The sequence below is a fragment of the Perna viridis genome, chromosome 7 (genome assembly GCF_037379345.1).
Source record: "Perna viridis isolate PV_CMFRI_1.1 ecotype Kerala chromosome 7, ASM3737934v1, whole genome shotgun sequence".
Classification (NCBI taxonomy): Eukaryota; Metazoa; Mollusca; class Bivalvia; order Mytilida; family Mytilidae; genus Perna; species Perna viridis.
This window is the reverse complement of record NC_142451.1, coordinates 30735381-30793989: the sequence shown is the minus strand read 5'-3', so window position 1 is coordinate 30793989 and position 58609 is coordinate 30735381. Positions and strand designations below refer to the sequence as shown.

The 58609-nt window shown below is 32.4% G+C and overlaps 2 protein-coding genes across 2 annotated transcripts; both read right to left on the bottom strand.

The window, feature by feature from the left end:
• Nucleotides 1–7790: 7790 nt before the first annotated feature.
• On the bottom strand, nt 7791–38070 carry LOC148612254 (uncharacterized). The gene is made up of 21 exons (XM_088593512.1): nt 36582–38070; nt 35789–35970; nt 34754–34933; nt 31693–31836; nt 25821–25945; nt 24573–24719; nt 23843–24004; nt 21866–22003; nt 20699–20801; nt 20029–20249; nt 18546–18776; nt 17661–18123; nt 17354–17484; nt 16357–16590; nt 15663–15854; nt 14942–15102; nt 13523–14177; nt 12703–12832; nt 12165–12409; nt 11547–11721; nt 7791–11111 (listed from the first exon to the last, which is right to left on the bottom strand). The coding sequence occupies exons 1-21, from the start codon at nt 38060–38062 to the stop codon at nt 9775–9777; spliced, it is 6837 nt and encodes a 2278-aa protein (XP_088449638.1). The 5' UTR covers nt 38063–38070; the 3' UTR covers nt 7791–9774.
• Nucleotides 38071–39936: 1866 nt separating this feature from the next.
• Nucleotides 39937–55409, bottom strand: LOC148612253 (netrin receptor UNC5A-like). Its single transcript, XM_088595368.1, has 4 exons — nt 55343–55409; nt 42984–43112; nt 41598–41759; nt 39937–40130 (listed from the first exon to the last, which is right to left on the bottom strand). Exons 1-4 carry the CDS (start codon nt 55383–55385, stop codon nt 39937–39939), a joined length of 528 nt encoding a protein of 175 aa, XP_088451494.1. The 5' UTR covers nt 55386–55409.
• Nucleotides 55410–58609: the final 3200 nt, after the last annotated feature.

Genomic DNA, 58609 nt, shown 5'->3' with positions numbered 1-58609 from the left:
GTATATAATAAAACGGTTGTTATACAAAATAAAAAAACGATATCGAATTGTATAACCAAGCAGCCTGGGTACTTATTACACCTGTTATGACATAATTTAGGACTGATCAATAGCACTGATTTTTTTTCATTTTGAGTAAATGTACATTATGCCATGTTTAATATTTTAGAAGAAAAATACAATATCAGGTTTTTTATGGGCATGTACCTCTAATATCGGTATTTCTCTTGTTAAATGTCAAAATTATCATACCATAGTAATATCTCATACAACATATTATCGGGTTTCTTAATACTTAATTTTAAAATTGTATCATGAAGCCCTAATGTTTAAAGATTTGATAATTAATGTTTCGATTTTATAATTAACTAGATATATCATCACAATTTACATGCAGATTAGTGAAACGATTTTCTGATTAAATAGAAACAAATTCGGAGATCATTAATAATAGAAATACCCAAGTCGTAAGGAGATACAAAAATCAACATATAGTGAAATCTATTCAATTCTAAACATTTAGGATTCGGCAATATTTTTTTCTGATAGAAATAGTTGTAGTAATGCTAAAATACCATGCTAAAAGCAGGCAAATAAAAGCAGAAGGGGCAATGAAGTGTCTCCTTGGCCTAAAATTCAACTGAAAATTAATCATAAAGTGTTGAAAAAATTAAATGTGAATTTGGAGACTTGAACCCATAACAAACGACAAAACATTAAGAATTATAGTAGTTCATACATAAAAAGAACAGGAGAATTGTTGAAGTTTACCAAAATTCAGATATTCTGTCAATTCTGTATTTTTGTTCTCACTTTCCAGTCCACTTTATTTTTGGCAAGGAAATGGTCTCCACATCCAAGACAAAACTTCGTTTTAAATTAGTACAGTTATTACATTATTTGTTATATATATTTAAATATAAAGTTTTATTTTTCTTTTGGTGTAAACATAGTTCTGTAAATGTGTCCGAAACAAAATAAAAAAATACAATTTAAGTTTCAAAAGTTTTTGTTAAAGGGCGTGTATTTGTGGTAAATGTCATTCTGATGAACTAATGATACAAAACATGAACATTTCTTATGTTATTAGAATAAAGTTGATTGTTTTGGGCAATCTTCATAGCCTTATGCCTCCACTCCTTAGCATAAATGACCACATGCACTAAAATGTCAGATTACACATGTGTTTAGAACAAAAGGGTATATTTTAGTGTATGTGATTATTATATACAAATCCGAGTACTTCATATTGGTAAAATATCACTGTCTATGATCGATTTCATCATTTAAATGTAAACCTTGAATCGTATTGTTGATATTCATACTCTAGTCATGACAAAATAAATTTCTCTTAATGAAATCTTTATTTGAAAACATCATACAAAAAAATGAAAAAAAATACCCAAGCGTCAAAATCCCAGAAAAATGGCCTTAACGTGAACACGTGAAACAGACGATATACATACACAATGTGAAGAACTAAACAAAAAAAAAGATTACACATAAAACTGAATATAAGAAAAACAAGACGTTACACAAGAAAACTGAGGCACTAGTAGTGTGAAGTCTACAGAATACCGGGAATGTGTGCTGCGAAAGTGTATGCATGTTTTACTCCGCCAGAGGCAGCCGCAATATTTCAAGTGTTTCTATATATTAAAAAAAAATATTACTAAACAAATTTTGAGCGTTATAGAGGTTTTTTTTTCATTTCACATACCATAACATTTACAAAATTGTTGAATATAGTGAAAGTTGGATCACTATTCTCCTTTTTTTAAGGTTTTCTTCCAAAAGAGATAAAAGGAGAGGTATACTTTATGCTTAGATTTTATAGTTGTTCAAAGTCTTATACCTGATTTATCAAGGCAATATCAAAATTCGAATTTTCCCAATAAAATTCAAGCCCTTTTTCTGAATTAAAAGACAATCTGCTCAACAACAAATATCGTAACAAACGCAAAACGGAATAACGCAGTATAAAAGAAATAACGTGGGTTTTTAAAAAAAAATCAGCAGGTCTTTTTAATTCGTATTCATAAATCACTTTCATGAAAGTTTTTTTTTTTTTTTTTTTATTTATTTTTTATTTTTTTTAATTTATGAATGCAACAATGGTAATTTTTCCATTTAGATCTTAAAAGAGGTTTCAGACATATTCCAAATATGTAAATGGTGATGAAAGGAAAGAAGTGAAGAAATTGACATTTAGAGTTAATAAATGCACTTTAAGCGAAACTTTATTTTAGGAATAATGCTCATTTACAAAGTAAAAATTGACCTAAGTCTTCTAAAAATGCATCAAAACTAAGGCATCGAATTATTTTGCACTCATTGATTGAAATACGGTGCTGGCGATTCCAAATGATAAATTTATGGATTGATTATTTGTAGTTTTAACCGCTAATTATTGATTGCATTTAGGGCGAGAACATTTGATCAATACATACTCTGCTTTGTATCCCAGTTCCCGCTGTATAGATGACGTATTATCGTGAAACAAGCGTAAATCGCATCTACCCCCAAAGTCCCAAAGTACTTGAGATAAAGGATACTACAGACACTGTGAAGTCTGCCTCATATCTTGACCTATACTTAGAGATCGATGCTAAGGGAAGACCATTGATCAAATCCTACCATAAACGCAATGACTTTCATTCCGTATTGTTTTATCCGTGGCATCATCCCTACAGCACCTTCGTATTGAGTTTTCATATCACAATTCATACTTTCTGCCAGAGCTTGCCGTAACTACGTATACTTTTTGTACCGCGCTAGACTTCTTACAATTAGGCTTCTGGAGCTAGGTAATTGAGCTACAAGATTGAAGTCATCACTACAGAAGTTTAATGCTCGTCCTTTCGTCATCGTGGATCGTTATGGTGTATCAAACTGCTCGACGAGAATTAATTCCTTCAACGTGTCATAGTTTTCCTTTCCTCTATCCTGGACTTGACATTTTTTGAATGGCGGGTGTTTCTAGAATAGCAGATTATGCTTACCCTACCGGTGCACCTTGTCCATGCACCCAAGTTTAGTGTGTCTGTTGTCCATGTCTGGTCCTTGTCCCTGGATTACATTTTTTTATTTCCGCTAGAATCTTGGTTCCCTTGATTACTTTTGTAGTAGTCAGACACGCTGAACTGTATTTTAAATTGACTGTCTACTCGTAAGCTGATCTTCTACTCAATTAGGACGCATTATTCTGTCTCGGAGCCAACAAATCTTCACTCAGTCTGAAATAAACTACTTTCTTGGTAGAAAACCAGTGGCTACTGATTTTTTTCCTCGGTGTGACTCGGTCGGTGATCCAACCCACGACTTACGGCGCACGGGACCAGTACGCTACTACCAAAAAGACCATAAAGGTTTATAGTTCATACATATAATCGGAATCAAACCATACTTGATTTAACGGTAATAATACCTTAATCCTTTTTGTTCAAGCAAAATAAGCGGATAACACGGTAAGAAAAAACGTTTCACGGAATGGTCAATTCAATCATATAAATGAGTTGTTATAAAATCTAAATCAAAATACACATATGACAAAGATGTGGAAACAATAATGAAATATATCAACTATTTCATGCAAGTGTTGTTGACGAGTAATAAAATGATTTTTTAAAATGATTATCAATCAACCTTTCAATAGATTTAGTGTCTAATATTTCAAAGTTTAGACGAAATACTTCTCTCAAATGTCTGGGAATGGCTAAGATAATGTCTAAACCATTTCAGGTTTGAAATGAAATTTTATCCAATAGTTGCTCATCACAATATCTTGTTTAATGATTTCAGCGTAGGCATATTTGAAATAAATGTTTAGACAAAATAAAAAAAAAACGTGTTATAAAATTTAGAAAATAACTTTTACCTTAATTTCCAAATGCTGTTTAAGATTGACTAGAAGAAGTAACAAATGAAGCCCAGTGTTCTATAACAATAGATAGCTTGATGCATTTTCTTCGACCAAATATCATATAGCAGGGCTCTACCTAGATCTTAATAAGCCTCATCCTTTTTTTCTAATTGTCTAACAGAATATGTTGAAATTATTTTTATCGCGTTCTCGTGTATGCTACAAATTACTATAATTATTTCAGGATGACAGCTACTTTGTGTAAGTGGACAGAGAATAATTTAGACAAAGTGAAAACGAACATACAACACATAACTTTAAGGCAATCGTGTGTGTATCTTTGGATTCTTTTAATTTCTCATACACACAAAAACCAACAGAATAATAAACAAATTAAATGCTCCCATGTCTACACCTACAAAAACCTTTAGAAGTAAATATGATGCATGTGTAATGATAGCTTCAATAAAAGGCTTCTGATCATATGTTTTTTTTTTAATTTTACTTCCTGAAGACCTCACAGTGATTTTTATGATATGACAACAGACCTTCGTCTTGTCATTGTCATTGTTTTCACCTTTCCTTAAAAAATCACCTTCTAGGATTAACAAAGCGTCTATCTACCGATGTACATATCAACCTTCTGGTGCACATGCGATCACCCTTAATTTTACAGTTATTAGTGACAATAGATAGCCTCTCATATGAAAGTTTGCTTTATTTTTCTTATTCCCTCTTTAAATTTATATTTCTTTGACTAGGTTTTGATACAACTTTTATATAACGTCTTGTTTCTTCATCTAAGGGTAGAAATATCTATTTGCAAAACAAAAAAAGACTATATGTTACCTATAGTTTAATACTCTCTTATTTAAGAGGCTGTCCGTGTAAAATTCAGGCAAATCCAATGATATAGTTGGCACAAGGTAATTTTATCCCATTGAAATTTTTCTTCAGATGTAATAGATATACCAAAGTTTGTTCTAAATCGACAATAAATGACTCAGAAATTTTTTTTTTCTTACAAAGTAACCATATTTTGCTCAAAATAAAAGAGTTATCTCCCTTTTTTCAAAGAATTTCAATGCGTTATATTCAATTTATTTCTTTTTAATCATTGCAGTAAATAAAAAAAACCATTTAACTTTGAGAAAGGATGCATTTGTGATATTGCAGATAATTTTATTTTAAACGCAATTGGTTAAGTGCCACCAACTGCCTGGTTTTTGCTTGGACTCCCTTTAAAAAAGGAAAAGGATCACTTGGTCTGCCTAATTCCATCCTGTGTCATTTTTCCAGTTAATCAGCCAGATCGAACATTTTTGATTAAATGCCATCAGTTCTCCCTTTCGGCAAGTAACGAGTGCTAGTTTATTACAAACTAAACCGTATATCACACAAATTGGCTAAATTAAGTAGAAATGGCGAAGTCAATGCAATAAAACAGTATAACATGGGCTAGCCAAAAGCCATTGCTAATTTGACTCCCTGTTATATTAAGAAGGTTTTTCTCAGTAATATATTAATCTGTGTTTATTTTTGTAACATCTTTTTCTATATAAGCAATTGCCAAAGGTCAGTGAAAATATCAAATCAGAAGATAATCGACCAGAAGTCTTATTTCTGGTGAATCATTCTGTGGAAGTATAGATTAACAGTCATAGGCCATTGTACTTTCCATTGGGTTCATCAGCTGTTGTTTTATATGTTCATAAAGAGTTTTGGTTAAAATCTACATGCAACGACCCTTGCCTATTTGTGTGGCCTAAATTGTCATTTAGAGCTCAAATATTCTTCGATTTAAGTTTCCTTAAGTTTTCTTATAATGTTGTCTGGTTTGCTTAAGTACAAGGAAGTATTAGTGACAGCCCGTTCATCCGTCCAAATCTATATTTCCGTTCTCCGTTCATACACTGCTTTACAATGGTTAAGAATACGTGTTGGATTGATAGTAATCGTAGTATAACAAAAAATGAAATGTTAATTATTCGTTATATAAGAGTTGAAATTAATGTAGTTAAACCAATTCAAAAATACCATATAGTGCAAATTTCAGTTGGCTATAAAAGTATTTCGAGGAGTAACCTCTGATCAGCGGCATTAGAACCAAATATTTAGGAAGTATGAAATTTAAAAGTAAATTGTATAAAAGAAGTTCTCAAAATCAACAAATACCCTTATTATCCCCATGTATAATACAAGGAAATAATTTCGAATTTTGTGACGCGGCAAATATCGGTAAATAATACATCAGACAAGTCTGACTACTCATGGATTGGTGAATACTCTCGAGGACGAGTGGTATCGCCCTAGTGGTTCATTTATTCAAAATTACAAAACATATATTTATTGCGAAGGCTCTGAATTAGATTTACATAAAAACTTAAAACATGCGTCCGACATGATTTGTTTCTCTGTGCTTAATATTAGTAGAAAATGATCACGGTTCAGTAAAATTTGATACATATTTTCTATTTAGTTATGATATAGATGTCAATTATAGTATATGTTCGATACTGTACTGCTCCTATGCAATATTGAATTTCTTTGGAAAAAATGACGGAATGTAATGTTTGGTCTGTTATTTTAATTCATTAGTTCGTCTGTCTGTTCGTCAACTTATTGATTGTTTTTTTTTTTCTTTTTTTTTCATTCATTTGGTCCGATGTAATACCTTCGACTGTTTCCTTAATATAACTTTCCGTACGAGGACGACAATAAATAACTGTTCTATGACCGTTTCTAACAATAACAGAGAGATGTTAGTGAACAATATGAAATTAAAGAATTATATTATTTAATGGTGTACAATATAATAAAAATTTGTAATTAATTCGAAATAGTGAATAACTAAAATAATATTACGAATGCCGAAGAACGCTAAGAACTTATTTCATGCACGACTTAAATCGTTCGAGGCATGAGTAATTATAATTTAGTTATAAATAATAACCAATCGATTATTACATTTATTATACAGATATTCGCCATTATTTAAAGATATATTTTTTTTTATTATTTTGTGACCAGCCGATTGATAATCGAGTTGGGAGAAGTCGGAGTGCAATATTACAGAATTTACTTCACGTGTGAATTATCGAAATTTAAAACACATTCTATATATCACTGCTATTTATTTAATTAGTCCGATACTAAAGCATTCCCCTGAATATGATCTTCTACAAATATAGATTTTTAGCATAAAAAATATCCTGAGCTGCTCAGGATTAAGTACAATGTATTCATGAAAAGTGCACGAACGAACAATGATCTTTTAATCACATCACAGTCGGTATTTGCCATGTCTCATTCGAATAGATGGTTTGGTAAAATTCATGATTACTTATAAACACTTATGACAATATCGGTTAACAAATTACTGTTCTTTCCGCCAAATCGAACAGCTCATCGATGACAACGATATACTAACACGAAGGATCTTAACTTGTTCAAGATCTAGACTGAAGAGTATAATTGGTATATTCAAATTAATTTAAGAATGTGGTCTCGAAACATAATAATCACTACAGTATTTATTCGAAGAGGGAAGTCTTCAAAGTCGCTAATCGTCAAATATTCAATGCCACAAATTTTGTCTTACTTTCAAGATCCGAAATGGCACGAATGCGATATGCTCTAAAATCGGCTGACTTCCGCTAGAATCTTGGTTCCCTTGATATGATTACTCTTTCGTAAATATGATGACCCGAATGTTTTCAATCAAAACAACTGGTTACCAAGAACCACTTTAAACCACTGGCAATGTCTATATATGGACATTGGGGCCCTGATAATGTATATGACTTATATAGTTATTTTTAACGAAGCCCTGTGTCTGAATCGGAAACTTTTCAATGCTTACCGATCATGTCATCTTTCAATGCATGTAAACATCCCGTTCTCATACTAGCAAAGAACACACATAGAACACATGCGTATTTATATTTAAGAGGTACATTTTGATCTCGAATGAATTATTACAGTAAACAATGCATCAATCACATATAATATATAATTATGCAAATTATATGCGAATGTAAAGTACAGGAAGACGCTAACAATATTAGCTACTTAAAAAAATCAGTCATAAATTGTTAATAACACACATTAATTCCTTAAATGTATCCAATTCTTTCTCTATGGAATATGTGGACATCTTGAATAAAGTGTATGGGTATATTTTTTTTTCATTAAAATTAACATTGGAGACAAAAAATGAAGAACTACTTAAAAGAAAACAAAGACAATTTGGAGAATTCGAGAAAGAGTAATCAAGGGAACCAAAAGAATATGGGATGGTAAATAGTAAACAATGGGAATTTGGAGTGATATGTTATCGATATGACGTAGATAAGTGGTTAACTCCACTGAAAGCATATTGGATTTTTTTTCTATGACATGTGCATGTCGTATCAATGACAAAATTTCAGAAAAAAGACAGAACACGCTTTCTTTTCCATTGAAAGAAGACTAGTGATCACGCTAGTTGTGGCCGGTCTGGAGCTTTTTCAACTGGCTGAATTTTAGTTTTTTCTGGGTTCATTTTTTTTTTTATCATTATCATCATCAAAGCGTCAAAGATAGACATCAAAATTTAAATACATGGCCTTACGCGTGAAAACAGGAGACTGGGATAATTTACATGATAACATAACGAACAGACAGTTCATTCAGGTGGCCCGGAAGGGTAAACATAATCCCCTCCCGTACCCTCAAGTTGCAAATGTGCAAATGAGCTAAATCCGGTAAATCTAGCTAAAATAAAGTACCTCACTGACACACTTTATCAACTTGGTATCACAAAAAGATCCCGTAAAATCAACGAAAATTTGTCGTTTTGTTTATCTTCCATGGAAGGTAATGTAAAGTCTATCAGCAGCTATTATAAACTATTACGTCCATCAACAAGCAACCATCATGATTCTTTTAATCAAAACTGCTCTTATGGTCAGAAAGATTTTAGTAGCTTTATAAAAATCATGCAATATCTGAAAAATATGATACACCCTAAAAAAGGCTACATATTTTTTTTTTATTTTTGTGACTAGGTTGTTTTATGAGTCTTTACTATGAAATGGGTAATTATTCATTCAAATCTTTCTGTTGTTAGGAGATAATCAACATTAAAAAACCAATAGATTCTATTGTATTTGAGTTCATTTCCAGAGTTATCTGCCTTAATTTTGAAATCTACAGTGCATTCTATATAATATTTATCTCCTATGAATACAGGTTATATGAAAAACTGAATGTTAATTTCTGTTTACTATGGCAATTCAAACCAAATATCAAAAATAAAAATATTTAGACTTTTTACCGATGAATTACTTTTTGCATGATTCTTAGCTGGTGTGTTACTTAATATGACAATCTTTTTATTAACATTTCATCTTACTGGTATTAGTTGTTATTCATTCAAATATTCCTGTTCTTAGAAGATAATCAACATTAAAAATCCAATAGATTCTATTGTATTTGAGTTCATTTCCAGAGTTATCTGCCTTAAGTTTGAAATCTACAGTGCATTCTATATAATATTTATCTCCTATGAATACAGGTTATATGAAAAACTGAATTTTAATTTCTGTTTACTATGGCAATTCAAACAAAATATCAAAAATAAAAATATATAGACTTTTTACCGATGAATTACATTTTGCATGATTCTTAGCTGGAGTGTTACTTAATATGACAGTATTTTTATTAACAATTCATCTTACTGGTATTAGTTGTTTGGAATTATCCATATTTTCTTACTCCAAACAATCAGGCATTTTTTTTATTATTATTGTATCATGAAAAACGAACAACACTTGTAATATTGAACAATTAAAAATATATATAAATTGAGTAATGCTGTTGATAAGTAATACTAAAATATTTCGAACGATTGTTAGTTTAAATCTTTAGTTTTAATCATACTTTTCTGGATGTTCTAAATGTATTTCTCGATAAGATGAAGCCTTTGGTATAATTATGTCATTAAATTTTTCCGTCGTTAAACCATACCTTTTTGCATCGGTATTCTGTACTTCATACACTTTATTGGAAGTGAAATAAAGGCCAAAATTGTTTCTCCAAAAATTAATAAGAATATCTGTCACGCCGTATTGTGAATCAATCTTCTGTGCTCGCACTGCCGATATTCCTTCGTTTAATGTTGAAACTAGAATATTCAAAAGAACCCATAGTAGGAATAGGACGAAAAGGAAGTAATATATGCGTCCTATGACAGGTTCGACAGAAAACAAGTCTGCAATGCTATTTTTACCTATTATGGCATTGGCTAAAGTTGTTGACGACACCATAAGATTTTTATAGGTGTCCAAATATCGGCCAAATAGTAGATGCCCACTAATCAAGAAAGCTGTGTATACAACAAAAAATACTAAAAAACAACCTAGCAAATCCCAAGTCGCATGTTGTAAAACACGGCCAAGCTGATTGATTCTGTCGCTATAGCCTAATATTTTCATTATGCGAAATGTTGTCAGGAATATTAGGCAAGATAGGAAAATATTGAAAATTTCATCCCAGTATGCTATGAGACCGAACTCAACAAACTTGTTTCGGTCTTCCTCAAATTTCGTCATCGTATATTTCATTATTAACGTCCGCACAATGTATAACGCAAAGCAAATGAAAAACAACAAAATGATAGTAATGTCAACTGAATGCCACAGTTCTTTAATTTTCGATTTTCCATTTCGACAAAAGTAGGTAATCTTAAAAACGGTAAATATGAATATACCTAGCAACGACAATAATTCACATACTAGTATAAACACTCCGGTGCTTCCAACATGTTGATATGGACGGAAAGGTCTTAATGATGACGAGGTCAAAACTCCACCAGTGCCAGGAAGTTCGCAAAGATAAGATGCATACAAGAACACATTATTGTGCACGTTGTATAAAGTGAATTCAATGAAAACTGCCCTCGTTTGTCGATCTGTCCATATATATTTGTACAAATCTTGCAGCAGCATTTTCGAAACTCTATAATTCACATTAAATTCTGCGACATATCCACCATTATGATAAGAACCATATTGCCCGGAAGTGTCAAACCACCTGATGTCATTCGAAGAGACGTAATTCCAAGATTCAAAAGACATATTGTAAAACTTTTGACTTCTTGCGCACGGCTTATTTTTCCATCCAACGCAATGATCCACCGTTATTTCATTCTTTCTAGAATAACCTTGGTAGCATTTGATTTGTTCTTGTATCTTCATTATACATGGTGCTGTATAACAATAATTTAGAAATATACATATATATAAAATTAGTTTTGACAATACAATTATTTCTGCAATGAGAGAATCAAAGTAGGCTGCAATTTTAACCATTTGTTAAGACTTTGAACATTGACATGACATTCGTTTGTCTTCTTGTTTAGATTCTCATTTTATTAACCTCCATTCCAATTGTCTACGGATAAGTAACAAGCTCCATAACGCATTTTATAAAGATTTAACATAACTAACAAGTTGTAACTTAGGTCGTTTCATGTTCTTTGTTGTGTATGCCTGTTTAGTCTTTATCCTTGGTATACATTTTGTTTTTCAGCTCAAATCATAGTATCCTTGATTACTCTATCAACCATTACTTTAAATTTATTTAAATTTCTATTCCAATTTCTTAAACCTGTCGCTTGTTTTTTACACGAATTATTACTTACTGCTTCCAACCCGAACCTGTCTCAGTCGCATTGGTCCTACACGGAAGTTGGACCGGTCTTTAATAAACATCCTGTGATAAGCGAGTAGTTTTGCCTCATTTTCATCTTGGTTAGGGTATAAAAATGGAATTAATGTGTCATTTAACCAGTTATAAAGTGACGTCACTGTTTGTATCTGAAATAAGAAAATAGAAAATAAACATTTGTTTTTTTGACAGTAACGAGACTGACTGTATCAATACTGTATCAACACTGTGAAACTTTCTAAACCGAAAAACTTCCGGAATTAGTTCGGTTGAGATGTATGTTCTGTTTAAAAGAACCAAAATGCATTTCAATTCACATAAGAAAGGACTTTGCCAAGTGCCTTGTGTAGACAGGTTTTCGAAATTGTTAAGGGTTCGATTTTGTTTGGTACAATCTTTTTGTTTTAATTGCAAAAACCATATTGAAATACGTGATAATAAATGTCTACATAAATCAGGCGATCTTTTTTGTTTTCTTTTGCTATTACAAAATGCTTATCATAGCCCATAACAGAAAAACTGGTTATTACAAGACAATATATATCTGTCTATATACATATTCTGAATTCGTTCTTAGTTATAAAAGAAATACCTGGTCAAATCTAACAGAGGTGTTAATGCCTTTTTGCACTAGATGTTGATCAAGGTGATTTTTTAAGAAGTACCATCCTGGATCCCTGTTAGAGAAGCTAACCATATACAGCACTGCCAGGAAAATCAGGTAAAGGACGAGTTCAACAAATGTTTTCTGCATTTTCAATTGATTTTTGCGTTTTGTCCTCATTTTCGACAGCGTGCATGTATCAAGGGGGGCTTTCAATTCTCTCTTGTAGATGTCTGTTTTTTTAAAAGTAATAAAAAGTAATGACAGATTTTATACCATGGTACCGGATGACATACATTTTGTAGCTGTTTGATACTTGTATTCCATTTTCATAGACTCGTTTTTAATGGATCATTATACTTCGAATAAAGTAAAAATAACCCTACTTATCAGTTAAAAGAAATACATAAAAGGCAGCCTATCGACCTTAAATTAACAGTGATCAACTTCACATATCTAAAGTCTGCCTTCGACTTGACTTTGAAAGATGACTTATATATAAAATTACTGATCAAAACATTCTCACCTAGGATATGTGATAATGGCGATACAGTTCTTTTTTGACACTCAGCTAAGAGAAAATCTCTGTCATATTTTGTTGACTTTTCTTTTTGCTTTTTGATTATCCATGAAAACAGCACCGACATAATGACAATCTGAAAAAAAGTTTTCATGAAGCACTTTTTTGTCAAAAGGGCTAAGTTTAAAAAAGACTTTGAGGTCTTGATTGTTTATGTGTTAAATAAATATTGTAATAATCAGATGAGGCAGGAAGATTTTTTACGTGCAACATGCCTTTTCAAAGTTTATGCGGCAAGCACTTAATTATTCCCCACCTGCCGCAAACGACAGCATAATTATTTTATGAAAACTCCAAGACCGATCACTGTGTCAAATCAATGGATCAAACTGAAATTCCAACTCCATCTGCAAATCACCTTCAAACTACAAGAATATCTCAAAACAAACTTAAAAAGTAGAAAGAGCTCAAATTTTAGGAATGACGGGTTGACAGACGTCATGACAAAGGCAAAAAATGATATGTCTGTTTCCTGCTACCCTACCTACCCTACTTCTTTGTGCTTATCCTAAACATTTTGTGGCCATTTTGGCTCAAGCATAATACAAGTCTAGATTGTTTCCTCATTACCTTAATGTAAAATATTTTGTCATACAAAAGTGCATATTTTTCAAATCTTTAGTGAATAGAGGGTCAAGTCATTTATAAGTAATTTAGTGATTATTGTTAAAAATTCCAGTAGCCATGGTAACATCCTGAAAAAAATTTACTTAGTTTTAGTACAAATCAGGGGAGCCTTTCCAAAACTAACTACTATGTGTATTACCTTTATAGGATCTATTATCACAACCGAATCGAAAAACGACCAGAAAAAACACAAGAGCCATTCTTCAGATTTTGTCTTTCCCCATTGCATACTGTACAAAATAAGGAAAAATCCTGGTACGATTACTGAAACGGACAATAATATCCAAGCAATGTAACGACTCCAAAAGGGCAAGGTTAAATCAGAAGATAATGTTGTTGTCATATCCTCAGACATATATTTGTCCTTACGGCCTCGCTGAGAACTTGTTTTCCGTCGTACTGCGTTTCTTAGAAGGAATGTCACCAGGAAAATAGGGGGAACACATATCAATGCACTAATGAATGAAATGTAAATTGTAGATAAGGAAAATGAAATCGGTCCTATCTTTATATTCCCTCCAGTCTCTTGTTGAAAAAACATAGCATTTGAAATCATGGAAAGAAATAACACTGCAAGACAACATGCTAGGCGCTCTACTCGCTTAAAATTGCTTTCTTCTGGACGAATAACAATCGAAACCCATAAGTGGTTTTCCGTTGTATTTTGTCTAGTCTTCTCGTTAAAAAGGAAGGAAAATGTCTGCCTTTCCGATTTGTTTGAGACAGGTATAGCTCTTTCAATGGAGGCATTTTCATCGTCAAGTGACAACCATTCATTACAAATAAAATAAAACCTGCAACAAAAATAGTAAATTTAACTCATGTCGTCTCAAAACCGTCTTAACTACTTCATATATTTCACTAAAGCTTATAAGATGAATATAACTAAAGGTCAAACAATTAATTTAAACAAACGTTTTTAAAAATGTTTTTAAAAATCAAATTATCGCATTATCTCTTTGCTTAACACCTCTTCAATGGGTTTGATTCAACGATGTAAATTCCATGAGACTATTGGCAATATAAAGTGAAATATCTTATTTTCGTCAAAGTTATTGGAATAAACTCTTCTTTCGATGTAAAGAGGTAAATTTATTATCATATTTGATTAATTTGGTGGGTTTCATATGAAACAAGACACTATGTCTTGCTAATAAAACTTCCACTCAATCATCTACGTAAAACAGAATTATAAAAGGGACAAAGCAGGGTATAAGTCATCATGCAAAAGCAATATACCAAATATCTAAGTATCCCTTCAACAGAAGCTGAGAAATCTTTTACGAAAATTATGCATTACCTTACTACATTGCACGGTAGAAAGGTAGTAGTTATGCGACGAATCTAAAGAGCATTGGCACGTAACATGTAATCATTCATTGTAAATGAATCGAATACCTTAGCAGTCTCTCCAACAGAAGCCGAGAAACATGTTACTAAATTATGTAACGAAAGGACGGAACATCAATTGCAATAAAAAGCCTCTACTCTAATGAGTGTAGTATACAAGGTCAAAAGTCACAGGTAAAAAAATTAGTATTGTCTAATATAAACTTACTTCTCATTCGTCTGGACGTCTTCTAATAATATTTTGTTTACATACCAGGAAGCCATGTTACCATGTCCGCTATTGTCATGCCATATTTTTAAAGCTGAGGGTTCCTCGAAAGATTTCCCAACACTCATGATAAATTTTCTTACCGAACCTGTTTCAAAACCCTAAAATACAGTTTAAAAGAAAACCATGATTATACCAATAAAATCAACGGTGATCAAATAAAACACTGAACAAAAATACTAGTTAATCTAACAACAGCCTGTGCCCAAACGTTTGTTTCCAGAGTTTCGGAAAGATGAATTGCGGAACACTTAGACAAAGAATAAACGTCATACGGGCTATCCATCGCGTCATAGTTACACAGGCAATACACAATAAGTTTCCTATCAAATGAAAGTTCGAAAAATCTGGAAAATCGGTTAATATTGCAAATGAAGAGAAAATGCGATTTTTTCACTAAAAAATGACAAAAATACAATGAACCTAAACCGCTCTACTATTTACAACTGGCTATGATCAGATATATTATAGTCGACCAAGTTCAATCATTCAAAAACCACAAGAAAATAAATATCTTCTCAAGACGAGAAGACGAATCATTCAGTAGTTAATCTCTAAGATTCATCAGAAATTCTATAATGTTTTATATAATAGTATAAGAAGTTGAAAACGTCTAATTCAAATGAGTACAACTGCCTAAATATATCAATCAATTACTTACTCTCTGTGACCCATCATCTAAGACGCGAACGTTTGCATCTTGTCGCTCCCCTTTCTGTATTTTTGCTCCATCGACAACCATGAAATTGACATTAGATTTCGTGCCAGAGTTACGATGGAGACCGGTATAAACTGTCAAGACATACAGGTACTCATCACCTGGAGCGTTGTCCAATAAGTATGAAAGTGCCCACTGTGACAAAAGTTATTGAAGACTACAAATATTGTAATTGATTGTGATCACGTAGATTGACAGAATGGTTTAACACTCTTTATTCACAATTTTTGGAGAGAAAAAAAATACCTTCTACCACATGTTATGCTATGGAATGCTAAACAGTCTTATACCTTTATTATATTTTGCATTGAAAATTGGTTGAGTATCTTTTATCGTTCTGTATATTATATTGTTTTAATTTTTTATTTCTTATGTTTTTACCATGTTTTGTTTACATTCAATCTGTTAAACCGAAGATACAACGAGCAAAAACATTAGAAAATGGACAAGACACGAAGAGCAAATCGTTAACACAGAGAGAATTCAAAAAGTATACAAAGAAATAAGAACAGCATGAGCCCAATTGTAAAACGGCGTGAACTCAGAAGGGCGGTCAAGACATCCGTGGAAAGTTAAGTTTTCTTAATTTAAAAAGGCAAAATTATAATTAAGGCATTAGAGAAAAATGAGTGATTACCCTTTCTTGGTCTTTCCTGTCCTGTTTAAGTGTCCATATACATAAAAGAAGATATAAACACACGAGTACTATGACGGTTGCAAATACTGCTGCATTGTTCTTAATATCAAATTTGTCGAACACTGTTCTGAAATCGATTGTGTTTGGTGGCACGAAAAATGTTGTTGCAAATGTGTTTCCTTGATTGTTGGAACACTCACATTCTGTTCTGTCAACAGTGGATTCTAATGACAGCTATGAAAAAGGACGAAATGATTGTTAACTTTATAATTTTTCTACATCTTCCGAAATAAAAATATCATGAAAACAAATTGTTTTATTGTACGCACAAAGGTCAAGAGAAGTAGAATTGCAATAGAAAATAGGAAATCATAGATCGAGCGTCTAACATTTAAGTCGTTGGTATCAGCATTCTCTAAACTCGATAGTTAAATGAACGCATATGAAGTATCTATCTTGGAAAGAAGAATAACTTATTTAAGAATTAACATTATTTGACAAATATCGTAGTAAGTGTATTAACAAATAGGTTCCAAAACGTAAAATATTTTTATACGGTACTAGATATCAAATAAAAAGATGCATTATATAGAAAAGATATAAAAGACAGAAAAATGAGTTTCCACAGAATTAGGTATAAAAATACGAAAGTATATGAGTTCATTCAAGTATTTGTACCTGCTTTTGTGATGACGAAAAAACACATCTATCGATTCACAAATATATTTGAATAAAATACACTTTACTGATGTATTCCATAAAAACTTCAGAAGTGTTTGTGACACAAAAGGTTGATTTTTGTATTTACTTTTGAAGTTGTTCCTCGCGAGTTTTGAATTTGGTATCATGGAATATCACAAACAAGGTAAAAACATTTCTCAACTAAATTGTATTTATTTTTTATGTTAAAAGGTGTTTTCCTTACTGGAATGTGACAGAAGAAAGACAACTGCAACTAAGCATAATTTTTATATCATTTGGGTAATGTGTTCGATACCTTGCATATTTCCTTGTCCCAAAGTTTATTTTTATCATTCCAAGCTCTGCATCCGGTTGTTGCACCGATCAAGGTGTAATTAACTAATTCATACCATGACTGGCTACCTCCAGTGGACGTTTCATCTTGTCCTATCAATCAAAGAATTTGGCTTTAAGTCACATAATAAAATAAATTTACAAGTGACTGAATTTCTTGTGAATGTACATTCCTTTGATAACACTGCAAAATATCTTAGATATCAGGAATATATAGATTTTGTGCTTGAAACGTTGCTTTGTCAACGAAGATTAGATTACATACTCACCAGATGTTATCAAAACTCCAATATAGATATTTGTCGGTTTCGAGTATAAGGAAGGGACGACGAGATTAATTTCGCCATTACTGTGACTCGACAAGGTCACTTCCTGCTTCCAATCGAATACGTCCTTTGAAGGAGATGAACATTTACAGATATAAACTGTGTGATTTAAATACTCTACAGCATTCCTTACATTGAATATAAGGCTGTCAAATGGACTTTTCCAGTACATTTTATACAAAAGCATTTGTGAGATTGCCGATATTGAACCGTTCACTTTCTTTGGTACTACTACTTGTATAGTTTTTGTTTTGTGACTAGGTTGACCCGGATTTACAAGACTGAATCTAGACGGTATAGTTGTGTTTATGAGGTCACCAGTACCAACAGACACTGTAACTGTTTTTGATGTTATGAATTTGGATTCTTCTGCCCATGAAAATGGTGAATGGTCATACATCGTCACCTACAAAATGTCAAGCCAATATTGTAGGATTACCGTTTCAAAAATAAACTATTTCTTATTTTTACTTTTTTTCAATGCTTATATGAAATCATGTCTTTCGTTTTGAATTTGAACTAAAAGGCATAGTTCACTACATAATACAATTAGTGATGGACATGAAATGTGATATTCATTTAAAAATGTGACAAGGAAGCTTTGCATCAGACATAAGGACATATGTAATCAACGATATTCCATTTATGCTTTGAGATAGACTTTAAAATCCTCATTTTCAAAAATCAACTTTTATCAGCAATTAATTTAGGCAGAAGCAGCAAAAAAAGTAACACGCACAACAAAATAGTGTTTTGACTATTATTAGAGTGCATCAGTTCGGTAATTTTAATATTACCCTTCATTAATAGACAAGATTGACTACAAACCTGAACATTTTGATCCTCTGTTGACAGAATACTAGTTTCTTGAAATTTCAAATCAATGTCGTCAGTAGAATAACCGTTTTGGTCTAGTTCAGAAAGAAGTCGTGTATCTTCTGTTGAGTTAATAAACCCGTTGTAAGCATGTACTGGCAATTGTTTCCGATAGTTCAACATTTGAAGAGTTTTACCCAAGATGTGCATATTTTTTAACAGTGTTTCTACAAGATCTGGTACCTACAATTATAGTAAAGAGTTTATTAAATCAAAACAGTCACTACATTGCACTACATACGTAAGCTGTTTTTTGTGGTCGAATCGGCTAAAACAATTTTTCCTTTATACACATTGAGCAGAATATTTCAATTTAATGCACGTCTCTCTTTGCTGAGCACTGACTTATTTATTTGCATAGTTTTTGAGGGATGCATGAGAATTGAGTCATCATTTCTTATGATTAGATTAATTACTCAATATATCCCATTTTAGAAAATTGTATTGTACAATTAGACTTAACGGACAAGTTGGATGAATGAAAAATGAGATGCTGTTGTTCATATACCATGTTGAATAGCAAGTATATGACATGAATGACTGGCAGAATGAGTGGTCATATAGGATTTTTCAATATATATTCAAATAGAGGGAAGTTTTCAAAGTCATCAATGTAAATGTCATGTGTGGTTTTCAATTACAGGTTATAAAGTAGAAACGTCCCCGTCCACAATTTACTTATTTGGAGCTGGAATTTCGAAGTACGAAACCATCGTTGCATTGAAATATCTTTTGACTGCTGTAGATTGGAAGTCATAGCTGGCTATATCGAATTATGTATTCTCGGTTTTATCCGGTTTTTAATCAAATCATTGCGGTTAAAAGAACAAGTTATGTACTGAGATTTCTTTAATTTAACCATCCTCCTCCGTCAAGAATACAGGCTTTGGCAAAAGGGAGTCCGTATTAATTATCCCCCTTCCAATATGAATAAGTCAATATGTGCTTATAAATATTCATTTTCATTGTTTTTGTTAGCTTTGATGAATGCAAAATAAAAGAAAAAAATCAACCTTAAGATTTTAAAAATATGCATCCTCTGATCTAATAATTATTCAATAAATCAGAATTTAAGAATTGGGCTTCTCTTCCCTTCCGGGGAGTTAATACAAATGTTGACGTGTTGAATACAAATGTGACTTTGAAACATTCTCATCTGAAATACCATGCCTCTACGAAAACTACTGATTTAAAGCCTTAAACTATAACCCGAAAGCATATATTTCTGAGCTGATAATATTGCTACATCACGAAGACTTTTGTACAAAGGTGATTTAGAAATTCCATTGTATTTCGGTTTGAAGTGAAGATTGATATTAGATAAACGATATGTTTTGAGCCACAGTATATATAATACATGTGAGCCTATGAATTCAATTATTAATAAATTTTGACTATTAATTCATTTGAGTTGGTTATTTAAGGCGATACATACGATATCATTTTTTCTTGCGGCGTCCAACTCATTCCACAAGGCAATCTTTAGGGCAATATACGCTTTTTCTGCAGGTGTTAAATCCGCTAAACTAGTGTCAATAAATTCCAGTCGGCTAGATATGTCATTCATTATATTGTATATGTCAATATATGCTGGTGTGTCGATGGATATTCGCGGTAATATGGACTCCATTGCATTATTCAGTATTCTCAATGCATCTTTAACCAAAAAAAAAATTTACAAAACAGCTACAATAAAATGAGTTATCTTTGTATGTTTGTCTTAAGTGTTCGTTGAGGTTTTATTCCGATTTTTTTATTTTAAGAAAAAGGATGATATCTGGCGTATCATTGATGAACAAGTGAAGACAGTGGAGAACGTTTACCATTCTATAATTAAGCCGATGAAACCCACAATTTTTCTTCAGTTCAGGAATAGGAATTTGCTAAAGTGCTTTATCACTTGTTTTTCCAATACAAAACGTGTAGCTGCACCGTTTTGATATACATGTCCATTATTTCTGAATAAAATTCTGTTAATATAAAAGTAACTAGATAATTTAAAATTAATCGTGAATTTTATATATAAAGTATTAATTGTGAATTCACAAGTTATGTCCAATTTATCTTATGATTTAAGTTAAACCGACTAAGATATTTAAAATTACCTTCACATGTTGTTATATAATCCTCGTATTTTGGATAACTCTCTGTGTTTGCCAGACTTTCCAGTTTCTTTATTAAAGTTTGACTGCCCAGGAATGCTTTGGACTTACAAATAAGAATTAACTAATATATTTGAACTTAAAAATAAGAATTTTCTAATATAATGAATTTGCATGCCTTACTCAATTTTTTTTAGAAACAGTTCGATATAATTGGTATATAATCCATATTTAGATAGGAGTCTAAACTTTGCTACTATCTTTGTTTAAATTTGTAAGATGGGAAAATCCATAAAAGTTACATTATCTTTAACAAAACAACTAAAAAAAGGAATGTTAACACTGAAAATATTTGTAAAGTAACTCATAATTCATTTTTTTTCTTCATGAACTAAAAGGCAAGTTTTATATTAATATCATCAATAAATACACTGTAAATAGACTCCTATATAAAGTGATCAGACGTTATTCTAATGGCTAAGACACTTTCGTGTAAACTGCGGAGAGGTCGATGGGCATGCGTGAAGTTAACATCCGCGAGATAAGGCTTGATGTAGAACAAAAGAATGACTCGCGGAAGTATATACTAGATATGTTAATGGATAACCCTAGGTTACGAGAAAGGGTCGATGGTTACATCCGCTATGTTAATATGAGTCATCAATGAGCAATTGAGCAATTGGTATTGCTTCAGACTTATCTTACCTTCCTATTCATTAACATATCATAAAAGGTATATTAATAATTCTTTTGGGCCTCCATTCCTTGTAGTATTAAAATTGATATGCCTTCAAAAGCATGCGCGATCTCCCCTTGACATTAAAAGTAATAAGAGCATTCTAGCATTTTCATAGGCACCTCTATCTATAAATAATCTATTACATGTTTTTCCTTGTATAGGTGTCAAGTATTTCCTTAGTTCGATAAGACAACAAGACCACAAAATTGCCCTGACATATTGCCACATTCAAACAAGAGACTAGATTGCCAAAACGCGTACTGAACAATTTAAAAAGCATCATTGTGCTTAAGTATAACATAATGTATTTGTAGAATAACATGCAAATTAGATTAGATACAAATACATCTTACGTATGAAGTGTGATTTGGGGGTCTTTTTTTTTTCAAACAAAATACTATCATTTTAGTAATTTTGATATCCTTACATACCGCAGAAACATTGCCAGTGTAGTCTTTATTGGTCACCATAGTTCCTAAGCTAACAGCAATCTGGTCAAGATCATCTGTAGATGATCCATTCATTACATTGGTTACATCAGTTAAAACATTAGTTAGACTAGCGAGTTCCTAAAATAATATGAAAGTAATAATTATACATGTACAACTACTGGTTTTAAATCAGTAATTTCAGGAGGTAGACTTAGGGTAAGGGACACAACACTTAAAAATCATTGGAATGTTTGTATTCAGCATTTCACATCAATCTTATGTAAGCAACTAATTAACATGAATTCATTCAATTCTGCTTCAAACAAAAGCTTGAGAGGCTTTGATGAAATTGAATATAATACAAACATATCACTGACTTCATGAGTTATGTCCCTTACCTTAGGTCTACCTCCTTAAGCAATGACAGTTTTGTATCTAATATCATATATAGAAAGCGCAAAAAAGGGAGAACGTTCATTGTTATTCAATGAAATAAAGTGGTACTACAATTACATTTACGGTTCTAAAAAGGGGGTTGTTACTAAGGACGATACCTGCCATTATTCATGCAATAGTTCAATAATAATTGAGATTTAAAGCAAATTTAAACATATGAAACAGACATAATAATAATTGAAATGAATACAAGTACTACAAATTGCAGTGATAATATTGTTGATTAGTTAAATTGAGTCACATCTGCTGTACAATGCATTGAGTACATTGTACATTTATCCCACCAAAACATCATTATAAATAAGATAAGTTAAGTCTATTCAGTTAAATCCGGACCCAACTCATATGATATGACTGAAAAGTTCAGCATGACAACTTCCAGTTCACTGTTATTCGCTAATAACACATTAGAATAGAAAACCTGTTCCAAATGCGCATGACTGATCTGTACTAAGAAAAGTAATGCTTCTTTTCGTAATTAGGAACCAATTAAATATAACAATACGTGTAAATAGTACGCAAACACGGAAACAGGAATCTTTTTAATTCAGGCATAGTAGAATAGGTATGCATGATCTGGCCTCATTTTTCTGTTCTTAGGTACAAAGTATACTTCGGAAACTATATAGGTTTATGCCAAAAAATCTTCTTGAATAATTTTAAGACAAATGTTTTTTGCATCTTTTCAAACACTATTTGCTCATTGAAGATATACACTACTGTATGATTTATCAAGATAACAGAAAAGAATGCCCCGTGCAATAAGTTTGATCTACCTGAAGTAGAATAGTAGAATAGGAAAATCATTTATTTCACAAGTATTGTAAATAATGAAAAAGTGTTTATTGACAACTTTAAGAATTCATAACGAAAATCGAAATAAACCTTGCTCTCAACATTTTTGTTGAAATGTTAAATCTGGTAAGTTTATGAATATTGTCAAAATTGTTTTCAACGTGACATGTGACCAAGGTGTAGTTGGTTAAGATATTAAAAGAAATATTTATTATCTTAGAGAAGTATGATGTAGAATTGTGACATTTATCACCATAAAAAAGTAAATTCTAAAGTAATATACAAAAACGATTTATTTTTAAATCATAGAGATTTATTGAAGTAAACAAGAAAATAATATTGCCCGAACTTCCAAAACGTTCTTTTTTTTAGATATGGAATATGGATATTACTACGAGTTCTTAAAAAAAGATAATTCCTCATTCTTTTAGTAAAGTAAATCAATGTTCAAGTTCCCAGTAGCAATAAACAGACTGAAAATTGAAACGCTGTCATTGCTCCTCTAGTGCTTCTATAATTTTAAGAGTAATTCTTAGGCTTTGTCCTTCGTCAGCTAAAACCAACACATAAAACAAATACATGAAAGTTGCAATAACGTCTAGTAGTGCAACTTTTTTTTCTGTTCTAAAACATGACAAAGCGAATAACCTTAGCATTTTTAAAGTTAAAGTTGTTATCGACGACGATGGAAAATGATAATAAACAAGTTAAACGTTTTAAACAAACCTTAACAATGCGTTGTTTAGACTGCACATCACCAAAGTCTGGATTTAAAATTTCATCAAGTAGTTCATCGAAAGTCCGAAAAGTTTCAGTGCCGTTGCGACTTTCAACACCGATGCTCAGCCAATCTCCAGGTTGTATGTCAAATAGCGTTGACGTAACGTTCTACATGGGAAAAAAACAATATCATTTGACACAAAAGCCAGTAAAAGCAGATATTTGCAAAAACGGTGATTTTTTTTTGGGGGCAAAACTCGAGTCTCAGTGGAATGTTTGTTTCATATCAATTCTATCAGATTTCGTTTCTTAAATACGATTCTGGTAAATCTAATTTGCATATGTACAACGACTTACATAGCATGAGTAATTTTGTATAAATTCGTCATTTTATCTTATACTAAAGTATATTTTATACGTCTGGTCTTTGGCCCTAAATTAAATTCTTTTGATCACCGCTAGAACCTTGGTTTCCTTGATTATTCTCTAACAACCGATCTGGTTTGTGAATAATGCTATAATAAATCTAAAATTTATTCCGTTGTCCAGTTGTTTGTGAAAAAAATAGGTGGCATTAAATGCAAAATAACATAAAAATGGCATTCGATGCAGTGGGATAAAGTACGCAAACTAATATAGTAATAATTATAACATTCATAAACGAATGTATGTCGTCACTTCCAAAACTATAAAGAAGAAAAAATATTTTAAAAAAAACTACAGTTAAGTCTACTACCAGAGGCTCGACTGCTGTACCCGCAACTTCGGCATTCAAAACAACTTGTTTCAGATCACCTGTTCTCCAGTAATAATTGACATTATCACTTGATTCATTGAGGAAATATGATACAGAATCTGCATTTGACTTGTACTTTGGTTTTAACTGGAATGTCATAAACAAAGACAAAAATTAAAATATGAATTCTTGACGCAGACGCCGCTTACCATACCGGTGCACCTGGTCCATACTTCCAGTTTTTAGTGGAGTTCGGGCTGCTTATCCACTTTGCTTTTACGTGTTATTTTGGTAAGTCTATGTTCTTTGTTGATAACTGTTACTATCGTTTTCCATGTTCATATTTTCTATTCATTATCCATGGATTTTATTATAAAGATTACTTTTCAAATCTTGGTTCCCATGGTTTCTTTAATTGCTTATTTCTAATACATATAAAACTTTATTAAGTTTATAATGATACCGTGTATTACCCTTTTGTCTAAATCCAGATTTTACATCATATTACTAACCCGAGGGATGGTTCTTGGAAAGAAGAGGAGGCATGTCCAACTGTACATGCAGTCAGTTTAACAAAACGTCAAAAGTCGTATCGTACGTTTGACGTCGAGGTAGTTCAGACTTTTGTTGTGGCATTTTGTTCATCTAAAGTTTATGCCCTCACTATCGCAGAGAGGTTTCCACGCAAAATTGGAAAAAAAGCCACCCATGACCGAATTATCATTTGGACTAACGTACACAACCCGTTTTTTTGCAGAATGTACCACTGTATGGTAAAATATTTCCAATTATCCATTGAGTAAGGACCGGTTGCTCATTTATTCTAAAGTTTCTGTGTGTATTCTTATAGTTAATTTGGTTATTTAATGTCGTTTTTTTCTGTTTTCTTATCTGATCATGAATATTCTTTTTCCTCCATGTAATAGTGTTCCATTTACTGTCATGAAGGACGAATGATAAAAACTTTGACAGCAATAATACACTGGTACAGTGGTATTTTCAAATTATTAAATATTAAGCACAACGAAAGTAACCTTTTGAATGTCGAATACACAACTATTGTTTTGTGGAATGCTAAAAGCGACAGCGAAAATTCCATTTCATAAGGAACAATGTGAAAAAAAATCTTTATAGTACTTTCGAGTACCACAAATAAACATAATCGATGAAAGTTTGAGGGTAAGTCTTCAAAGACTAGCCGAGCATTGGAGTCGTTGGAAATGTTCACAGATAGCAATTTCTACTTACTTGGCCGACAATCTTCTCACATTCTTGGTAGTCATTGAATATGTCAAAAACCTGTATTTTTATTGTGACTGTATAGTTGTGTTCAGGTAAACCAGGTTTTAGTCGAATAGTATTTTCTTCTTCAGCTGAATATGAATAAGAAATCAAATGAAAATATCAGTTGATTTGAAGAAAGAATAAGTGGTAATTTTATCGAAGGTGTTAAAAAAGAGAAACCCTTTGACAATACAACACCAGGAACGCCAACGTAACAATACACGAAGAACGTTCAACACAATTTAAAACACACACACACACACAAAGAACAGTACGAGGCACACTTAAACCATAGGGTGATCGTGGCAACCCAGAAGGTTGAGAGATGTAACAAAGAATTTGCTAAATTCTGCAAATAAGATAGCCAGTCGATAAATGCTTCTGTTTTGACGAGTCATTAGGATTTCAGGAAAATACTTCCAGCGCTGCATGAGAAGTTCCGTATACAAAAGTGACAAAATAACCGATTGACATATTTTCATATTTATCACTATATACTAGAACGCTTTCCTACACATTACATATTCAAGCATTGAAAACAAAAATCAAACAACACCTTTTACATGCCTGTTACCATCATCTGTTAGTAATCATGTAATGATAATATTTGCTTGAAATCTACGCAATGTGGAGAAAAGTGTGTAATGATGTTAGAGAAAAACCTGCTGAAAAATAGCCATATTCAACAAATAAAATTAAGTATTTGCCAAATTTCATGCTCAGAATATGGTTATGAACACGGCGAAGTTGATCTAATGTTCAGTTCTATTTAGTAAAAGGTTATACATAGTAGTTTTGTCCAGAACATAAAGTGATCAAGAATGGCTAAGTTCAACATGCTGAAAATGTAGAAAGAATAATCAAGGGAACCAAGGTTATAGCGGTAATCAAAAGAATGTAATCCAGGGACAAAGACCAGACAAAGAAAACAGACATACACAACAAAGAACATAATGTAACTAAAATCATGCATACAAAGTTACAAAAGCAAATGAGCAACTCGGACTCCACTAAAAACTGGAAGCATAGACCAGGTGCACCGGTAGGGTAAGCATCCTCTGCTTTTCTAGAAACATCCGCTCATAAAAAGTCAAGTCCGGGGTAGATGAAAGAGGAAAGGAAAACTATGACACGTTGAATAAATCAGTTTTCATGACGCAGATGGATACACCGTAACGATCCACTAGTTCATAATTACGACCATACAACTTCTGTAATGATTACTTTAATCTTGTAGCAAAATAACCTTGTCCCAGAAGCCTTTTTGTTAGAATTCTAGAGCGATACAAAAAGTCTGTGTTATTTCGTAGAAAAAAGGCCTAAATTACAAAATGATCGATTGCTTTATTATTATTTTTTTTATTAGTTGTTTTTTGTTGTTGTTTTCCCCGTTGGCGAAGCGGGTAAAAATTCTAAAGAACTTGCATATAAATGAATGGATAAATTATTGTTAATTAGTCTGTCAGAAGCAGTAATCGAACAGAAATCTTTAGTTAACATGAATTTGATTTGATGCAGCGGAATTTGAAACAAAACAATCATATCTGATTTTGAACAAAAAACATTTTCAATGGACAAATAGTAATGTAAAGTGTAATTAGAATACAACCATTATTTAAATGCTTGCACTTCAATTGTGTTCAATTGTAAACTATAATTGGAAAACTCTTTGGAAAGAAATATTATATGTTAGACAATCACTAATTGCGTACTCCAAATTAGTCCATTTAATCTCAAATATGATACTAGGTATGATTTCAATCATTTTTTTTCAAATTAAATGTGCAATTTAGTTTAGCTTTGTTTTTAATTTTATCGCCAAAAACACTGCGTCAGCAGTGGGATGATCCAAATACGCCGAAATAAAAGAAAACATGACCTAAACATGAACACATGAAACAGACACAATTTAGTAAACCGAATAAAAAAAGATTAAACATGAAAACTGGAGATAAGGAAAACAAGACGACACACGCATACACACAAAACTAAACCACTAGCAATATGCACTGAAAAACGGTATTGTATGCTAAACCCACTACGTAGGTAGGAAAATTGCCGTATATCAAACGGATTCTAAATAAAAATAGTATAGTTTAAGACGTAACGGTGGTTTGTTTAGCCTAGTCATTCGAAATGGGAAACCCCCTAGCAAATGCAGATTAATTGACCAATGAACTGATTGATGTTTGGTATAGAGCAGAATAAACTATCTCTGAAAAATCTATGACGAATGATTTAAATTCGCTAGTTTCGCGATGAAGAAGATAATCCTGAAAATAAATTGCCACAAATAACTCACTGCATTATAAATACGTATAAAACGGTGTAAGTCGCAAAAGATAATTGTAGTGAAAATGAAATGAAACATTTAAACACAAAATTAAGTGTAACAAAATTAGTTGTTTACAGTAGTTACCCTACCGATACACCTGGTCAAAGCTTAGAGAAATCCGACATTGCCATTCATTTTTAGTTTCCTTAATTGTTTTAAATTCTCATATAACTAAATGATCGCCTCCATTGCAGTCGTGGATTCAGTCCGCGGCAAAGTCGTATAAAGACTTAAAATTTGGTAATAACTGCGTCTCCGTCAAGTACAAGATATACAGAAGATAGAGTGACGACTGGCTGGCATGGATTCGGAATAATGTATCCAATTGTCGTAGAATGTCTTGTGACTCACTAGCACAACTATAAAAATGGCTTGGCATGTAGGACTAAAAGCTTTCCATAACAAAATGTGTCAAATCGTAATGTCGGAATACTAAATAGTCCACGGAATTGAAGGGAAAAGAAAGAGGAGTTCAAAAATGTAAGTGCTGACATATACATTTTTATCGAAATAAGACCTACAAATTGCTTCACTCAGTCACTCTATGTAACTTTAAGGTCAAGCTCCTATGACCTTATGGTTAAGGGAGAAGACGTTTGCTCTTTTCTCCATCACTTACGTTGTATTTGGTTAATGTGAGCAAGTTCATTCAAATCCCCAGTATCCACTTGGTAAGTATCAGCAAGTTGATTTATTATACCCAACGCTTGAAAAGCGGGAGGTATATAGTGATCCTGCTGTCCGTCCTTTCGTCCTGTTCCACAACTCCGCTCAAACTGCTGCGTGAAATTTGATAATACTTTCACAAATTCATTGTCACATTGTGCCATTGTGCACCATTTGTTTTCGTTTTTCTGTCTGAATTACTTTGGAATATCATATATGGCTTCTAAAGAGGGAAGTTGAGGTATCACTAAGTTGCTCACAATTTTTCTAGTTTAAACTATATTGGTTCAGAGTGATCAAGTTTCTTCAGTGCAATTCAAAGGCCCTTTCTTTATTTTGTAGGTATCGGTTGAAGAATATTGTAAGTTATTTCTTTACTTAAACACGTAATCATGACCCAGTGGAAACGTTTTAAATATATAGGTTTTTCCTAATCTAAGATTAATCTTCACCTCACTTTATGTGCTTTCAATATGCTCAATTCAATGTAATGGAAACAGTCATTATTTCACAATACTTAAGTAATGCTCGTTTTATTAATGAAATCTGCTTAGCGACTGAAGCGTCATATTCATCATCACTTGAATATATTAAGCATTGCATTCTTTTAAACATATAAAAACTTAGTACTCCAAATAGAAAAAAAGGTCAAATGTTAATGAAAACAAATTAATAAGTCAGAGAATTTAATGAATTGGATTTATTGTATAATTGACTAAAACTGATTTATTGATTTTATCTTTGTTATTGTATTCAATTTTAGATTTATCGTTGGTACAAAAAGTTCGAAGCAACTCATACGCAGAGATATACATTGAAACTTTGTATGATTCTTAGCCGGAGTACTACTTAAATAGAAATACAGTGAAAGAGTAATCAAGGGAACCAAGGTTATAGCGGTAACCAAAAGAATGTAATCCAGAGATAAAGTGAAACCTGTCTAAATCAAATCTCTTTTGGACTGAGATTTTTGTTCTTTTTATTCATACAGGTTAAACAAATATGGAATCTGATATGAAAGAACTTTAAATACCCGATTTCCAAGGTTTCCGGATTTTCCAATGTTCTGTTAAGATAGGGTTGACTATATAAATGTAATCGAGTGCATTTTATATTCTTAAATAATAAACTGCTAATATATCACCAGTTTCAGAAACAAGTATCATTGCAATAAAATACAGTAAAACCTGTCTAAAGCAAACATTTTAAAGTCCCTTTATAGCAGTTTAAATGTATTTTGAATCTTGGTAAACCAAACTGTTATCTCGACCGCCGAATATTAAAGTCCAAATGGGCTTCGGTTTACACAGGTTTCAATGTAGTTCCGATATATCGTTAGAATCAATAACCGCCATTGAGCAAGAAAAAACTTATAGAATGATGATAACGTTTCTAACGGGCGCGGCTGAATACAAGGACTTTGGAGCCTCTTGTCTAAGAGAGTAATCAAGGAAACCAAGGTTATAGTGGTAATCAAAAGAATGTAATCCAGGGACAAAGACCAAACATGGAAAACAGACATACACAACAAAGAACATAAAGTAACTAATATCATGCATACAAAGTAACAAAAGCAAATGAGCAACTCGGACTCCACTAAAAACTGGGAGCATGGACCAGGTGCACCGGTAGGGTAAGCGTCCTCTGCTTTTCTAGAAACACCCGACGAGTTGCTCATAAAAAGTCAAGTCCGGGGTAGACAAACGAGGAAAGGAAAACTATGACCAGTTGAATTAATGAGTTTTCATGGTGCAGATGGATATACCATAACGATCCAAGGGTTCATGATGACGACCATAAAACTTCCGTAGTGATGACTTCAATCTTGTAGCAACATAACCCTGTTCCAGAAGCCTATTTGTTAGAGTTCTAGTGCGATACAAAATGTCTACGTAGTTTCGGCAAGCTCTGGCATAACCTATGAGTTGAGTTATGAACACTCCATACGCAGGTGCTGAAGGGATGTTGCCACAGATGAAAGAAAAGTTGACAATTTTGAATGAAAAGTCATCACGTTTGTCGTAAAGTTTGGTCAATAGTTTTTCTTTACCATCGATTTCTAAGTGTAGGTCAAGATATGAGGCTGACACAGTGTCTGTAGTATCCTTTATCTCAAGTTCTTTTGGGTAGATGCGATGTATCAAATCCCCGAAATTAGGATTGTTTAAAGATAATACGTCATGTATATAGCGGAAACTGAGATTGAAGGATCTAGCCAAACGGTATTCTTCCTTTCTGATCAGATCAGCTATAAAGTCAGCCTCATAAGAGTGAAGGAATAGGTCAGCAAGTAAAGGACATTTGTTGAAAAACACGTCCACCACACTGGACAAATATGTTGTCGATTAAGAATTCCTGAATTTTGTAAACATCTTTCTCTGTATATTTGGAAGATGATTTGAAATTATTTCTTACAAAGTATGAGGAATCTGTACCAAGGACTATATATTTGTATCTAGGTGTACCATCTTTTTGGGAAAAACAACATCCATGTTTTGCATATGGGAAACCAAAAATTTCTCCACATCGAATAAAAAAATAGGCGATCCACCATGGCATTATCATGACATGTTATAAAAAAACTTCCATCGAATTCCATTCAACGGCTTTAGAGGAGTTGCAGAATAACAGATGCTCCTTCAGGTTGCTAATTGACAGAGTCAATGTTTTAATCAGGAAACCTTTGAAGGTTATATAGAAGGGGAAAATAGGAAATGCAAAATGACATTATGTGGGGACGAACAGAATACTTAAAGGAGACACAAACGGACGATTGAACGAACGGACGGATCACTAAATACCTCCGACAAAGTAGATGAAAAAAAGAAAACGTACTTCCAAAGTATAGAAAAACATATTTATCATCCTGCGTTTTCTGAACTATCTTATAAACCAACTGTTCTTTTGCATCTTCAGTTTTATCCCTTGAAGTTCTGTAACCTTCATCCTTCCACCCATATGTCAAAACCCTCTTCTCGCCTGAAAAACATTATTAAAGGCATGTGAAACTTGTAGGACGAAATGTCGAATGAATTAGTCCAAGGTTAAGAAGCTTGTTTTTATTTTTAAGTCTTTGTCACATACATTGTTATTTACTTACGGTAATTTGAACCCTAATGTACATCTTTCACCATTTGATTTTTTAAGTAGCAGTCTTTGTAAAAATCAGACAGAAGGTGAATCGTGCATGTCAAAAACCCACCAAATTCAGTTTCATTTCTTGTTCAGAAACCGTCATAGATAACATAACCAGTCTTAGTTTTTCATTTGGTAGTTATACTTTTGAAATAAAATTTATATAGATTGTACATTAAATTAGCAATTTGCAAGGGTTATTGTTTTTGATTTGGTTCATTTTGGTTGCGTTTAGTAGGAGATAAATATATTTTTAACAAAAGTACAGATTTGAATATGGAAAGGACAACAGTGATGTAAAAATATAGCATATGTAGATTGAAAAAGCCTTTTCTTCACCATGAATCACTTTAATATTGACAGTGTCTGGATTTTCTATGGACTGGTACTTCTATTTCTATAACACAGATGTCACAAATCAGTAAGATGGTAAATGGTCCTCTTTATGTAAATTAAAGGGCATAGACTACACGAAAAATACAGAAATTACAGCAAGCGCAGACATTCAGAACATTACTTAGCGGGTCATGATAAAATCGACTACCAGCTAAAAGTTGTCTTAAAAAGTTACATTTATTTCGCGGAGAATCAAGATGAACGAAAATTAAACTAGATCATTGACACAGCACCAATGAATTATATATACAACCATTTTTGCTTTTTGTAACAAATGACTTTCGAAAAGTATTTGAATAAAAAGGAAGTTTAAATCAGACCAAAATTATGACCGTTTAAAATAATATCGTTATAAAACTAGTTTAACCCCAATGCAGATTTCATGCACCTGTCCACAGTCAGGAGATGTTGATCATTAATGTGTGTTTGTGTCGTTACATTACTTATTGTTTGATTTTGAGAGTATTGTCATCGTTCCGTTACCGTATATTTTATACTTTTTGTCAAGGCCTTTCAAAATTTACTTAAAGCGCGCATTAGCCAGGTGGTTAAAAAGGCACATGAATTTTTAATCATCGACTTATAGTGGGAGAAAAAAATAAACACAATGCGCAATATTGATTGCTTATGTAACCATAACATTTACAATGCCAGTATAATCATAATTTGGTACTATGATAATATCATATTTTATCTACCCTATTTATGAAATCTTGCAGAATTCGAAATTTTAAAATACGTAAAACACCGAGGCTTCATTCCTTGTATTGCACATTGTAGAACTTCTCGGTGATGGATTTGGCTTCCTTTTTCGATAGATTTGGTACTTCTTGTATACAACTAATATTTTGATTATGATCTTCCTACATATTTGATTTTAATGCTGCTGATTAGAGGTTACTCCTTGAAACACGTGCACAGCATATCGAAATTTACAATATATAAAACTGGTATTTTTTATGTTTGTAAATACCTAAGGGAATTCACCAACCAAGTAGTCTGACTTGTCTGACACTGAATTATATCATATATAATTTATTAAAATTTGAAGGATTGCAAATTTCAAAATCCCTATAACACTGTATTGCATATAGAAGAACATTTTGGAGTCGAATCTGCCATCCCATTTTTGACAATTGTGGCTTTTAGTACAGAAGATAAATTTCTTGCGTATTTTTTTTAATCCAGATCTTCCTATGTATTTAATTCTAATGATGCTGATGAGAGGTTACTCCCAGAAACACGCGTACAGTATATCGAAATTTGCAATATTTATATTAGTATTTTTGTATTGTTCAAATTGTTTACAATCAATAACGATGTATTTAATCGCATTACAGTGGTATTCGCTATATCATATACAATTACATATTATTCCTGTGAGATTCAAAACTAGTCATTATTAGCTGCACTGCATTACATAAGCGTGAATAGTTTCCAAAAATGAAAAATTGGACATTAAAAAAAAATAATATTAAAAATCAAAAAACAATACTGAAGCGTCAACAATGGAACAATTGACACAATAATTAATGAGGAATCGTTCGTACTTTTTATTCAATACGTTATATCTCATTACTTACTAAGTAGATTATTTTTCAACCATTTTTTCATTAATTTGCAGGCATAAATATTAAATCATATGAATCTACACTATCTGCAGACTGGTCTCATATAACGAGGCTCCATTGTTCTAAATCTATACATCTCCTAAAGTATTAGAATATCGTATACTTTTTCTGAAAAAAAAGGACAGCTTCGCCGTATGTAACAAAACAAAGCGCACTCAATTTATAATAAGTTTTAAATTTTGACTTAATAATGTTTTACTAAGTCATGCAATGTAATCATCTTTGGGACCGTTTACGCGTAACGAACCTCGAGTCTGCTTAGAAAAAACATAAATCGTCCTATAGCTGGTTGTACGTTTAAAACAAACCTTATAATTTAAATTATTTTAATCGATTCCAGTCCAAAGAAAGATTTGAGCCTTGATTACAATCTTACTTAGTTTAGGGTTACATTTTATAAAATAACTTATTATACATAAGTCGAATAAAGGTGAGGGTGAAAAATTACCCATTATCCCTATCTAAATAAATCCATGACAACATAAATATCTAGTTGAAGTATTACCCGACATAGAAACAGCGGTGCATTGCATTCTTACATATGAGTCGCACAATATTTTGCCCCTAATCCTATAATGTATAACCAAACAATCGAAATCAGCGTTCGATAAACAGATTATTCAACGCGGTTTATAAAATCAAGCAAACCAAGTCATTTCCTATAACCTGTTCAAAAATTAGAATTATTTTTCTTAATTATAATCTAATTAGACATATTAAACACAGAGACATACCCCAGTATGCATCTTGGTCTGTAACATCACACGTTCCACCATATGGTAACATGTTAGTTTCCACGATCCAAATTACTGTGCCTTTTCTGCCAGACGCGAACTCCATATGTGCTTCTATCAAATAACCCGAGTTCTCTTTCAAAACATTACTTCGTATAACAAATTTAGTTGTCTTTTGTTCTGGAAGCAAATATGCATGAATGTGATTTTACACAATGAAACATAACTAAAAAAACATGAATGAGAAGCAGGTAAAATTGCTATTTCAGCGCACCATGCAAATCTCCAAAAAGCAAATATAAAACCCTCTTTTCTATTGGTAGGTATTAAGTAAGCACTTGAGCAAAGATATCAACTTAAAAAGACATTACACCAAGTGGTATATTAAATTTCTTTTATTTGGGAAGTAGATATAAGTTGATATTCATAGTCGTACACTGCATGTATACACGGAACTGGATTTTGCTTTTTTTCCTTTCCTTCTTTCTTTTTTATTTTTTATTTTTTATTTTTTTCCTTTTTTTTTTTTTTTTGATATTTTTTGACATTTTTGGTTTTGAGTATTTTTTGTATTGAGATATTTCTAAGCTTTTGGTTGTAATGCTGCTGACGAGAGGTTACTCCTTGAAACATGTGTAAAGTTTACCAAAACTGCAATATTAGTATGATTGGTATTATTTGTATTATGATGACGGTACAATAAAATTCCCACCAATTATCTGCCGAAGATTTTTAAAAAAAGTCTCTAATGATTGGAACAATATATATCAACGTCGTTGTGAAAATACCTTCCATCTCGATTGAAAAAATCCTATAATCTACTTGTTATATGTAAGAACTTCATTTTCTTGTGTTTACGAAATCGGTAATGGGACATGTTCGTCTTTTAAATCCCAAATTGATTACCATACATTTATCTCCGTTCTTCTGTAGATTTTTACCTTCACACTAAATAATACTCTTATTTTGAATTTTAAAAGATCATTTTAGTACACTTGAGTAACAACAAATCATGGCAAATCAAACAAAACTTACCTGATAATAACCACGATTTCCATTCAGTATTATTAGAGACAGTTCTCCAATTCAAGTCAAAGTTTTTGACTACCCACCAAACTTTAAGACCTTTTGACTGACCCACCGTACATGATTTACAAACAACTTTTAGGGACATTAAGGCTGTTACTGCTGTTTTCTTCATACAGTTAAATCTGCATCTAAAATGAGAGAATTTTGAATGAACCGACGAATCAAACCAAAACCGTAAACACAGGCGGCACCGAGGCCAGAGTTGGACTAAAAATTCTCTTAATTTTCAAAAATGATCTGATACTCTAATCACTTTTATTTGAAGATGCTTCTTTATCCAAAGATCAAAATATGAAAATAGTTGATACGGTGCAATGGTGCATAAAATAAATGAAGTGTTTCAGTTTGCATTGATCGCGATCCTTCTAACACTATTTCATCTCTCTATTCTTTACCTTTCTTTTACTCTTATTTTTTTCTATCTAGTGCTTGAAGTAATTATGTTCTATGTCTGTTTAAAATTTCCAACAAAAGAACATAAAAATATAAACAAAAAGACATACCAAAGGTGTACATCTAGTTAGAGTGGAGAGATCTTAACACATACAGCCCTCAATTCGCTATTCCCTGAATTGCCTTAAAAAGTCTAGATCTAACAAAAGATTAATGAACATACTGAGTATACTAAACTCGAATTTTAAAATGTGATTTCTTGACAAAGACAGCAAAACACTTGTATTTTACTTTACATTCTGGCTTTCAGCTTGTAAAACAAAATTATAGGATTAAAGAAGCTTACTCTAAATCTAAAAGTGGCGGATTACCGCCGGTCGTCTGTGCATGCTGAATAAAATAACTAACAGACTGTTCATATTCCACCCTGGTGTAGACTAGATAACCAACTCCGTCCGTGACATTTTTGGAACTAACATTCAAGCTAGCTGTTCCGTTGTCGTCGACTTGAAACTGGTAACATGCGCTTGCTGTTAATAAATCATTCGACATCCATTCTATGTAGTTCTTTTCACTCTTCTCAATGTCTTCCCAGTGCTGTTTCAAAACAATTCTTATCTGGTCTATCAACATTTCCAAATATTTAACCAAACTGAAATTAATCCCGTTGACACACATGCGGAAGTATTGGTCAACGCCTATCAGTTTAACATACTTTTCAGTTTTTGTCACATAACCCTTGATCTGTTTCGTTTTTTCCATTAACGATAATAAACTATTTACATCTGACTTCGACACATTGACAGTATCTAACCATTTGTCAAGGTCATCGAAAAAGGCGTCATTCGCAGTTACCGGAAGTCCAGTGAGCTCGCGAAGACCGTATAGTGTAGATAAAGTTAAAGAACTTTCGGAGAGTTTTCTTAAAAAGTCCGACACGTCAGAAATAATTCCGTCTTTAAATATGTAATCGTTTAAAAATTCTTTTAGTTCATTTACAGGTTTCATATCGACTTTGCCTTCAATAATGTTGGACGTATCATACTTTTCACGCGGATTATTTGCAAGTTGAAACAAAAATGTGACGTCATAGAAAAAAGAAAGTGGTTTGTACTTATCGTCGTCCTTTTTGTCAAGGAAACCCTTTTTAACCTCTACGTTTATGTCATCTGCAGTCAAGCATTTTCCTGTATCTTTCAAAAGTGAGGTAATCTTTGACGGCAACGTCGATGCGTCGACGTAAGCGATATGATCGTTTAAATATCCTATTACAGAAGTATCATACCACTTTGTCAAACTCTTTCCGGTGTCACCAAAAACAAATTTTGCATCTATTTTATACTTAAGAAGGTTGTAGATTGCCTTTGTTAGAAAATTTAGACATGCCCACCGAAATATGATCCCATCCGAATTACCAGGCCCGTTTTCCAGACTATACGATACCGCACTTGCGTTAAAAAATGCGTTTCCTTCTCCAATTGTCCGACCAGCTCCACCTTGTATTGAAGCATGTGGAGGTGGCTGAACAATTTTGACATACATGGAATCTTCCATCCAGTGTTCATTGGCATTTTCCGTATATCCGGTTTTTGCATACAAGCGGTAAAGCCCGATATCATTCTCCCTGGGGTTAAAACTAAATTTGACCTTTAACTGCGGACCTATTACCAGAGTTTCAGCGCCGTTAAGAATTTTATACAGTTTCCAGTTATTATGGATTAGTGTGTTAGTTGTACACTTATTCTTTGTAAGAAGATAAATGTCGACTTGCGCAGTGATGTATATCACCATTGGATTTTCAGCTTTTAAGTATTTTTCACTGAACATGCTATCCGTCAAACAGTGTGGTACAACTGTAAAAAAAAGACTATGAATGATACAATACTGTCTGTTTTGATTAATTGTCGAGTTTCTGTGTACATATAACCAAGTTCCATGCAGTGTCCGAAATTTACCTGACCATCTAACTGACCACTGCAAATAGACGTTTTGAAATTTTTGGGCAAATTTTAAATTTGACATTGTTTGACAATAGATCCTTTCATGCTAATTTTTGTCTCAATTTGTACCGCGAGGTATCTGCAACACCTTTCTAAACAATGCCGGTTGAAACCTTTGATTTCTTAGTGGAAGATGAAGCACTAATTTAGCTCGAGACTGTGCCAGCTCTGAAAATTAGGACAGAAAAGGTCTTTTGGATACTTGGAGTATATTCATTCTTTTTTGCCTGCCGTTGCAAGATTATTGTAATATCTGAGAGGACAGTCTGCAGCGTTTAGTGTGAGCTTTGAAAGTCAGACTCATTGCGGAGCTTGATTAATAACATTAAGAGGTTGTAACATATATATTTAGTGACTACAGAAAGTTTAGTTTTATTGTGTTTCACAAGAAAGTTTAGTTTAAAAAAAATAATTAACAGATGATAAAGAACCTTGCTCAACCAGGACATATTTCAGTATTCAAAGAAAACAACATGTATATGTATCTTTCCCTTTATACTTCTTGGAACAGCCATGGGTAAAGGAAACTTTGAATATACTTTAGCATAATATTGTAAATTAATGTAAATTTCTATTATCTGAATCACTTATTACTACAAACTATTTTTTACAATATTTAAATTTCTGCAGATTTAGCTATTGTGTATTATATTTGAATGAAAAACTATTCTAGTTACATCAAATAAACAGTGAAACAATTGTTATTTCACATTCAAAATTGTGCTTGTATCAGTGTGTTAGGGCTTAACCTTTGAGTTTTCCATTTTATCAGAATCGAGTAGGGTTTTTTTCTTGGACACTTTCGCTGCAGAATTAATCTTTTGATAAAACTTCCGATTTTATTCTTAGATAAGGAAGTATTAATTGATGAGTAAAGAATATCAATGAGCAGGAAAAATTCCCCGGGAAATGTTGAAAGTTTTACAGAATAAAACCAAGTTAGAATAATAAAGTGTTTCCGCCATTGTCAAAACACAAAGGCTATTATTCAACTTATCTAATTATGTATTAAATTACGAAAATTGCTTAAAACTAGTTTTAACCTTTGTTTATCTTTGTAAGCATTTACAAAAAGGTTAGAATGATCAGTGATATTTTGCATTCTTGCCACGCAATATTCGCATAAGTAAGCCTACAGTTTTATCTAAAATTGCTGTTTTAAAAACATCTCGTGACACATTGTCAAGCGAGAAAAAAGATCGTGAACAGATCAGAAACAGGTTCATCTTATGCATTTGATCAAAATAAATGACGCGATAATCCGTTTCATTTGCATTTGTAATAATTTTGACAAACATATTTCATTTTTGTAATATATGCAGTCGAACTGAAATTGTTGAAAAGGGAACAAATTTGTTGTTCACAATCCTTAGCATCCTCTTTCATGATCAATCTTCAATACTTGACAATCGTTCACGATTATTTTTCTTGGTTGACAGTGTAAAGGGGCGTACATGTAAAACGACTACCAAAATGATGAGATTATAGAAAAAAAACATGCGATAAAAATATTCGTACAAAAACTATAAAAATCTCAGATTATCCATCTCCCACAATCCAACGCGGTAATATGTGAGTAACATAACGTCAACAGTCGAAAATAAAAACAAGACGTTCCAAACATGGTTTTAAATAAGACTTTTCCATTAAATGATAAAGGCGAAATCTAGTCTAAGTATTAAATTTTTAAATTATTCTTATTTAATTATACTTGCTTCTACAATTGCTTGTTTCTGATTCGCTGCCGATGCATTCTTCTCCAGTGCAATATTGTACGGGATTTTCGCATGTTCTGTACCTTGTGTGTGTTCCCGTGCCGTAGGATCCACTCGGAATCCCTGGTACATTACAGGAACTCCATTCCTGCCACTCTCCCCATTCTGGTTTTACTGACGCTGTAAAAAAGAAAATGTAGTGATACATGTTTAAGCTTGTTTCTAAACCGGACCTGGAATAATCCGAAAGAGTAATGAAAGGAACCAAGGTTCTAACGGTAATTAAAAGAATGTAATCCAGGGACAAAGACCAGACATGGAAAACAGACATACACAACAAAGAACATAAAGTAACTAAAATCATACATACAAAGTAACAAAAGCAAATGAGCAACTCGGACTCCGCTAAAAACTGGGAGCATGGACCAGGTGCACCGGTAGGGTAAGCGTCCTCTGCTTTTCTAGAAACACTCGCCGAGTTGCTCATAAAAAGTCAAGTCCGAAAGCGTGTCTAAATCAGACACTTTTGAAGTCTCTTTATATCAGTTGAAGTATATTTTTAACTTTGGTAAACTGAACATGTGTCTAAACCGAACCATTTTTTAAGTCAATTAGGTGTTTGATTTATACCGGTTCCACTGTATTAAATTGTTACGCTCTTGTAATTATATAATAATTCCAATTTAATTAGCAAATTTCCTTTTTTTTACCTTATATGGCCTCAGTGATGACAGTTCTTACAACATTGTTAATTCCTTGTACATATCGTAAACAAACATGGCTACCATCGCTTTGACAAATTAGAGCAGATTAAGGAGGTATACCTAAGGTAAGGGACACAACTCTTGAAATCAGTGATATGTTTGTATCATATTCAATTTCATCAAAGCCTATTAAGCTTTCATTTGAAACATAATGAAATCAACCCAAGTAACTTTGATGCTTACATGAGATTAATGTAAAATGCTGAATGCAAACGTTCCAATGATTTGCAAGAGTTGTGTATTACCTTAGATCTACCTCTTTAAATGCTTAAAACAGTGCAATCTCCTTTATTCCGTCCATTGTCGACATCGTATAGTAAAAATATGAATTTTGTGAAGAATGTGCTTATAATTAGCTCATTTTTACTTCGAATATTGAAATTTACAACAATGTTACATTGTCGTGTGAAGTCAATTTCGATAGTCAATTTCACTGAATGAGAATCTCAAAGAGAAAAAAAAAACTATCAATACATTTCTGTAATCAGATGTTTTGGATTTGCATTGTAAGGACTAAACACTGTTTTCCGGAATTTATGGATGTGTAAAAATCGAGCATTCGCTCACAAATCTAACATTCGTTTTGGAGTGAATAGCCAGATTTTAAAGACAATCTTTAGAGTTTTCGGTATAGCTAGGGGTTACCTTCGGTGGTACGGCTTGCCCACAACTTATGTATCAAATTAATAATAATATTTTATTTTTGCAGGGCGTTTAGGTATAACAAATGAATACATTTTCATTTTTGCTAAGCAATTTTTAGCAGATCACTTTTTAATTTACACTTTTACTTCGTGTAAAGGGACAAATGCTTGAGTATAGTTGAACCGTTTTACAATTTTTGTTGTTTGTTTTATACTGCATAGACTTAAATTGACTGTACCACAGAGTTTATATACAGATTTCATTCCTAGGACTTCACAATCCTGGCCACCATTGCACGGAGTAGGATTATGGCAGGTTCGTGTCCTAGAAGTGCTCCCTACACAGTTGGAACTACAGCTAGTCCATTTAGTCCATTCTGTGAAACCTCCATCAACCTTTTCTGAAATGTATTTCAACAAAAGATGACAAATGATGACAATGTTAAACAATTCAAAATTAAAAACAAACTTAAAAGGAATTATGCACTACTTATTCGTCTTCTTAATTCCCGTAATATCATTTACAAATGTCACTATCGCTATCAAGTAAATTTACTGAATGAAAAATCAGCTAGGAAGTCAATCTTCTGCCTAGATGCATTCTCCCTTTGCATCTTTGTCACATTTAGCATGAAAACCTGCCTATTCATACTAATGGAATAAGGAACTGTGTACAACTGTCAAGTTTGATTATTTCAAGACGAAACAAAACACTGCTCATTTCTAAATATCGAATTGTGGTTATGATTTCCGTAGAAAACATTAGATCACAATTCTGTGGAGAGTTTATTTTGGGTTTTACAATTAAGTAGACTTTCTTAAGTTTTTAGGTAAAAAGTGTTTTGGTTTTTCTAATCTGAGACGTGGAAATCACATTTTTTAGCCGTAAAATGATCTACACCAATACCTTTACAACGTGTAAAAAATCGAGCGAATATCTGAAACTATAAGGTTTTTATGCGCATTTGAGTTTTCTTAACACGAATGCACAATTTCTCAGTAAAGAGACAAGAAAAATTCCTATTTTTAGCTGTGCGAGATCACGGTAACAGAACATGTGCGCATTTCCGTAAAAAATGGCACAATTGGATAAAGAGTTAATGAACGATCATATCTTGTCAATATCAAATATGTGTTTGAAAATTCGTGTAAAACAATATTTCTTTAAAAAATAACTGATTGATTATTTCTTGCAGTTTATACTGTTTTGAAGTGACTTTAATTTTACACCTGGTCATGACGTATCACTGGCCTGATATGTCACGATCACCTGTTAAATGCAGGCCATTTCAATTCAAATATTTTATCAGAAAACTAACTCTTAGTGAGAATAAGAATCGAACACCCGCTTTTCTCATGCAAGATTATGAAATCTCAAAACATCCTTGGGTAAGATGTAATAGTTCTTTAACTCGATGGTGCCGCGGCAGATATTGTGATTTCCCGACCTTGCACTCGTACAGGTGTTAAATTCTACATTTCTGTTTTTCCATTAACATATTAGCACATTGTTCTCTTCTCGTTTCGTTTTTTTTTTTTTTTTTTTTTTTTTTTTTTTTTTTTTTTTTTGTACGCAATGCGAGGATGAATTCTTCTAAGACGATGTATATGCTCTTTATAAATACCGTTAGTCAGGTTGCAGGTTCTTGTCATGGGAATATACGTCCTGGATATAGCATTATAGACTTGATACACTTCTTGTCCTTTACATGTTTGGTCGTCGCTGCCTGGAACTACTTCGCACGCTTCGGTTGCTACAAAGAGTAATCATGGGAACCAAGATTCTAGCGGAAATCAAAATAATGTAATTCAGGGACAAAGACTAGACATGGAAAAAAGACAAACACAATCAAGAACATAAAATAAATAAAAATAATACATACAAAGCAACAAAAGTAAATGAACAAACAAAAGAAACAATCAATGTTAATTTATACAGAATTACGTCAGTTTTTTTCAAATCGAGACAAAAAGTACCACAGCCAGTCCAATAGCGGTGAGGTATTACGTTATATCGAGAGGTAATATAATTAAGGAATGACTGTTATATTTTTAGGTTTATAAAGAAATAACCTCAATCACGTTGTGTACACTGAATTGCGTTCTACGCAGGTTATTTTAAATGTGCACCATTGGGATTCTTTCAGATAGATCGAAAAAATATAACAGTCTTTCCTTATAATTTAATTTTATATCAAAATTCAATAAGTAAATCATTTTAAAAAAAAATGGTCCATGAGATGGAGAACAAATTTTTTTATCAAGATTCAAGATTTATTTATTTAACTCAGACATGGAATACACGTAACATGAGCGAAACAAATTGAAACATATTTTATACCTAATATATTATATATAAGAATTTAAACAGATACATTTAAATAATACGAAAAATAACTTCATAACATTTTTTAAACATAAACGAAGCACATCCACCATCACCAAACATGAAAACAATAAATAACAAATAGTCTAGAATTAGAACAATAAGGTTTTCTTCTTAATAAACAACGACAATCGTTTATACACCTCAACATTACATATAGAGAGTAATCCTATCATTTTCTATATGTTTTGAAAGTTTAAGATTGTAACTAGGAATAAGTTTACATCTAATGAGTAATGAAACTCATTACCGACATTACTAGTATTACATAAATGACATTTTCTGTTTTGCTTGGGAACATTTTTCCGTCTACCCGTTTCTATGGGAATATGTAAGTTTGATAACCTTAGTTTTGTTATCCAAACTCTATGATTTTTTCTTCCAATCAGAAAGTGTGTCATTTCTGAATTATTCAGCAATGTCACACCTCGATGTATAACTTTTACGATGAATGGAATATTAAGAATCATTTGAAATGATTTTGAGAAATTTACCCAAATCTTGTTTATACGACTCGCTTTGTTCTTAATTATGTTTATTCCCGTAATATCAATGACCCGTTCAACGTAAATTAGGCAATACGAAAATAAGTCGCCGACAGTTCTATTTCAACAGCTAGTTAATACGACAGACAAGCTGTTCTGTATTTTATTTGGAATCTCTGCTTATTTAGCATCAGGATGGTAACAAGTTTTTTCAAAGTCTGGAAAGACCATTTCAGAAACTGAAAGAAGTAACGTGTTGATAGTCTGTGGACTGTTGTTAGATTTTATTTTGAATATAATGATATTTTTGTCATTTACCTGTATCTCCCCAATTCCCCACTAAATGAGAGGTATGCATGTATTTCAGTAAGCACATTTTTACAGTGCTTAGTAATCTATATATGAACTTGTACCGTTACATCTTGTGTACGTTACAACTTGTGTTTGAACATTCGATTCACAATACTTGATCCTTAAATTGTAACCAGACTCAAACTTAGTTTTTATAGGCATACATAACATAAACGACAATAACCAATCAAATGTCATTTAATTGAAATGATGCGGGAAAATATTTACATAAAAGGGGGTTATTTGACAATCGATATAAATGAAAGTTAACTCCCTTTCAAATCCACCATAAACAGCAAAAGATGGCGTACAAAAAGGCCAAAGCGAAAGCAATCCTTAGGATGAATTAGCATGCGCCATCCAAGAGTGGTTTTAGTTTGTAACATTCAGATCATACATTTACAAGGAACATAGTATTATATGACAATATCAAAACAAACAAGTTGGTATGAACACACAGACAAAAAAAACTAAAATGGTATGTTTATATCCAAAGCAGTTTTGTTGTCAGCTTTTATCGAGTAATTTTCAACATACTCGGTCTTTCCATGATATGTGCCGTAAAATATTACTGTACACTGATTATCAATCGTATGTGCTTGCCTCAGAAATTATGATTCATCCTGGTGTAAACATTTGATTTTATATTTGTAAATTTCCAATAGATTTGGACTCTCATTTTTTAAGCAAATTTCTTTCGATTAAGGAGGCGAGAAAAGGTTAAGGAACATTGTTGTATGTTTGTACCATATTCAATTTCATCAAAACACGTCTAGCATTCGTTTGAAACAGAGTTAAAAAAATACTTGACATTTATGTAAAATGGTTTACACAAACGTGCCAATGATTTGTAATGAGTTTTGCCCTTAAACTAGGTCTACCTCTTTAATTGCACTCCAGATACCAATTTTATTCAAAAGCAAGTGTACTTTCAGCAGCCATAGTAAAGATTTGTTTCATTGAGATGATCTTCAAGAGAACTAAATAAATATTAAACTGAATTTCATTTTTAATTGAGTGTAAACCCAGAAAACTCTTACCACTTACGATGTATTTTACATTAACTAAATGATGTAAATGTGCCTATCACGTTTCTCTCGTTTCTATGAAATTTAACATTTAAGTCCTATAGCGTTTATCGTCACCAATATTTTATTAAAGACGATATGAGATTTCTAAATTGACAGATTTTTTTTCATGTGTTTATCCATTGTTTTTTTTTTTTATTTGCTATAGTAAAATGATCTCTTCAGATAAATTGCTTTCAAGAACTGAATAAAATCATCACAATTAAAATCGAATGCAAGTTCTAGTTGTTAATGTGTAAAAATTCCATTCAAAATAAGGTGTAGGCAAGGGTGATGCTTCAAAATTATCATCAGACGAAAAAAAAACAAAACATTGTGATTTTGTTCGTTCATTTAAGAATTTGAAAATGTTTTTAAAAAGAAAATTACCAAAAGGTCGTGGAATTTTCGTGGTACTTTGCACTGTTTTGTAAGAATAATCAAGGTAACCAAGGTTATATCGGTAATCAAAAGAATGTAATCCAGGGACAAAGACCAGACAAGGAAAACAGACATTCACAACAAAGAACACAAAGTAACTAAAATCATACATACAAAGTAACAAAAGCAAATGAGCAAATCAAACTCCACTAAAAACTGGGAGCAGCAACTGGTGCACCGGTAGGGTAAGCGTCCTCTGCTTTTCTAGAAACACCCGACAAGTTGCTCTTTAAAAAGTTAAGTCCGGGTAGACGAAAGAGGAAAGGAAAACTATGACACGTTGAACAAATCAGTTTTCATGATGCAGATGGACACACCGTAACGGTCCACGGGTTCATGATGACGGCCATAAAACTTTTGTAGTGATGACTTCAATTTTGTAGCAACATAACCCTGCTCCAGAAGCCTATTTGTTAGAATTCTAGCGCAATACAAAAAGTCTGCGTAGTTTCGGCAAGCTCTGGCATAACGTATGAGTTGTGATATGAACACTCCATATGCAGGTGCTAAAGGGATGTTGCCACAGATGAAAGGAAAGTTGACAATTTTGAATGAAAAGTCATCACGTGAGCAACACGGACACTATACTTAAAACTGTGAACATGTATAAGGTGCAACGGTAGGGTAAGCATCCTCTGCTATTCTAGAAACCCCCGCCGAATTGCTTATAAAGAGGTATTCAGTAAGTGGCTTTTTTTGTTGAAACTTATTAGCACTGGTCATTAACTGAAAAAAAAACAATAACAAGTGTCGCCAGTAATCCTGTTAGGCATTGCCGCTAAAACTTTCAATTGAACTTACCAGACTATTTTTTTTATACTTTGCTATTGCAGTGGTGATATATAGATGGTAAACTTGGTATAGTCTAATTCAAATGTCATATAAAAAATCTTGCATGTATTCTCTTAAAAGTTACATAGCAAAAATATTCTGTATGTTCAACCAAATAGTCTGCAAATGATAAATGTCTACAATCTCAAATCTTAATTTATATTTATTGAAAAAAATATTAGTAAAGATTTTCTAATGGTATTTAGAAATGACAAAAGAATAGTTCGCCCCCATGTGACCAAGGCCTATTGTCAACATACCAATAGCTACTTTTGCTGATAATAGTGGATAAATCTAGCCACAATGATTATTTGATGTAAGCCATATATATGCGATTCTTATGTTGTGTTACTTTCATGTTTGCTTATTACAATAATTCTCTTTTGCCAATTGGTTACTGAATTGAACATTATTTTTATTTGATTTATAGAACTCGTTGGTATTTATTTTACTAATTGGCTCAAACGATCTATAAAACAAACGAATGACAAACATATTTGTTCTTAATTGGTATATCAATGAAAATAAGTCAACTAAGACTTTAAACTATAAAAGAATTTCAGTTAATAGGGGAGTCCGAGTTGCTCATTTACTTTTTTTTTTGTAAGTATTATTTTAGTTTTTTTTATTTTCTTGTTGTGTTTGTCTGTTTTCCATGTTTGGTCTTTGTCCATGGATTACATCCTTTTGTTCTCCGGATGTTTTTATGTCATCTAGTTCCTACAGGTTCTGTAATTTCTTGTATTTTCATCTATGTATGTAAAATGGAATAAGAATGTCATATTTTGATTCTTATGTTATTCTATATACCTGCACAAATCTAGTGTATGTTTATGTAATTTGTATTTCATTTTCACAATCCGTTTATGAGTCACTGTTATCAGTTATATCGATTTTAAAATTAAGGCGAAACTTTCATCTGTTTCATTTATTTAGTGCTGACCGGAAGTGAAATTGATTTTTCCTTTTTTTTAATTTTCAAAATGCTATAGTTATCAAATTCCCATTTTTACAAAGGTCTAACTTTGTCAAACGTTCGATTTTAACATTTTAACCTTTTTTATTGCTATTATTTTTTTTTCATTATTTTTTCAAGTGTGCTTCTCTTCTGGGGAGTGCCGTCTTAAATATTTCCCGGTTAAAATGGCATGTGATTAGACAGAAAATTTCTTTGTTTTTCGGAACATGCGACAAACAAGCTCCGACTGAAGCACAATCAGCATGTGAGAGAGATTATTTTCATTAATAAGAAAGGAAATCTTTCGGTATTTCATGTAGTTCTTATCTAGATACTAAGAAAGATTAGGCCTACCATGCGCTGAGGGACTTTACTTTATGTGAACAAATAATGGTCCCAACACAACTATATTAGTTTCTGTTAGGCAAAAGTTTCTCGGTGTGGAATTCGACAGATCCGATTCTAAAATTAACCGGTTGATTTTTACCAATATATTTGCTTTCTTATCTCCTCGCTTCACGCTAAAATTCATGAAAGTGTTATTGATTTCTTGTGATATCTTACTAACTTTTAGCGCAACCTGGCGGATAGAACTACATTGATACGCCTATCAATACAATTCCTGCATTTTTTTTTCAAGAAAAGGTCTCTTTTCTGTATCCGAGGTTATTTTTTTGTGTAGCGGAAATGGTAGAGTACTTCCGATTGAATACAACATCTATTCATCCATCTCCCTGCCTTTACGTAATCGACCCGTATATGACCGCGACGTTTTTGAATAACCTAATTAAAACATGTAATTTCATATCAGAGAAGAATAAGCTATTACAATTATTCCTGGTTAAAACACGGTCATGCAAAAATTATCACACTCTCTTCATATTCTTCATCAAATAAACACAATATTATCGATAAATTGACTGCCATTAACTTTAAACATGCCTTTGCCTGAGGATCGAGGCTTATTACAGTGTCTTTGGGCGGTCAATTTATCATGATAATGCCCTCAACACAAGCAACTGTTGTATAAATGCGAGTTGTGAGTACTTTTTTATAAAAAAAAAAAAAATACCGGGAAAGTGTGCCAAAGCTTCTATGAGATCTAAGGGTGGGTGTACTTAATTTATTTGACTTTTAATTTGCTTTTCCTGCTGTATAGGAATCGAAGTATAGAATGTAAATTTCCAATGAATTAAACACCCGTTTTCGAAAATGACAAATATACTTTATTTGCGTCTCTGCTAAAATTCAATTAATTCCCTAAATCCAATGATACGTCCTTATCGGATGTATCGGCTTTTCCTATTTCGCTGGGTATTGAAGTATATTTTCATGTCTAACATTTTTCAATTAACTGTAACACTGTGTATCCTGAAACTTTTGGATATTTCCAGGAAATATGGTCTACTAAGGTCGTTCACCTGCCTTGGTTTCTGAAACTTTCATCAATAACAGAAGGAAATAAAAAAAAAAAAATAGCACATACGGAAATGCATTAGTTTCAACAAAAATCACATACTACTAATTTTTCTCAATAAATAAAATTTCTTATCTTCCATACTGAGGAATCTTTTTTATGGTTTGTTCTCAACTGAGGAACATTTATTCCACGGAAATTCGCTAAAATATATTCATGTATCTAAATTATTAATTAGATTGAAGTTTTTTCACTTTATGCATACTAATACTAACTAAGGTGCTAGTTAATCAAAGAATAAGATGCAAAATAGCAAGGACTTTTTATCTAGACATTATAGTAAACAAACAATGAATGGATATATTAAATTGATATTATATTTTAAATGAAACCTGTTAAACTAAATCTCTTTTGACTTTAAAATTTGTCAAGTTTAAACTGGTGTTGGGCTTACCGATAAAGATCCAAATTCCGTTTAAATTGATGTAAATGTACTTCAAAATGTCCAGTTTAGACAGGTTTTCGTATTTTATTCAGGGTTCGTTTCAGACAAATTTCATTGTATCTAAATAAATGTTGAGGATAACTTAATACTGACGTGTTATTAACTAATTAATCCCAGTTGAAAAATGGTGTGCATTTAACAAAAAGTGAAACTTGTTTAAACTGAAACCTTTTGGACTTTGAACTTTGTTGGTTGGTTTACCAAGGTTCAATATCACACTATAATTAATGTAAAAAAAACTTCAAATGTCTCCAGTTTAGACAGGTATTCGGATTATTCGGGTTCATTTTGAAAAGGTTTCACTATAAGTAATGACTCCTTTTATCGAGATATTATAGGCAACAAATTCGGATTTATTTTATTTTATTTTTTTGTTCGTCTTTCTTTTTTTCTTATCTTTGCTTATCGTTAATTATGGTGCGGGACAACAAAGTTTTTATCACTAAATGCGATTCATGCTCTATATACGGTCTTAAATAATTGTCATATTTGAACACAAACGAGATAAAGTTACTGTTCTTGGTTTTGATACACATGCCATAATTTTAAAAATGGTTACAAAAATCCAGCAGACATAAAAGAATGTCTAGACTAATTCGTACATTGTTGATATGCGGCTTTACTTCATAAAACAATAACTGTCGGTTAGAACTTTCAGTATACTTTCAACAATGATTAAAAATTAACTAGCGTTTGAAAATAAACAACGTGAGCCGTACTCATTAAAAATCAAACAAAACGATAGCCTGCAGAAGATGACATAAATAAATGATACCATGTACTGATATTTATAATGCCTAACATTTTTCTCTTGATGTATACGTAAGTATTCTATGGGCTATTTTTATTGGTTAATACACATGGTCTTGTTGCTTTCATGATTGTGCGTTAAATTTCAGGAGAGAATTACACCGAACAAAGTTCAAGAAATACTTTGAGCTCATGTTTTGGATTTGCTTAATTTCAATTATAGCAATTATAGTTCTCTTCTATACTGTTTTGACTACTAATTTTAGCGATTTTGACCCATCGTAATTTTACGCAACCCGTTTTTTTTTCTTAAAATATACTGGAAATAATGTACCGTAATATAAGCTGGGGGGTTAGCGCCCTATAAAATCTGATTCAATCAGCCTTTTCAAATTGGAAATGCCTGTGCCAAGTCAAGAACATTGTGGTGGTTTTCAATTTTTGGTCTTTTACTCTGATATTGCCATTTGTTATACGAACTTTCCTTTTGACTTTCCCTTGTGACTACAGACTAGATTTTATCAGTTATAATTTTGTTATTACTTTTTATTCAAACTAATTTTCATCTGTTTTACAAAAGACAATCCGAGTTAACATTTTTTTTTACAATAAGCAGAACTTTTTTTCCGTTCACTTGAACACCACTTGATAAAGTGCAATTATTCTCGAGTTTTTAGAGAAAAAAGTGTAAATTGATTTTTTTTAAATGAACAGAAAAGTTTTGTCATAAAGTTTAGGTTTAAAGAACATCAAAATCGAACTTCGTGCCTTTTCATTGTCTAGCAATGCGGTAAGTATACCAAACTATACTGAAAGATATGATTGATAAACAAGTAAACAACAGCCACATTTAAAACTTTAAAACACATTTAAAATTGCTAAAACTAGTGAAAACCGGACTATAACAACTAAATAATGCGAGTTTTTAATTCATTACAAGTGATGATCAGTCCTAAGAAAACTGATGATCCATTGTCCAAGGAAATGTCGCTTTTTTCACCCGAACATGTTTCAAAAGTACAGTTACTTTCATATCATTAACACTGGTTGGCCTCTCGAAAATGTTCACCAACTCGACCATCCTTTCCATTGATGAGAACAGTTTATACTGAAATTCTGGTTCTGTAAAGAGTAAACACGGGAACCAAGATTCCAGTAAACCAGGAAATCGAAAGAATACAATTCAGGGACAAGGACCAGACATTGAAGAGTAATCAAGGGAACCAAGGTTATAACTGTAATAGAAGAATGTAATCCAGGGACAAAGACCAGATATGGAAAACAGACATACACAACAAAGAACGCAAAGTGACTAAAATCGTACATTTAAAATAACAAAGGCAAATGAGCAACTCGCACTCCACTAAAATCCGGGATCATGGACAAAGTGCACCGGTAGGGTAAGCGTCCTCTGCTTTTCTAGAAAACAGACAAACACAACAAAGAACAAAGTGCTGCATCTAACAGCAAAACTTTTTTTCAATTAAATCGTACGATTGTCCTAAACTTACATATAACAAAATGGTTTTGAGTGGTATTGTGTAGTAAATACACACACACAGATATATATAGCCTATATCTTTCTGGCCTAGTGATCTAGAGCAGTGGACTTAATGCAGATGTCACAGCGCTACGAGTTCAAGTCCCGCAGAGGGAACAAAGATTGTGTTTGTTTAATCGTGCACCTTCAAAAAGCTAGAATACATTCTGATTTCGTCGGGAAAAATAACACGCACTTTGACGAGAAAGTAAAGATGATAATGATAAGTGTCTAATAGTGAACAATTGATCTATCAATTTCGAATTGCGTCCTTTTGATATCTTTGATATCAGAACTGTTTACCTGGAGTCCTGGATACCAACCATCGTAGATCATGTTTAATCTAGCAGATAAGAGCCAAAATATGAGGAAAACTTAATTAAGTATACTCCAGATATGTGCTGCCATAAATATATGCGTAACAGAATCAGGGTAATGAAAAATGCGTCTCAAAAGGTCTTTAGCCATTTTTTTTTTTCAGATATCAGATCTTGGTCGAAAAATATTCAGTTTCTTCTAAAACGATGAGTAATGATTGATTTGTGTAAATTCTCTGTTCTGATACGACCACTGATTTACCGTTTGTAACACTATAGCATGCAAATGCTAATTAATCACCACCGGTATATTCACGCCGCAGTGGAAGAGGGAGGTTTGACGCGCTGTAAAACCTAGATTTAACCCACCATTTCGTTTGAAACACCTGAACCAAGTCAGAACTATTATGCTACTAGCGACTCCGGTGTTGTAATATCTGTTTTGTCAGATTTATTTTGGACTTGACTTGATTGTGAATCGGATTTTGTTGTTACCCATATTTTCAATACAAGCCACTTTCCTATACTTTATTTTCTCCACATCTTCTAAAATGATCTCATATTGTATGTTAACTACATTAAAGATTTTCATATAAAAAAAGGAAAGCTTTTCACAAATCCCGGAGGAATATTAAACAAGCTAGGGGAAAAGAATGAAAGAGTAGGTAGGAAAAACGAAATTTGAAAAATAACTTTTCGTTTTAAAACATTTGGAACACCACATATCTACAAATGTCTCCTTCCTTAATGCTTGGATACAGAGATGAACACTCGCAAAGGCAAGGAGGATACAAACAAGCTTACTCTTCAAACCCTACCAGCAACAGAATCATTTTGCAAAACCTAACAGATCATTGCAGAGTACTTTTACATAGATATTGTATTTCCTACATTTTCAGTAAACTTACGGAATCCATAGGAAAAATGAAATATAAACTTATATATATTATAGTATTATTGCGTAAGGTTTTCCATATTGGCTTAGTTATTGGTCCGAGGCTAGCCATATTGGACTAAGGCGTAGCCGAAGTCCAATATTTCTAATTATACCTTTATTGGCTAACTAGTCCAATACGCTAGGCCAATATGTATTTTAACCAGTACAATATGACATATTGGACGGATAAAAGCCGTATTGGACGACTAAATCCCGTGTTGGACGCTCTATCCCGTATTGCCGTTCTTTTGTATGGTACTGGCAGTTTTTTATCATATTTAGGCCAATATTCGAACGATAGTCAATAAAGAGAAATAATAAATATCGGTAAAAACAATACCGAAGCATCAAACAGACAGATACAGAGAGATAATTCAGATATACCAGATACCATAAACAGGAAACAGAGGTGACCACAATTCGCAACGAAATGAACAAAATCAAATACAATTACATATAAGAACTGAAGTTGAGAAAAAAAACATACAGCACACAAAAACTAAAACATTTAAAATATATTGTCTCTAAGAAGCTTAAATAAAACAATTGGCCGAGAGACCTTGATGGAGATATAAAAACTGGGTACTGATTGGAAAGAATTTGATCGAACAAATAAAGAGTCTTGTAAAGTTTTGTCGGTGGTAGGTATCCCAGAATACTGGTGTAGGTAACATTTAAAATTATATGAACAATAGGCATTCTACGTAAGCTTTAAGAGGGTGTCTATAAAATACCCAAGCAGTGGGTGGCACATACCAAATTTTGTTTCTGAAACATTGTCATTCATTACATATCATAAACGCATGTTTACCGGTGCACCTGGTCCATGCTTCCAGTTTTTAGTGAAGTCCGAGTTGCTCAACATTGAAACATTGATTCCCCAGATTACTCTTTGTTAAAATATGAACGTTAGTTTGTCAATTACTGAAAATATAAGAATGAACTAAACTATGTACAAAGTACTAGAAAGTTTAAAATAAGGGAACTGGTTCTTTGTCCTGTTCATAATATAGTTAGTTGCTGATATATTCTGTGTCATCCACTTTTGTTACAGAAATATCCAAGTTCTTTCTGACACTATAACGAGTTAAATATTACATCAAAACCAAACGTTGGCGGGGTAAACGTTATCCTGTGCCGCCCATATCAAAGATTTGTTTGGATTCTACATTAACATTCTCTTTAGATCTGTCAAATTTTTAACAGAAAATACATCTCATCTCAAGAAAAATAGGGAAAATTAATTACTTCGCAAACAGGAACTCTAACAGCTAAGTTGTTTTATGGAGAAGTAAGGTGTTATCACTTTATAAGAAGTGAACTTTAGAAGCGTTCAGATATACGATATTTTCAAAGAAATCATTGAGTAATTTTCTTTGTTGTTGGTTTTTTTTTTTCATTTCCGGGCAAAAACAAAACACTTCATATCCTTAATTAACAAATGAACAAACTAATATATTCAAATGTCGTTACTTAATCATCTTAAACAACAATATAATTGCAAATGATATGTAGCAACAATATTTCCGTACTGACAAAAAATCTTTAGCAATAATCAAAAAGGAAATTTTGTATAACAATAGGCAAACTAAAGAAAAGAAAATATGAAAATAAGAAACAATCGCAATGGTCCAAACTTGGTACATGCATTTCCGATGGATGAAACCGTGTTTTACTGCGCTAAACGCATCCATTACATTGAAATACAAAACAAATATTGCACAAAAGTCAGTAGTCTTAACAGTACAGAAGATACATTGAACTAATGTCAAAACGTTATAACTGCTAACGTTAAAACTTGCAATGAGTGTTCCTCATCTAGAGAATACATTTTTAGAATCATAGTTCATTTTAAGCCTAAATCGCTATTTTGCAGAAATCAGTTCCAATTTATGTATTACCCTCATTTCAATATTTTATATAACTGTTTTTCAATTTTAAAATTTAGTTTACCAAAATAAAAATGATAAATTTATTTCAGTAGGATGTATTAACTCACCTTGAAATTGAATCAATAGGATATATGCAAGTAACATCCACATTTCAACATTTGAGATGTTGTTATGCCCGCAATTATCGGTTTAAATGATAAAATTTTAAGTTTTGGTTTGATAAAGCTTTAATTCGACGAAACGTAAAGATTCTGTAATTGGTTGATGCCAGTAACCAATGCTTAGCGATGTTACAGCTGTTAATCACCAGTCCATATAAAATTCAGGCAGTGTCAATGGTAAGGCGATTTATGGTGTAGAAAAACCCACCAAACAAACATTGTTTTTTTTTCAGCCTTCAGATGTCATATTTTTAGGTCACATTAGTCTTTTCTGTATTCAGATCTGCACTTTTGAAATGCTATATTTTAGGTCACATTAGTCTTTTTTGTATTCAGTTCTGCACTTTTGAAATGCTATATTTTTAGGTAACATTAGTCTTTTCTGTATTCAGTTCTGCACTTTTGAAATGCTATATTTTTAGGTAACATTAGTCTTTTCTGTATTCAGATCTGCACTTTTGAAATGCTATATTTTTAGGTAACATTAGTCTTTTCTTTATTCAGATCTGCACTTTTGAGAAAATCATATATTCATCTCGCACTAAAACCGACCAAATCAAAATAAATCAATAACGATAACTCTTATAAAGTGCTAATTTCATGTACAAGCTATATGAAATTTACCTCAAAAGCGCAACACCCAAATGAAAAACCAAAACTGGTTATGTGGCCTGTATCTGATTCTGAATAGGAAATAAAAGTAAAGTTGGTGGGTTTTTGAAATGCATGAATCACCTCCTGTATGATTTTTATAAAGACTGCTACTTAATGTATTGGTATCTAAACAATACAGGCATTGACTATTCAGGAATTAGATATTTTTTTTAACTTTTTGTATTGACATCAATATATTTGTATTTAAATGTTAGAATATTTTTAATAAAGGTAATTATTTATTCTTTCATGAAAATGGTAATTTGTTCATGAACAATAAAATAGCATTTATCTAGTTTCATTGTAGTCCTACATGTCCATCTATCATCATCATTTATTCACATTAGTTTAATTTGATATGCAAATGATGCTGATACTTTTAAAAACTTTTAGATGTTTAAGGTATTAGCTATATGAGTGGTGGATCTATTCGTATTGAACCTCATGCTAATTCATATATGTATTGTATAAATGTCATACATTAAAAACCGGTCATTTCCCATTGAAAATATGCATACGCCTGCATGTCCCAAGTCAGGGTAATAATCACTATTTTCTTGCCTCTGTATATTTTGTTTCGTTTTCACTTTCAGTTTTGGTTTATGTTGCTGTTTTCTAATTTTCCATTAGACACCCTTTTCTGTTTTGTTTAGTTTTGTAGGGTTTTCTTTTTTTTCACCCATAATCAGTTTCCGCGTCGTTCTTTTAAATCTTAACCTAATGAAAAGTAATAACAAAATTATCGAACTGATAAAATATAGACAATAGTCAAATGGAATAGTCAGAAGGAAAGTCCTTATAAAAAATGTCAATAGCAGGTTAAAAAACGGGAAGTTGAAAACCACCGCAATGGTCCTTACTTGGTTCAGACATTTCCATTACCAGGTTCATAGCGCGCTAAAACTCCCGCTTCCATTACGGATCATTACTTCCGATATATTTCTACACAAACGCGTAGAATTAAATTGCCACCGAAGATTAATCTAGGGCAGTAACTTAGTACACGATGTACGGTAGTACTGGACAGCTCATCTAGGTCTAGGTATTTTAAGGTGTAACACCTATATGAGCTGTCCCGTACTACTTTACATCGTTGTACTAAGTTACAGACCTAGATTAATCCTAGGAGAAATGACCCAGCCAGCGAAATCTATATTTTTATGGCATAACTGGCCGAGTGGTCTAGGGCACTGGAAATTGTGTAAGCGGTATTGCCATATATGTCACAGCGGTACGAGTTCAAGTCCCGCGGAGGGAACGACCAAACATTTGCTTCGCAAATGGGACAGTTCTATCATCGTTGGAAATATTTCACACCTTCTGTGCTTACATTTTCTTCCCTAAATCAATCTGATCCAATGGAGCAGTGTAGCAAATAGAGTCGTCACATTCATAATGTTGAAAAGTAGGAAGATTAAATAGAGTTAACGTCAGCGGAAGAGCAAGATTTAAGATTATCCATAAGATCTTAAGAGTTTTTGAGAATTCACATATTATTACTACCACTACACAAATTACCAGTCTTACAATATTATTATAACAATTGTTTCTTTACTTGTGAGCCGTACCGACAGCTCTATTGTTGAACAAATATATAATCCTGCCATATATCTATATCTATCTATCTTTGCATGTGTGGATATTTATGTAGTTTTAGAATCCAATACAATTTAGCATTCAATATCACATGAATGGATAAGATATTTTGAATAATATCGAATTGCCACCAGATTCTACCATTGAATAAACACAATTCTTGCTTATGTAGATGGCATTATCGATAACTGACTGCCCTTGACTCATGGCGCTATCAAGGTCTCAGTATCGTATTAATTTTCCCATAGACTTCTATAGTGAAGTGTATATTTTTATGATTTTTAAAAAAATATGTAAATTGATTCAATAAAACTTTCACTTATGTAGCATTTCTAAGGACATGTGAAAAAATAATTTCCCGCAAAGAAAATAGGGTGAGTCCACGAAGATCGGACAGAAAAGTAGTCTTGAACTATAAATAGCCATTTTCTTTACTTTCACTTTCGTTTTGCACTCACCAAAACAACCTTTTAAGTGGAACATTTTTATGATATTATGTTAGATTTTCTCTTTAAAAAGTTCTTCATCTTCCAGTGTGATGTTTGCTCTATTTTAAAAGTCATTGTTCATATCTTTTGACAAAACATTGGTTTGTAGAGAGGCAAAAAGAAAATGCACTATATTTTATAGCATCCATGTTTTGACGTACACCCGCTCAGGGATATGCAATACGATACTGCTACCTCAAAGTTTCAAGCAAAGCCATTAAATTTATCATGATAATACCCTCTATATAAGCAACTATTGTATAAATGGTCCGCATTCCGCGATTTTTATAATCCCAAATTTTGTTAACGTTCGTTTGTTTGTTTGTTTGTTTGGTTGTTTTTTTTTGTTTTTTGGTTTTTTTTTTTGGTTTTTTGTTGTTTTTGTTTTTGTTTTTGTTTTTGTTTTTTTTGTTTGTTTTTGATTGTTTATTTTTCTTTCTTTCAAATAAACTATGTTAAGTCGTAAAACGTCTAA

What these genes read in the sequence shown, in the direction of transcription:
- LOC148612253 (XM_088595368.1), bottom strand. Translation starts at nt 55,385, where the DNA reads ATGTGGATGTTACTTGCATATATCCTATTGATTCAATTTCAAG. An exon ending in AACCTGCAACCTGACTAACG is followed by an intron (nt 41,760 to 42,983) that starts GTATTTATAAAG and finishes AATACATTTCAG; the next exon opens with AAAAGGTTGATGGAGGTTTC. An exon ending in ATCTGTATATAAACTCTGTG is followed by an intron (nt 40,131 to 41,597) that starts GTACAGTCAATT and finishes TCTTTTTTACAG; the next exon opens with CGTCAGTAAAACCAGAATGG.
- LOC148612254 (XM_088593512.1), bottom strand. Translation starts at nt 38,062, where the DNA reads ATGTTCAGTGAAAAATACTTAAAAGCTGAAAATCCAATGGTGATATAC. An exon ending in TGTTTTTCTATACTTTGGAA is followed by an intron (nt 25,946 to 31,692) that starts GTACGTTTTCTT and finishes ATTCATATTCAG; the next exon opens with CTGAAGAAGAAAATACTATT. An exon ending in ACAGGTTCGGGTTGGAAGCA is followed by an intron (nt 11,112 to 11,546) that starts GTAAGTAATAAT and finishes ATTGTTATACAG; the next exon opens with CACCATGTATAATGAAGATA.